Genomic DNA, 70,417 nt, shown 5'->3' on the forward strand with positions numbered 1-70,417 from the left:
TTATTCTATTCAGAATTTGCAATAACTCCAGTTTGCAAATTAAGTCATCAGTGTGCATGAAGGAATGCTTAGCTCACTCTGGAGTGAAAAGTATCATGCTGCTTCCAAATATCTGTAAGAAAGGAGGATGGTTTGTGTTCTAGCTTGAGTAGTTCAATAACTGGTTCTAGATGCAATGACAGGAAAAAAATGCAAAGCTGGGGCAATTGGAATTTTGCCCGGGGTTGCTATATTTAGAGGGTTTCTATAGTATTTGCAATTTATCAGCAGCAGAATAGAAACAATAGAACTTAACACCTTGTTAGCAATAAAACTTTGTTTAATAGCAAGATACAAACTGGAGGGCTGGAGTGATCTCTTCCTCTGCTCTTTGCTGTTCCTTCCCTCAATATGGAGAACTCTGGAGGAGTGGTCCAGGGTCTCACAAAAGTAAAATGTCATCCCCCAGATCATGTAACTAGTTAGTGGCAGAGCCTGGATGAGAGTTCAGTCCCAAGGATTCTCCATACTGTTGCCTTTCATGGCATTTTGTAACATGTTGGACTACAAAGGAATAATATTGTACATAATGAAAGTGGAGTAACATAGGATCAGAGGATTGAGAGCTGGAATAATAATTATAATAGCTAGTCACTATAGATAACACTTCACAAGGTTAAGTGATTTGCCCAGGGTCACATAGCTAAGAAGTACATGAGGCAGAATTTGAATTCAGATCTTCCTGAATCCAAGTATATTTTATTCACTATGCCACCTAGCTGCCAGAAGAAATTTTAGAGAACATGACGTAGACCAGTAGTTGGCAAACTATGGCCTGTCACCTGTTTTTGTAATTATACTGTATTTAAACTTTAAAAATAAACATCAAATATGCTACATTTAAAAATGTAAAAACCACTCTTAGTTCCTAGATCATACTAAAATGGGCTGCACAGGCCATAGGTTGCCCACCCATCATGTAGATTGTTCCTCTCATTTGATGGGGAATGCAAAACTCAGAGATAAGGTGACTTGTCCAAGGTCACACTGAGGATAAGTGCTGGAGCTAGAATCAGATGCTTAGTCCCCTAAATGCAAAGCCAGAGCTTTTTGCATAACCCCTCTTCTTCTTCTCACTTACATAAAAATGACTATTGCCATCCTCTATCAGGCCAATGTTTCTTTATCAAGTGGATGTGGGATGTGGCTAGATGAGACGTTAGGAGGCTCTGCAGTCCCTTTCCAACAGCAACAGTGGTGGTGGCAAAACAGTAGCATGGACCTATAATGAGCAAGGAGACTATATTCCAAATGTCTAAATATCTCCTTTTGAAATTTAGACATGAGAAAATAGAATGGAACTAGCCAGAAGCAACATATTGAAAAGAGAAGCAGGAAATGCCCACAAGACTTGTTGCATTTAGATTCTTAACTGGACATTCTTTATGAAAGTGGCAAACATATTTGAGGACTATGCACCTCCCTATTTTATGCCCTGCTTTTAACTAATTCTAGGATAGGCCTAATGCTGATTCTGGCTCAGGATTAAGATGTGATGAGACACTCATGAACCATAAAATATAATAAAGGTCATTTAACTGATAATGAAGGATAAAAAGAATGCAATTCCTAACATTATAAAGAAAGTAATTCAAATACAATAGTTTCTCTTTTCTGCCTTTGCATCTACCATGGCAACTGGCCTCCTACCATAAATCAAAAAAGTTCTCCCCAAAGGATAGTGGGAATTCTGCTAAAACATCTAACACCAGCTTCCCAAAGACTAAGCTTTTTATGCCTCTGGCAGCAAGTAAGTCAAATGGCTTCCCTGCCTTCTTAAAGGATCATCCCAGCCTACATTACACATGTACTGCTTCTATCACAATATTGATAATCAGACGATCATTGAACAAAGTTATCTCTGTGGATGCATTGTCAAAGAATCTTGTAAAATATTAATATATGTATAGGAGACACCTTGTTGGGAAAGAGTGCTTTATACATCACACAAAAATAGATTTATTCCAGGTCTCTACAGAATGTATAAAAATGTCTTCAAATTTGTGTTTAAATGTGACTTCCTAAAAAGTCTGAATTTGGGGATAGTAGAGAGGATTATTGTTATGGTGCCATTAATTTTGGCACTTTCCCTTCTCTGAGACTCATTTTCCTTATCTTTAAGGCAAAAACATTGGACTAGATTGTCTCTAAGTTCTCTTTCAAGTCTATTCCTGAATGACAAAGTTCATTAATTTATCGATTTACTAAAAAAAAAACACCATAAAGTACATGTGGTATAGAAAGCTATGCACAAGGGATTGGGGGAGATTAAAATTTTAATTAACATCCTTACCTTCATTCAGTTCAAGGAAGGAAGGCACCTCCTTTGTGCCAGGTACTATAGTAAGCACTTTATAGATATTATCTCACTTGAATTTCACAACAACTTTGGCAAGTATTATTATTATCCCCATTTTACAGCTGAAACTAAGGCAGACAGAGGTTACTTGCTCAGGGTCACACAGCTAGTACATACCTGAAGTTCAGAAGACCTTCCTCACTCCAATCCCAGCACCCTATCTGCTGCACCACCTAGCTGCCTCAATCCAACAGACATTTACTAAGTCTACTATGCAAGGCATTTGTGCTATGTGACAGGGCTACAAAGATGCCCTTAGGTAGCTCACATTTGAAGACACCACTATGGCCACAGAGAAATATAAGTCTGGGGAACAAAGGAGAAATCTAGAAGAAAAAACAAAACAAAACAAATGGCCCAAGAAAATTGAGTTACAGAACTTATTACGTTATAAGGAAATGAATCACCAACATAAATGGGCATAATACTACTTAGTGAGGTACAAAACAAAATTCTGTATGAGTTTTGAGGAAGGTTATACCTTGATAATCAGAGTTATTAGGGAAGGCTTCCTGATGGAGGTCTCAGGAGCAAAAGCCATTACAAAGTTGTTTATCTGTATCCCCTGCTCTAGTTAAATGATCTTGCTGTGCAAATACTTGTAACATCTTCAATAAACATAGACCCTGGGTTTCCTTGAAGTTTGTGTTCTTATGCTTGCCAGTAACAGATGCTTTGGTACAATTTCCATACAAACATCCTGGAACTGACCAGTGGTCTGGCAGAAATTCATGTAAAAAGACCCCCGAAGGAAGAAATGGGAATGATTGCCATATTAGAGTGACCTGCCATCTTTGTCCCGTATTTCCAGGATGATCTTATGTTGAAAGTTACGTTGACTCAGTTACCCAGCCCGGCTTATCAAACAGTGTTGGGGGAGGCTTTAGTAGGGAAGGAGACACCAAGTCTGCAGCTATTTGTATCACCTGCTCTTTGTCACTAGCCCTACCTGCAAATTGTCATGTTCTTGCTATCTTGGGGAAGAACTGAGATTTAAGGGCCTTGCCCCTTTTGCTGAGGTTGACCTATCTGGATTATCTTTAAGTTACCTATAAAAGCTGTTCCCACCTTGAAGCCATTGCTGATTTTCAGTGATCAGCCTGTCAACATGTTGCTACCTTGCCATACTTATAATAAAATCCTTTCAATTCTCTTTGTCCTGAGTTTTGCCTTGTTAATCAGAGTGAAAGCCCAAATGAAGAATTTTCCTTTCAACACTTAGATTTATTGATCTTGTCCCATTTGAGCCAGTAATAGACATGACAGCAGAGCAGCTAGACCACGAGCGGGGAAACCTGTGGCCTCGAGGCCACTTGTGGCCCTCTAGGTCCTCAAATGACTGAATCCAAACTTCACAGAACAAATCCTCTTAATAAAAGGATTTGTTCTGTAAAACTTGGCCTCAGTCAAGAGGCTGCACCCAAGGACCTAGAAGGCCACAGGTGACCTCGAGGCCGAAGATTTCCCACCCCTGGAGCCATTTCAGGTCCTGCAGACCTTCTTCATGATCCCATTTGGGATTTTCCTGTCAAAGATACAGGAGTGGTTTGCTATTCCCTTCTATTTTACAGATGAGAAAACTGAGGCAAACAGAGTTAAGTGACTCATACAGCTAGTAAGTGTCTGAAACCGGATTCCAAATCTTGAAGATGCAGCACTCCTGTGGGGAGGAATGACTTGTTATTCTAATACTGAGTTGAAATGAATTGCCTGGGGCATTGAGAGCTGTAGTGTCTTGCAAACTAATGTACCAGTGGTAGTACTTGAATCCAGGTCTTCATATCTTTGGTGCTAGCTCTTTAAGCATTATGCCATGCTGCTTCTCAAGTCACATAATGGCTAGTCTAAACAGGGCAGTCCCTTGGGTTAGGACTGAGAGGTTATTGTGAGTAGCTGTAAACTGTAAACCCCAATCTGGAAAAGATTATTGCATATTGGATCCTTGTTACATACCCTTCAGAAGTACTCTATATTTATATATAATCTAATTTGCATTTCTTTGCAAATGCTGCATGCTATATGCAGAAGTCCCAGTGTATCTCAGTCAAATGTTATGTAATACATGGGTGTTTTGCCTAAAGAGAGGGAAGAAGTATTCCAAACAATATCGATTCAAAGAATGTTAGAGCTGGCAGGGACCCTAGAATCAATATGTACTGCCATCCCAACAACCAGGATTTTATACGGGGAGAAACTGAAGTGAGAGCAGCAAGGTAATGTGGAATGAACACTAGCTCTGAAGCCAGAGGATCTACGTTCAGCCTCAGTCTCTGAAACATCAGAGTTGTGAGCATTTCAGTAAGTTGCTTGAGCTCCCTGATCTTCAATTTTCTCATGTGAAAAATGAAGGGATTGGAGTAGATGGTCTCTAAGGTCACTTCTAGCTCTAGATTTAAGATCCTATAAGTCCCAAAGAGGTTATGTGACTGGTCCAAAGTCATACAGATAGTAAGGGGCACAGCTGGGTCTCAAACCAGGTCTCCTGCCTCCTGATTCCATAATCATTTCATACTACCACACACGTATCAGGACCATCCACATTTGTACATGTCCAAGTTGTGCTTGGGCATAATTGAACCCATAAATGGGGCTTACTGTATTTCATGCTAAAAATCATTAGCCAAAGAGAAATGGCAGCAGGAGGGAAAACAACAGATGTGACCCCTTGGTGGCAAGTGTACCTATTGCATTGGGATATACTAGTGTTGCTAACATAGACCTGCCTGTTTAAGGCGAGGAGGAGCCACCATTAGTGATGTGTAATTTTAGACCAGCCCCATCCTTCTGCAGACACAGGGTATGTGTTTAAGTAGAAGAGCAAAGGAAGTGTGAAGGAATCTCCAATAAAGCCCAGTTAGTCCAGCCACAGTGGTCTAGGGTTACTAAGTTGCCTTTTCTTGTGTGCCAGTCTGTATTCATCATATAATGCTCATGTATGTTGCCTTGCTCACATTTTGTCTATCTACATCTGCACTGCAGGCATCTCAAAGGTTTGGGGAACATAAACATCACGAGGAGTTGACTGGTGACAAGTTGAATGTCCACAGACACAGCTGTCTGCTCTCTGCTGATACATCCTTCCAAGACCAATTCCCTTTCCTCTCTGGGCATGCCAGCAGCAGAGACCAATGCCTTTGTCAATCTGACATTACCACAGAGAAGATAATTTCTGTACTGCTGCTTTGTTTGAGCTGGAGTTCAGGATAAATTCAGCTTCGAGTACAAGTCTGCTTTGCTCTCTCCAATAGCAAAGAACTTGACATACAAAATAGAAGACTGAGTATTTTAAAACAACATAGCAAAAGTATAGACACAGCACATGTAACTTTGTCCAGCTTTCCTTGCTTTAAAACTAAAATCCACAGTATCATAATGAAATGATACTTTAATGTCTTTCAGCCAATCACCTGAGATGCAAATGATGTAGCATGAATGGCAGTCCCAACTAGCACTCAAGCCTGATTGCTCCCCTGGGCAGCAGTCTGCTTACTATCCCATTTACATTATTCCATTGAAATTAACCATCCCCTGTGATGTTGTTTCACGCAAAATCATGCTTTTGCAGAACCATTTAAAGATGTTAGGCAGGGTGTGCCTTCCACTAATAGAAACAGAGCCAAACTTTCCAGATTTTCCTAATTACTCTTACCACTTTTTCCTTACACACCCATCTTAAAAGGCAATTAAGAAATGACATTTTGATTCGTTATTCAGGACTCTTGGATCGGAAGGGGAAAAAAACGTTAGGGATCATCAGGCCAACAGGCGGTAATAAAGGCCCTTTTTTCTATTGTTCTTATACAATCCATCCTATTCTATCAGTCTGTTTGCCTGAGAGGCTTTAATAATGGATACAAATTTACTGTTCAGGCCAAGGCTTTACTGAAAGAAACCCAGTGAAAAGATAAACAACATTGTGTCTTTTTTTGCGATAGCCTGTTTCAGAATATAAAATAAGATTTGCAATTTAAACAAAAAAGGAGCTCAATAAATACTTGTTAAATTGAACTGGAATGAATTGAAATAATTTGAATAGTAAGGCTACGTGGCACAGTGGAAAAAGCAATGGAAGGAAGGCAGCAAGCGTTTATTAAGCACCTACTATGTGCCAGGCACTGTGCTAACACTTTAAGATGTCTCATTGGATCCTCAGGACAACCCTGGGAGGTAGGTGCTGTTATTATTACCATTTTACAATTAAGGAAATAGAGGTAGCTGGAGGTTAAATGATTTGCCTGCAGTGATACAGATAGTATCTTAGAGGGGATTTGAACTCAGATCATCCTGACTCCAAGCCCGGTGTTCTATCCACATAGTCATCTAACTGCCTAGCTGCAGGCTTTTTAGTCAGAAGACCAGAGTTCAGGTCTCACTTACTACCTTCAGCAATGAGTAAATCAAACAACATTTATTAAGCACCTACTGTATGCCAGATACTATGCTGGGGATACAAAAAGAGGCAAAAGTTAGTCCTTACCATCAAGGAGCTCACAATTTAATGAACGTGGCAACAAGCAAACAAATATATACAAACAAGCTAAGTACAAGAGAAATAGGAAATAATTAACCTAGGGATGGCATTAGAGTTAAAGAGGGTGGAAAAGGCTTTCTTTAAAAGGTAAGATTTTAGTTGAGACTTAAAGAAAGCCAGGAGGAAGAGCTGAGGAGGAAGACCATTTCAGGCATGGGAGACAGCTAGAGAAAATTCCCAGATCCGAGAAATGGAATGGTTTATTCAGGGAACAGAAAGAGGTCAGTGTCATATATCAAAGAATAAGATATAAGAAGATTGCAAAGGTAGGAGGGGGCTAGGTTATGAAAGGTTTTGAGAGCCAAACAGAGCATTTTGTATTTGATCCTAATAGGTGATAGGGAGCCACTGGAGTTTATCAAGCAGGGAAATGACATAATCATACCAGGACTTTAGGAAAATCACTTTCGTTACTAAACAGAGGATGAACTGAAGTGAGGAGATACCTGAGGCAGGCAGACCCAAAAACAAGCAGGCTGTTGCAATGGCCCAAGCAGAAGGCGATGAGGGCCTACATCATTGTGGTGGTGGCAGCCTCAGAAGACAGAAGGTGGCATATTAGAAGGATATTGCAAAGGTGAAATCAACAGGCCTTGAAACAGAACAGTATTAGGCAAGTGAGAGAGAGTGAGGAGTCCAGGATGACTCCTAGGTTGTAAGCCTGAAGGCCTGGCAGAATGGTGTTTCCTTCTATGGTGATAGGGAAGGGAGTGGGGTGAGGGTGGGTCATCTTACTGAAAATGAAGAATGTAAAGGAGCAGGAAAAGACTTATAGGCACTACTTCAGAGTACAGAAAGCAGAACCAGGAAAATATAATGACTACAACAATGTAAATGGAAAGAACAACAACAAAAATGAAATGGAACTCTCTGTAATTATAATAGCCAAACTTGACCATGAAAAAAAAAGAGAGAGAGAGAGATGAGAAAACGCACCTCCCTCCCTTCTTTACAGAGGCAAGGGGTTACAAGTGCTGAATTGCCTATGCTGTCAGCCTCAGTTAATATATATTGGTCAGTTTTACTAGACATGTTTTTTTTCTTTTTAAAAATTCTTTGTTACAAAGGATAGCTCTTTCAGTAGGAAAAAGGGAAGGGATACATTCACAAATAAAGGTGATGCAAAAGAGATTAATAAAAATTTTAAAGAAAAATTTTGTTATAGCAAAAGTGATCATTTACTAAACTATCATAATGAAGAGGATAGCAAAAGACCATTAATTGGCCATAAAGAAAGTAGAAAAGGGGTTTAAATTGAAATGAAATAGAGTTTTATGGATCAATGTATAGAAGGTAAGAAGTAGGGGTCTATAATAAGCAAGGTAGGGAAAAGGAAGAGACACAATGAGGGGAGGTCCAGACTTGTAGAATCATAAATTCTTCTTGTATCTGGAAGTCATCATTAAGATCATCTAGTTCAGGAGTTCTTACCTTTTCTGAGTCATGGACAAACTAGACATTCTAATGAAGCTATAAACCCCTTTTCAGAATCATGCTTTTATATAATAGAAGAAAATACCAAATTTCAGTTAGAGGTTAGTGAAAATAAAGATGCAGTTTTTCCCATCCAAGTTCAAAGCTGCCCTAAGATCTATCCATGGACCCCTTGAGGTCCCTTGTGAATCCCCAGATCTAGTCCAACCGTCTCATTTTGTAAATTAGGAAACTGGAACACAAAGTACACACAGATGGAGGTAAAAATCAGGATAAGATCCCAGGTCCAGGGGTCTTTTCACTCAGCACTACACTGCCAATGTGACACACTATGACCACCACCCCATTTAGAGGATGGATAAGAGAAGAGGCAGGGAAGTATGGCTAGAGTCAGGGAAGGGACAGAGTCATAGAGCAGAGAAATAGATGAAGCAGATGAGGGAGCCAGGGGAAGGGGTTGTGGAGAACAGGTGATGTGCACACTTCAGGAGCCAGAGCCAGAACTACAGATCAAATGGGTCCAATCTAACACAGGCAAGCACTGTGGTGCTTGGCCTGTGTGACTCAGATAGCAAGAATGTCGCTACCTTTTAAAAATACCCTGCAGTTAGTCCTGGTCAAGGAGCATGTGTAAAAATCATCAGCCTCTATGGAGCTGACAGCAGAGGGTAGCTAGGTAACCCTGCCAGGAAGAGTTTTCCAAAAGAGCTTTGAGGCTTTGTCTCATACTGATTTTTCCAGTGTCCCAAGCTGTTAAATTGGGCAGCTGGGTGGCGCAGTGGGTAGAACACTGGGCTTGGAGTCAGGAAGACCTGAGTTCAGATCCTGACTCAGACAATTACCAGCTATGGGCAAGTCACTTAAACCTGCTTGCCTCTATTTACTCATCTATAAAAAAGAGCTGGAGAAGGAAACGGCAAACTGCTAGAGTATCTTTGTGAAGAAAACTCATGGGGTCATGAAGAGTCAGACACAACTAAAGATGACTGAACAAGCCATTAGATGTTATTGACTGTTGTGGCAGGTGAAAGATGAAATGACTGAGGAAAACAAAAGTTAGATCTTCCAAGAATATTGATTTATTAAGCAATACATGCCAATTGCTTAACACAGCAGGACAAGACCTCCTCAGCTTAGGCCTGGACCTAGAATACAGAAGGAGACACATTTTATACATTAAATATAATTGATCAAATGAACAGACAGTTCTCAGATGAAGAAATTAAAGCCATCTATAGTTGTATGAAAAATTGCTCTAAATCACTATTGATTAGAGAAATGCAAATCAAAACAACTCTGAGGTATCACATCACACCTACCAGATTGGCCAACATGACAAAACAGGAAAATGATAAATGTTGGAGAAGATGTGGGAAAATTGGAACACTAATGCATTGTTGGTGGAGTTGTGAAATGATCCAACCATTTTGGAGAACAATTTGGAACTATGCCCAAAGGGCTATAAAAATGTGCATAACCTTTGACCCAGCAAAAGCACTTCTAGGGCTATATCCCAAAGAGATCATACAAATGGGAAAAGGACCCACATGTACAAAAATATTCATAGCAGCTCTTTTTGTGGTGGCAAAGAATTGGAAATTGAGAGGATGCCCATCAGTTGGGGAATGGCTGAGCAAGTTGTGGTATATGAATGTAATGGAATACTATTGTACTATAAGAAATGATGAACAAGCTGACTTCAGAAAAACCTGGAAAGACTTGTATGGTCTGATGCTGAGTGAAATGAGCAGAACCTAGAGAACGTTGTATATAATAACAGCCATGTTGTGTGATGACTAATATTGATAAACTTAACCCTTCCCAGCAATACAAGGATCTAAGACATCTCCAGAGGCCTCGTGTTAGAAAATGTTATCCACATCCAAAGAAAGAACTATGGAAGTTGAATTGCTATTTTTTTTCTCTTCTGTTGAGTTTTATTTCCTCTTTCTGGTGGTTCCTCCTATTGGTTTTAATTTTTACTTGCAACATCACAAGTGTGAAAATATGTTTAATAGAAATGTAAATGTATAGTCTATATCAGATTGTGTGCCATTGTGGGGAGGGTGGTAGGGAGGGAGGGGGAGAAAAATTTTAATCTCAAAAGCATATAGAAGTGATCATTGATAAATCAAAATACATTAATAAAATTTTTTTAATTGATCAAATAATGCCAATTAAAATGAAAAGGAAACAATATAATATTAGGTAATCTGATTGTTAATTGGATGAGAGATTAGGACTTGCCAAATTGAGAGGGGGAAGAATGAACAAGTACAATTCCCTAAATTCAGAAAAACAGGTGTCCCACTCCCCAAGGATCTATAAATAGTCAAAGGAACATGGAAACACTATGGGGCCAGTTTTTCAAAAAGACATATAGGTTGTTTGAGATACACAGTTATACACACACACACACACACACACACACACACACACACACACACAGATATCAGTTTTTGTATCTGAGTTTCTGGTCAACACAACCTAGATCCTTGCTTAAGTGTTTCTAAACTTCAGGGAGAGATGGTCCAGTTTGTAGGGTTAGGTTCAAAAAATGCATTAAGATTTTCTCCCAATTCCCACAATTTAATAAATTGAAATTGGACTAGACCCTTAATTGAACAAAAACTAAACTAGCTCCAGAATTGAGTCACAAGATGGAGTCAGTGTGGTTCACTCCATTCCCACAATTAACCACTTGCTGTCCTAATTCCTTCATTGTTATTCCTCATTCACTATGTTCATTGTATGAAAGAGTAACAGATTCTCCTGAAAAACTGTCCATAAAACAGATTTTTATCAATGGAGGCATCTTCTAAATGCATCAAGGGAGCTTGCTTTAAGGGAACTCTCACAAGGCAGTAATCCTCTTGTGAATAATTTAGGTGAGTCTTGTAAATCTGCCTTCCACAAGTCAGGATTGCTTAAATCTATAGATCTGTCTATGACCTTATATAAATAATCCTCTTGTGGGAAATGTTTCAGTGTAGATAATACTGATCACGCATTCAAAGAGTTCTTTCCTGACTATTTGATGATATGCTCTTTTTCATATCAGTCAATAAGCATTTATTAAGCACCAACCATATGTCAGGCCTTATGCTAAGTGCTGGGCATATGGTTAAAAAACAAACAAGCAAAGTAGGCTAAAATAGTCCTTGTCCTCAAACTGGGAGAGACAAACATGCAAATAACCATGTAAGTACAAGATATCTTGAGAGTAAATAGGAGGTAATCTCAGAGAGAAGGCTCTAAGAAAGGCCTCTTATAGAAGGTGGAATTGTAGCAGAGACTTAAAGGAAGCCAGGAAGCAGGGGTGAAGACAGAAAACACCGCAGGTATAGGGGACAGCCAGGGGAAAGGCCTAAGATTAGGAGATGAAGTATCAGTGTTTGAGGATCAGCAAGGCCAATGACATGGAATCTGAAAGTGGAGGAGAATCAAACATAAGAAGACCAGAAAGGGGAAAGGGTTTTAAAAACCAGACAGAAGATTCTTATATGCAGTATGCATATAGCTGTTTCCTGTGTACCTCTTGAGTTAACCTCTGAAAGAAATGTGGAAACTACTTACCTTGTCCTTCCCTATTGTAAAGACACTCTGGCCACCCACAGAGCTCACTACAAAAGTCATTAAAGTTTCACAATTGACTAGGCAGGGTTTTAGGACTGGTAGGTATTAAAACTGAGTAGTCAGAAGCCCAGCATGAAATGTGATTTTTTTACTTATTTAAAATGAGTTATTTTTTAAAAAATTATTTGAAATGAACATTATTCATTCATTGATTACCTTGAATCAATTCAGCCTTGATCACGAGAGACAGCCATGTACCTACCTAGTATGCAGCCATCCATGCGGTCTAAATTGAGGCACTCCTAAAGATCTGTGTCAAACCATTTCTCCTACTACTGGAGCATAGGAAGAGCTAATACATTTTGTCAGGCTGGCAGACTCTTACCTTCCATTTTTAGATTAATGCAGTCCATTTGTTCCAGAAGCCCCAGGATAATGTACTTAAAGACCTTAAACTAGGCAAGGTATCTTACTATCCAGGAAGAGCAATATTAGCTAGCTCACCTTTTCTCGTATAGCAGAAGAGCTTGCTTCATTTAGTGGATGGGACACAAGAAGGGTAAGTTTTGGTAAGAGGATAGAAGGAGAGCCCTTCCAATCCCTCATCCTCTAGTTTAGCCCTTTAGGACTTTGTCAAATGAAGGCACACCAAAAAGCTGGCAAAAGGTACCAATAGGGGTAGATAGATACCAAAGACTCATATGCACTTTAAAATCTTGCCCAGCATTGGTTTGAGAGCTGCTAAATTAATCCCAAGTAGTGAGTCTGGTCAGGAGTCCTTCATTGTTCATGACCCAGCGTTCCCAACTTGGAAAATTCATATGGGAACGTTAAAAGGTTATTTATTTCCTTCGACTTGAATCCAGAATCCGTAAGTACTACCAAAAAATACCACATGTCAGAACAAAACAAAACATTTCTTTCAATATTTTTAGGAGATTGTGAAGCTGATTTTTTTAGGTGGGATATTTTTGGTGGGGGAGACAGCAGGTTAGAAAAAGGGAGAAGTGAAACACTGCAATGGATAGAATAACTGAGTTTGGTTGTTGGAAGGGGCTCTGTGACCATCTGGTCCAACCATACCCCAAAGGAATCCCCACTATAACATACCTGAAAAGTGGCCATCTGGCTTCTACTTGAAGATCTCTGGTGAAGGGGACACTCCTCTATACTTCTCCAGAAAGCCCCTTCCACTTTGGGGAAGCTCCAATTATTAGGAAGTTTTTCCCAACATTAAGCTCAAATTTTCTTCTTTGTAATTTCTACTCATTGGTCCTGGTTCTGCTTTCTGTTGTCAAGCAGAACAGGTCTAATCCCTCTTCCATGATACCCATTCAAATACTTGAAACTGAACAAAGCTATCTTGTCCCTACTGGGTCTACTCTTCTCCAGGCTAAACATCGTTAGTCTATTCTTCATATGGCAAGGACTCAAAGAGCTTCACCATGATAGTTGCCCTAGTTTTGTATATTAAATGGTGGCTCCCAGAACTTAACATCACATCCCAGGAATGTTCTGATCATAGCAGAGTATGTAAAGGTCTTTAATCCTGGATACTATGACTTTCTTAATGCAGTCAAAGGTATTGCTAGTTTTTATGACTTCTACATCTCACTCACTGTCAGTTCTTATTAAGCTTGCTATCTACTAAGAGTGCTAGATCTGATTTAAACTGATTGCTATTTAGCCATGCTTCCCCCATTTGGTTCTTGAAAAGATGACTCTGAGTCAAGTATAAGACTTAACATTTATCACTACTGAAATTCCTTTTCTTGGGTTCAGTCCAACGCTCTAACCTTTCAATTTCTTTTTGGATCCTGATTCCATCATCTGGTGTGTTAGCTGTCCCTTCCTGTTTGGTGTCATTGTAAATTTGATAAGCAAACCACCTTTAAAAGCACTATATGCCTTTTTTTAATTCGAGTTATGGATAAAAATGTAATACAGCCCAGGACCAACCATACCTAGGACACTCCTCTGGGGATATCCTGCCAAGTATGATCTACAATGCACTGGATTTAATGTCAGGGAAGACTTAGTGTCAAATCCTGCCTCTGACACCTACTAGTTAGTTACATGACCACAGGCAAGTAGTTTTCTTTCTGAGCCCCACTTTCTTCATCTGTAAAATAGGCAAAATAACACATATAGCTAACCTACCTCCTAGTAGATCAAATGAGATATTTTATGTAAAGAACCACATAAATGTCAGGGATTGTTATTAATATCTCTACAAAAGGACATGCTGCTTCATGTTTCCTGTCTCATTTTCACAAATTAATGTGAAAAGCTCCTTCCAGAGCTAGTTAGCTTCAACAGTTTAGTCAACCAAACCTACATTATGCAGCAGACATTTGAATTACCTTTTGGAGAATCCAAACATTTTCCTAACTTGTCAGTTTACAGGTTGTAGTTGTCATTATTTGTCTTTCATTCTTGAAGAGGACCAATGGTATCAGAGGGTGATGTCTTGACTTGCAAATGAATTGGATTTAACTGAGGCAGAGCTGTGCAAAGCCATTAGCCTCACTCTCTCCTACAGAGTCATCGGAGTCCAGTGACAAGACATAGGCCAACATGACTGGAGATGGCTCAGGATGCAGTATGAGATCTTGGATTTTTTTAAGCTAAGTTCTTCCCCAGGTCTCAGTTTGTCTGAGGAACACCCATTTAGTAATTAAAGTCTAGGTAAGAATTGAGGTAAAATATGGCCTACTTTGCCTTCACAAAAGAATAAATCAGTGAAAGAAAGACTCAAAGTTTCTGGCCAGAACAGAAACAATTGCTATTTACACTCACTCTGGGCCACTAAAACGAAAACATTGAGTAAGTGAGACTTGGGCTGGGGCCTATTATTGGCCAATCAGTGAGAACCAGAGTGACTTGGGTTTAAAGGCATAGTCATAAAGTATGGGCCAAAGACCACAACTTTTGAAGGCTATAAAAATCTTAACAACAGCTCATATAGGCAGAGCCACACTCTCAGTGACTGTCATTTGATGGAAATAAGGATAATGACCATGATATCAAATGAAGATATATCTATTCTTAAAATGGCATCAACATGTTGAGTCTTATTTTTAAATAATGTATGTATAAGATCTATCCTTATTTAAATATTTGAGGATTTTACATCGAGGATAAGCCCTCCACTGATACAAATCACATCTCCATGCCTAAGTGTCTGGTCTTTCTGTGTTATTGTACCTGAAAAAAAAAATCACTACCAAGTAATCGAGTCTCTGACAATGAGCCTTGACAACTGAATGAGGCTGGCCCTCAGATCACAGACAGAGTGTGCATAAAGGGCAAATCAGAAACCTTGTGCAGCTTGGTAGGATCTATCAGTGCTTGATCTCTGTGAGCATAGCCTCTGGAAACTAAGTGCCACCTCCAGGACAAAATCAAGCATCAGGGTAAGACTTCAGTGGAAGAAATTATACCCAGGACAAACAAAATCTTCACTTGAAGCACTCTTAAGTAAAAAAGTTCTATACAAATTAGGCTTTAGTTTCCTCATCTCCAAAAGGAAGGGACTGGACTAGTCAATGAGTCAGTCAACTAGCATTTATTAAGGGTTTATGTGCCAGGAACGGTACTAAGTGCTGATGATACAAAGAAAAGCAAAAAACAGTCCTTGACCTTAAGGAATTCACAGGGGAGATAATATGCTAAGTATGTTGTTCGTCCTTAGTTTCAAAGAGGACCAGTCACAGGGGGGGATGTCTTGACTCATTTGTGGATTGGATTTAAGTGAGGAAGAGTTGCACAAAGTCACCAGCCTCACTCTCCCTACCAGAGTCATCGAAGTCCAGTGGCAAGACAAAAGTCAGGATGATTGGCGATGGCCTGGGATGCAGTGGATGACCTTGGAGTCTTTGATGTCTGACCAGGCTCTGAGCTATCCACAGCACCTACTTCAGCCACTTTCATGGCCTTTGGAACAAATTGTTCTCATCTACCCGTTCTGCTGGGGGAAGTCTTCACATGTTTGGGGTAGGCATCCCCCTAAATCATTGATGGGTTTGAGATCTGTGGTTACCCTCAACCTTATTTACCAGTCTGCTGAGTCAGTTTTAGAAGAGTGTGGCTGCTGCACGTGCTACAGTTTCTTGGAGTTACAGGGCAATAGATGGGGAAAACTGGGGGTATTCTCAGAAGGAAGGCACTAAAGGAAGACTGGGAAAGGCTTCTTGTAGAAGATGGAGCTTTAACTGAGACTTGAAGGAAGACTGGGAAACCAAGAGGTGAGAAGGGAGAGAGTTACTAGCATAGGAGGTAGTCAGTATAAACGTTGGAGTCAGGAGACGGAGCATCTCCCTCAAAGAATAACAAGAAGGCTTTCTAACCCTAACAAGGTATACTTTATTTCCTCTTTTCTTCCAGCAGTGAGATATTCGTTCGTCTCCAGCCTCTGGCTTCCTCCACAGGTATCTAACACTTAAAGGAAGTGGCGTGATAAGAGTGACACTTACATGCTATCCCAGAAGGGGTCAGACTTGTATCTCTGAATGTTGAAACCCAAGCTCTCCCATCTCTAAAAGAAAACTCTCGACTTATTTTAGAGGCATTTCATTAGACTGACTGGTGGATAGATAACCTGAAAACTGAAAATGAGGCAGAAAGTATCTTTCAAAGTAGAAAATAAAAGTTTCTAAGAAACAAATCATGCACAGGCTAAGTAAGTCTATTAATAAAGACATTCTGAAACAAAGAATGACCTGAACTAAAGAGCTTTTCCCTCTCTTTTGAGTCTAAATATGACATTTGCTTTTGACAAAAAGAATCAAGAAAAGCATTCTGGTGTGATGGAAAGTGGGATAAATTGGGAGGTAAGACATGGATTCAAATCCAGGCTCTGCTATTGGTACCCAGGTGACTTAACCTATCTGAGCCTGTTTCTCATCTCTAAAATGAGAGGTTCAGACTAGAGGACTTCCAAAGTCCCAGATCAAAATAAATGATCCTATGTTTTTGTTTGTATTTTTCTGAAAACATACCACCGAAGGCTCAGGTTTGAAGGTATTGATTCAACTTCTCAAAAGCAGGAGATTATATCATGTTGCCCGCAACCAGATTGTACACCGAACGGAGAGGAGTGAAATAACTTATGACATGGGCCAGGCAGAGTAGAATTACTGACTCAGTTTATTCATCTGAGGGCACAGAATATATAGGGAAGATCTAGCCTAACTTCAAAGAGTCCTCCCGGTGAGATACTCCCCAGAACATCTGCTGAGGATGTGACAATCATGAATTTCCTCCTTATCAGGGTTCCTAGATTGGGCTGTAGATTCCAAGGTTTTCCCAGGTGACTTGGCGCCACCTGCATAGAGGAGTAAATATGTAAATCTAAGGTTCAAAGAGAGAGAAGGAATGTCTCAGAGACCTCTTTAGCAGGAAGGAATTGGGGAGCCGTACCACTTAATCCATGAGCCCTTTTGGGTAAAAGCCTGAGCAGAGGTCAAACTCTGCCTTGGATCTTAAACCCTTATCAGACTCTTAAGATCGGCCCTCAACAACATCACAGAAGCCACAACATGAATCTAGCCTGCATGTAGGGCTTCCTGGATACTGAGTAGGGATTAGCATAATATTTATTATTTCTTTGAACTGACTTGTACCTTAAGAATTCTTTGTGGTAGTCTTCTAACTATACTGCAAAGAGCACAACTCCAATGTGCTGGCCATGAAGCCTGAATGCCAAACAGATTTTTACCTTAAAGACTATTTTATAGAGAACTCACACAAGGCACTCACACAGAGGTCAGAAGAAACTGTACGAGGACACTCTCAAGGTCTTTCTGAAGAACGTTGGTATTAATTGTGAGATGTGGAAGACAGTGACACGAGACTGCCAAGTATGGTATGCTGGCATCAAAGAAGGCACTACGAGCAAAGCAGAACTGCAGTAGCACAAAGGAAGCATGAGGCACACTAATCTAGAGTCATCCCCACTCCAAATGTTCAAAAGAACTATCTGTGCCCAACCTTCAGTACAGCCTTCTGAGCTCTATTGGACTGATCAGCCACAGTCAAACACACTGTACCTTGACCCCAACATCGTGACATCATTGATCCTTTTCAAGTATGAAGGATGAACAATAGCAATCTGAAGAATTCTGAGGAATATTAACAAAGCAAGAACTTCATGGAACCCAATTTAATGAGCAAAGGCTATTTATAGAGAAGTAATGCTCTTGTATTGCACTAAATATCCTTTCAAAATATCTAATACAATGATTTTCAAGCTAATTTGACCATAGGACACTTTTGGCTTCAAAATATGTTGATGGAAATCATAAATGTTGGTATATAGGGTATCAAATATTCCTATAATATAAGAGACTTTGGGGTATTTTGAAGCAAAATAGGTGAAGCAAAATGTTCATAGAAGAAAATATTTCACACATGCTAAGTGCTTGTATCATATATGCATTTTTATATTTAGCATCACAGAGTGAAAAATACAATTAGCACAATTAGCATTTTCTCATGGAAACACATATTCACATCATGGTTTCTTGGAATGCAATTTGGAAAACACCTTTCTACTGAATGCAAGCCACTTAGCATGACAAGAAGTAACTTTTCATGTGCAGATGAACTTCACTTTACAAAACAGGTATATTTTGGAAAAGTTGTATAAATTAAATTTTTATGAATGAAACTTACTTCCTTTCCTCTGTTTATGCATCACAAATTTTGATACCCAATTAGTGATAGTTTCTAACATTTAACCTTAAGTTTACTTGACTCACTCTTTCCTGCCAAAGGGGTTAAAAATCTATAAACAGCTACAAATACACCGGGGATGGAAGGGAGAAGGAGAAAAGCTGCTATTTTTAAAAAGTCTTTTTATTTAAGAAATCTATTAAAAGAAAAGAAACAGATTAGAGTTGTTTATCATCTCCTTTCCCAGCTCATTTTACAGATGAGAAAACTGAAGCAAACAGGATTCAGTGACTTGCTCAGGGTCACATAGCTAGTAAGTATCTGAGGTCAGATTTGAACTCAGGTCTTCCTGACTCCAGGCCTGGCACTCTATCACTGTGCCACCTCGCTGCCATATTGTGCCCCAATGATTACTCAGCACAATCCATTGGCTCCCTATTACATCCAAGATCAAATATAAAGTCCTCTGTTTCGCATTTAAAGCTCTTTACAACCTGGCTCCTTCCTACCATTCCAGTGTGAACTTTACTCTTCTACATAAACCCAAGTATCCAGCTACATTGTTCTCCTTCTAGTTCCTCACACATGACCATCCATCTCCCATATCTGTACTTTTGCACTGGTGGTCCTCCATGCCCTGGAATACTCTCCATCCTCATTTATGCCTCTTAGTTTCTTTGGCTTCCCTCAAGACTCAGCTCAAATCCCACCTGTTACAAAAGGTCTTTGCCCATACCTCCAACTACTAATACCTTTGTCTATGAGATCATCTTCATCTTTTCAGTATGTATCTGGTATATACCCAATTATTTGTATATTATCTCCCCATTAGAACATGAGTGCCTTTAGGGCAAGGATTGCTTTTTGCCTTTCTTGTATTTTTCAGTTCTTAGCACAGTGTCTGACACACGCAAACACTTAATAAAAAAAACTCATTGATCGATTGACTGGAATGACAAACAAAGAATTCAAGGAAACTTAGGAAGACTATATGAATTGATACTGAGTGAAATAAGCAGAACTAAGAGAACAATATTTTTAATAACTACAGTGACATAAAGAAAAACATGGAAAGGTTACAGAATTACAATCCAATGCAGTGACTAATTGTGATTCAGAGGACTGACTGATGATGAACCATGCTTCTCTCCTCTTGGTAGAGAAGTGAAATGTAGAGAAGTGAAAAATGAAGCATACATTTATGACATGGTCAGTGGGTTGGTTTGTTTTAACTATGTCTCTTTGTTATAAGAGAAGATTCTATTGGGGGCATGATGTTGACAGTAGGGAAGTCATTGAAAAATAACGCTAATGTGAAAAACAAAACCTGTATCCATTAAACATTTATTGAAAAGAAAATTCCCCATTGATCTCAGAAGTAGTCCACCATGGGAAAACTCCCTTACTAGGGCTGCCTGCCTTTTCTTTTGAGATTTCATTTCACATACATTCATTTTGGGCCATCCCTCATGCCTGGAATTGTCTCCATCCTCATCTCTTCCTCTTGGCTTCCCTGGCTTCCATTAAGTCCCAGCTGAAATCCCACTTTCTTCAAGAAGCCATTCTCAAACCACCTTAATTCTGGTACCTTCCTTCTTCTGATTATATCCAATTTATCCTGTATACAGCTTGTTTGTATATAGCTTTGTACATGCTGTCTCTACCTCTAGATTGTGAGCCCCTTGAGAATAGGTATTGTCCTGCCTTTCTTTGTATCCCTCCTGCTTAGCACAGTACCTGGAATATAATAGATGATTAATAAATGTCTGTTGACTGTCTGAGTCAATAATTTAGCCCATTTGAAATTGGAGAATGAATTAACACCATGGCCTTAGTAATTCTGATATCCCTTATAAGGACAGAAATTTAGGAGGTTGGCAACCAATATCAAATCTCAAAATTATCCATAATCTTTTTCCTATAAAACTCACTGCACTCTTGCTACCCCCTTGGAAGAAGGGAGAAGGAGAGGGGGAAAGCAAAGAGACTTCAGGAAGTAGCATAGAGGCCTGGGCCAGGGAAAGATAAAGGAAAAATGCCACCTCTCTGAGCCCAAGTGCCAGGATCAACAACAGGTGGTTATAAAGTCCACACCTGCTCCTCACGCCTCAAGAAAAATCCACCAACGATTTTCTAGTCTAGTCTAACCCTATCTAGTCAGTAAATCTAGGCTGCAAGTAGGCCAGAGGAGGCAGTGATAGATAAATTATGAAAGAAGAGTCCCCTTCACTAGGGATTACAATGACAAAATCTCCCATCTGTCTGTCATTGCTCTTTCCTGCTTCTCAGGGTCTGCATGAGAACTGTTGTACCTGCACTAGGCCAGGCTCACAGCTTGGCATCTGAGGCCAGGGCACTGTAATTTTCTTGACTTAACTTGACTTACTTTTTTTCAGGGGACTCTCTGTCCCAAGATATAGTACTGGAAGGAAAGGGTTTGGAACCATTTATGAATGATAGAACCATCCCTTGCTCTTAAGAGAAGCTGGAATATACCTAGCTAGGTGGCACAATGGCTAGAGTGCTAGGCCTGGAGTCAAGAAGACTCATCTTCCTGAATTAAAATCTGGCCTCTGACACTTAATAGCTGTGTGACCATGGGCAAGTCACTGTTTGCCTCAGTTTCCTCATCTGTAAAATGAGCAGGAAAAGGAAATGGCAAACCACTTGAGTGGCAGAGCTGCCAAATATGAAAAGTCAGACACAACTGAAACGACCAAACAACAACAATAAATGATAGAGCCATCCATCATTCCTAAGAGAAGCTGGAACATATCTAATCTTCCAGGTTAACAATGGGAAAGAAAAGCCACATCTCCTATGACAGGCCTCTTATGGCCTCTGTTAGTAACAACAATAATAGTCTGATCTAGCATGACAGTACGTGTAGCTGCCTCCATGCAATCAGTGAAGGCATTGATTGTATAACACTGATGTGTCACTTAATCCCAGAAAGGGCAAAGTATGGTATAGGATTACTTTGGATCCCTTTTATAAAACCAGGGAGAAGACTAAAGCCCATCTCATTATCTAACTTTGTTATGCCAGGATTTTGCTATATATAGCTACTATGTTTCCAGGAATGTAGTTTTACTTATGAAGGATATGAATCCCCTCAACACCACCCCATTCCATCATTTTTGTCTATTGAGTAATGTTCCCTCTTTCAAAAACTAGCAATGTAGAGCATGGAAAGATGTTCCCAACCATAATCGTTCCCATTACAGTAGGTAAGGTAGGTACTGAAAGCACGGTGGAATTTAACACTTCTCTACAATAGTCCCCAAAGCCTGTTATAAGGACAAGGTCAGAGCAAATAGAAAACCAGTTGGGCAGTTGGAATTGGGCAATCACCCACCAGGCAGGATAACCACCAGACAACCTAACTATTCACACAGAAAAAAATCAAACTGATAAAAAATTTCTGTAATCCAGACTACAGTATGGAGTCAGACACTCAATAGCATAGTTGGTCCATCAATGTGTGTGTCTTGCACAGTCACTAAGAATGGCCAGTGAATTGAGCCTAGAACTAAATAGAAGAGTAAGCTGAATTGACTTTGGGAAATTTCATAACGCTTTCATTGACTCTTAAGCTCCCCCCAAAACAAAGGGTCATTTTTTTAAACATCAGTAGTCTTCTGGTGACAGTATATGGTGACAAGTCATAAAGTCACAGTCACAGTCTCTGAAGAATTAAGGTTGCCTAAAGGTAAACTGAGAGACACATGGTTGGAGTATTGTAACATATAACCAATGAGAAATGGCCCAAGAAAAGCAATGTAAAGGAGATGCATGAAGGAAGTAAGCTAATGGATAATCAATAAACAGCTCTTACTCTCCATCAATATCCATGCAATGACATATGTTCTAGAGAAAGCAGATTGGGTGGGGGAATCCCCCTGTGGAGGAATTATGGGAGGCTATGGACAAGAGTCTCATAAGCTGAGAAAGCTTGGATGGGTTGTGATCTGCTCTGTTGGAAAGAGAATCTGCACTATGAAATCATAAGTGCAACAAAGTATCTCTCCCCATTTATATTACATATACAAGTATTGTATATATATAGTATGTGTGGATACATAGAGAGGGGGGAGGAGAGAGAGAGAGAGAGGCAGAGACAGAGAGAGAGACAGACAGAAGGGTGAGGGACAGCAGAGATCCAGCCCTTCCCAAAGCCAAGGAGACCTGGGTTCAAGTCCTGCCTCTGACACATCCTGGCTGTGTAACCCTGCACAAGCAACACGTGCTCTAAGAAACTCTAACTCACAGAGGAGTTGGCCTGCATCAGTTTGGGGTGTTTCTTCACCTGGGAGTTCTCAGTACTGTTGGTTACTATTAAATGTATGTGTGTATATACATACATATATATATATATACATACATACACACACATATATGTATATATTTATTACATATACAATACCATATGTTATATTATATATAATACTATAATATCACATTATATAATGATTGCGTATTATACAATATATACTATTATATGATATATCTTACCTATGGCTTTGGGACCCTGGGCATTCTAACTATCTGCCATTCTGAGTCTCTAAACTTTCCCACTGAAGTAGTTAGTTACAGTTCAGTGAATCTACAGGAAGCTACCATCTTTGGGTATTGACCCCCTACCAGATATCTCCAGAACTCTGGGCAGAAGGACAGAGGGCACAGAATGTGTTCTGAGAGAGCCACCTTATTGTGAGATCTGCAAAGGGAAAACAGATGACCTTTGAAGCTTTGGGACTACCTAGTCTAGCAGCAAACAGCCCCATTACAAAAAAAAGACATTCACAGGGATTAGGAGGATTACACAAAACGGCTAAACTGATTGTAACCAATGTTGCAATGAATGAGAAAACCCTTTGAAAAGGTCCAGAAGAAAATGTGGTGAAACTATTGCCCACAGAGCAACAAAGCCACAAAAGCACTTCTAGATGTTCCCCAAGGATTAAGACAGTTGACTGAGGCCATCCAAGCCTTTCCTGCCTCTCTTATCTGGCCCTCTACCATTTTATTTATTTATTTATTTATTTGTTCATTTATTTCAACTGAAATGGGAGATAAAAGGTTACCAACCATTGCTGGCTCCAAAGAATCCAACCAGACCAACATGGCAAAGTAACAGGGAAGCAGACTTCAGGTGCATGTAAAGTAAGTACTTCCTAATAAGTGGAAATGCCTGGTACCTCAGTGGATAGAGTGCAGGAAGACTTCAGTTCAAATGTGACATGTGACTCTGGGTAAGACACTCAATTTCTGTTCACCTTAGTCTCCACATCTCTAAAATGGGGGATAATAACAGCACCTCCCTCCTAGGATCAAATGAGATAATTGTTAAAAGGCTCAGCACAGTGCCTGGCACATGCTAAGTGCTATACAAATGTTTTGTTGCTGTTGCTGCTGCTGTTCTGCTCCTCCTCCTCCTCCTTTTTCTTCTTATGACAGAAGGTATTCAAGGAAATTTTGGATGAACCTTATATTGCAATTTGTGCAAAACACACTCTACACACAACGTCTGTGACCTCTTCCACCAGTACTTGCAGAATCCAGAGAAAAGTGGCCTCAAACTTAGAGTGCACACAGGTGGCAAAAGGTAACTCACAGCTCCTGGAAGTGCTTTTACAAGAATCCTCAAGATGTTCCCCTTAGGCATTTATTGGGTAGATTTTCTTCTAGGTTTTCTTGTAGAAAAAGGCTTTTTAATTTTTATGTGTGTTATGGACCCCTTTGACAGTCTGGTAAAGCTCACGGATTCCTTCTCAGAATTGTTTGTTTCCTGCATTCATAATTAAAGGAAATGATAAATTTCAGTCAGAGGTTAGTGAGAATTTCAATTCTCACAGACCCTCTGAAATCTGCCCATGACCTCTGGTTAAAACCTCCTGTTTTAGAGCCTTGAAGATTAAGGCAGATGAATTTCCTCATCACAGCCGGTCCTTATCTGAGGTAGACACTGCTATCAGATGTTCTAGGGATGCTTCTAGGACAACAATGCCCCAAATCTTCTGGCTCTCCAAAATTCACAGAAGCACTTCTTTGGTAAAGACAAAATGGAGAGACGAGGTAGGCTGAGGCTGATGACAAATGCTTTCCTCCAAACAATTCCTTCTCAGAGGTTTGGCCATAGGTTTCTATCACTAAGCTGGTTTGAACTCTTGCATCCTGAATTGGTCTGTTATTATATACAAAAACCCACAGAATGTGATCAAGTTTCCTCGACCATTCTGATGATACTTTCTGTATAAGGTCACTCTAGTTCATGCAATGGATTTCAAGGGTATCTAAATTGATCAGGACTTTTTGTATTTAATCTAAACTCTGTGAATGACCACTCCCACCTCTACCCCCTTGCCCCAGGCTTAGCATAGTATCTTGGATATACCAGGTACTTAACAAATACTTGTTCTGGTGAAGAGATTCCTGGACTCTTCCTCACTCCCCAGCCCTACCGATATCTAATGAGTCCCAAGTCTTATCAGTTCTACCTCCCACTTTTTTTTCCTTCCCTTCCTTTCCTTTTTTTAAAGCAGTGACAAGCCATAACACATCTTAAGACGTTATGAAGTGGCCCCATGTTTCCATTTGTTCACATAAAAAAACAATTCTTCAAAGCTGATGTTTTCTTTCTATTAAACCTTAATGTGATACCTTTGTCACAAAATATATGCTGGCAGATGAGAAAAGGCTTCTGGAAGTGACATCTAGGTGGCTCAGTGTATCAAGCACTGAGCTTGGAGTCAGGAAGACATTAGTTCAAATTTGGCCTAAATACATACTTGCTGTGTGAGCCTGGTGGGAGAGATGATCTCTAAGAAGTGAAGACTCCTCAAAGGGTTAATAGTTCTTGTTAATAGTTCTCACAAAGGGCAGCAATTAGGAGATCACTGGTCCTTTGAAAAGAGCTGTCTCAGTTAAATGATAAGGTCAGAAGCCAGATAGTAAGAGGTTAAGAAGAGAGTGAGAGGAGAGAAATTGGAGGCACCTGCTGTAGATGGCCTTCTCAGGGAATTAGTTGTATTGTTGAAACACGCCCCCTTCTGACCTTGTCAAACCACGCCCCCTCAGACCCAGTTTGTTTTTTTTTAAGCAGAAAGAATAGCCCTACCTCCAACCTAAACTGTTTACCCTTGCAAAACTTCCCGCCTTTCTGTTGCTGGGGAAGATTTCCTTGAATAGATTGTGCCCCCTGAAGCCCAGCCAATGGGATAAGGGGAAAGAGGTGAGGGAGGAGGAGCTCGCGTTAGGGTATGAATAAGCCTTGCATTCTATAACCAGCTTGTACTCCCTGGCTGTACTCCGGGGCTAGCACCATTAGTGTGACAGGGAGTGGCACCCTTTCTCACGAGAAAGCAATGAACTCCTTTCTGCTTTCAAGGTACCTAAGTCTTTGTCTTGATTTTGAGTAGTGGTCTCTGTCCCAACACTGGGCAAGTCACATAACCTCAGAATGCCTCAGTTTCCTCAACTATAAAATGGAGATAATAATAGCACCTACATTCGATGATGTTATGAGGATCAAATTAAATAGAATTTGTAAAATGCATAGCACAGCGCTCAAGTGCTTAGTAAATGCTTGTTCCCTTTCCCGTTAGAACATAGCCTGACAAATAGAACAAAGATCAGTTGCTTCTGAGCCTGTCACCCCATAACTTAGTCATGTTAACAATATCTGTAAAGTTCATCTGAAAGTTTTCAGATGCCCAAAAGAAAAGTTTACAAGTAGGTAGAGTAGAACCAGAAATATATCAAGATTCTATCCCGTTACTCTGCTTTCTGAACTACCCATAGACAGTAAGGCAATTAACTTAAGCTGGCATAGGAAAATTTGCTGAGTAATATTGACATAATTCTTCTCTAAGCATTCAACAACAGGTCAAAGACATTAAAAGAAGACATCAACAAAAGAAGGCATTGGAAGCCCATGAAGGGGACATTAAGAATGAAATCTGTAACTCCCATAATCCAGAGTACCTCGCAGAAGCTCAAAAATATGGAGTAAGATTTAAAAGGATTACATTGTAACAAAGTGATTGGAAGTTAAAAATGTAATATAAGAGAATAGAAGATAGTGCTAAGAATACCAATAAATAAAGCCACTGTTTTTGAACATCTTTCTCTTAGGGGAAAAAAATCTGATTTACAATGTTTTTGTTTGTTTGTATATCTGTGTGTGAATACACACACACGTTGTTAGCAGATCAAATCAAAAAGAAATGCCTGTTATATGCTGTATAAAAAGTTTGACACACAAAATCAAAATATATGGAAGAATGTTTTATAACCACTATAAGAGATAGCAAAACACAGATAGAGCTACTGCCATTTTCTCAAGGCTCCATGGATGCATTAATCAATCAATATTTATTAATCACTTACTATGTGCCAGGCACTGTGCTAAGTGCTAAGTATACAAAAAAATTGGCCAAAGGCAGTCCCTGTTCTCAAAGAGCTCACAGTCCAATGGGGGAAAGAATAAGAAAACAAACATATACAAGCAAGCTATATACAACATGAATTGGAAATAATTAACAAAGGGAAGGCACTAGGATTACGAGGGCTTGGGAAAGGGTTCCTGTAATAGTGGGGTTTTAGTTGGAATTCAAAGGCAAGGAAGCCAGTAGATGAATATTGGGGGGAGAGCCTTCCAGGCATGGGCAACAGCCAGAGAAAATACCCGGAGCTGAAAGAGGAGTGTCTTATTCATGAATCAGTAAGAAGGCCAATGTCACTGGGTCAAAGTGTATGTGTGGTGCTATAAAGTATAAGAACACTGGAAAAATAGGAGGTGGCTAGGTTATGAAGAACACTGGATACCAAACAGAGGATTTGCTATTTGATTTTGGAGGGAGTCACTGGAATTGGCTTGCTTCATTGTGTGAATGTCTTGGTCATCAACTCTATACACAACCCTCAGTGTTGCTTGGTGAACCAGACCTTAAATTTCTAGGACTGAAATATTCACTATGTAACTTCAGTCCCAAAGCCCATTGGTATGGGACTCTCTCCTTATTGGTGAAGATCAATGTTCTGTGCCTGTATGAGGGGCATGGTAGAGTTGGCAAGAGTGGGAGAGAGGAAAGGTCTTCAGTTCTCTTTAAGATCGAGGGTGCTGCAGTTACTTTGGGAGTTTCTGGCTTCCAGAGGGAAGATAGAAGATGTCAAACCCACTTCAGGTTGCTGAAGGAAAAGACTGTGGGAAGTCTGGCAGTCTCCATCATAATCCTCAGCTTCCTACACTACAGCCTTTGGAGATGTACCCTTGGATAAGATCTAGGAGTCTCTTGGTTAAGCTGAGCCTATCTTGCCCCCCACTCCCACCCCGCGGGACAGCTCCTTCACTCTATATTGTCTGGCATGTGTTCTCCTAAGTATACTTTCTCTGATTTTCATTTTGCTATCGACTGAGATAAATAGTCTTCTTTGCTACTGGCTATGTGTGTTCATTGTGGAACTGGTATTTGGTTCAGTTCACATTCTATCAGATGGCCCCTCCAGGCCCATTCCATGCATGTTGTATTACTATTCCCATGTATATTCTATACCCCTGCTACATGGACAAGTCATTATTAATTCTTGATGCAATTTATTAAATCCTGTACAGAGTGATGCATTTGGAGTCAGGAAGATAGATTCAAATACCTCCTCAGATACTTTCTATCAATGTCATCCTGGGCAAGGTGCATAACCTATATCAGTCCCAGTTTCCTCATTTGTAGAATGGGAATAATAATAGCACTAATCACACAGCATTGATGTGAGGTATATAATGTAAATGTAAAATAATGTATATATAGTAGCATCTATATAATAATGTATATAAAGAAATCTATATTATATAGCAAGAGCTATATAAATGTTAGTTGTTATCTTTCCATTAGTGGTCATTCCTTAGTTAATGAAACTCTGATTATTTGGAAAGCATGGTATTCCATCCTTTGAAGTCATATAGCTTCACTGGAAGAACAGTGGAGTTTAAAAGGGATTTAAGCTTGGGAGCATAGAAAGTACCACACAACTTCTCATTTATGATTTACCTTCTTCCCCTAGTTAATTCTGGACAAAACAAATTCATTTGTTGCACTCAGGGATCTCACTAAATATTACTTTGTTTATTCATGTTGTTGGTTTAATATACAAACAAGAAAACAAAAATGTCTCCCCCAGTCAGTAGGTAAGTTAGGTGGAGGGGAAGGCTGAGTTGAGCAGTCACTTGAAAGGGTGATTATATAATAGACAAGGTGAGAAAGCACGCCTTGACCCCAGAAAAGAAAGGAAGACAAGGAAGAAACAGACCCTGAGTCAGAAAGCTGGAGAGGAAGCTGAAGATGTTGGACCATTCTGAAAGGTTTATGAAGGCTATGCACACACTCAGCCCCTCAGACACACAGGGAGACATGCATCCACTCATCATAGAGCCCAAGCTCATTCCATCACCCGTGAAATAGTCAGTGGAAATTTCCAGCCCCACTCAATTGTAACATCTGTCTATGCCTCTACGATTTCTCAAGGCTGTATGGTGTTTCTACCTTACCTACAAACTTTGCTTTGGAAATGAGAATGACTCCAGGCCCCATGCATCAGCCTCAACCAGGGATGCTTGAACTTCTCTCACTTGAGCCCAGGGTTTCCTTTGTTACTGGGATGGTACTGGAGCTATGTCTTAATTTAACACAGTTCTTTAGAAGAAAGTATGAGGGAGCTAATACATAGCTCCAAACAACTAACTAAATATATGCACTACAGTTCACAATGCTAGTGTTTCTTGGCTATGAATGAATGAATAAAAAGCATTTATAAATGATTTATTATATGCCAAATGACACAGTCCCTGTTCTTAAGGAGCTCACTGTCTGAGACAGACTTCACACAAAAAATCGTACAGTTACAAGGTGGATGGAAAGTCCTTCTGGTCTTTAGGGTCTATCATTAGGTAAAATGGCGATGCCTAGAGATCAGGGCAGCATAGGCTACAAGGCAGATAGTAATGTCTAGTGGGCTGCAGGGCAGATGACAAGGTCCAATACGGTGCAAGGAAGGTGATAAGGCTCCATGGACTTTATATAGTGAAAGGGCATATATACAACCCCCATATGCTTCAATCTAACTTGAGGCATTGTAGGTGGTATTCATCCTAGCAGTGTGAGTGGCTGTGTCAGCCCTGAAATCAAAGGAGCTGGAAGAACTAGTCCATGACTAATGAAAAGAAGAGAGAGGGCCAAGAATAAGAGTGGAATAGGGGTTCTAGTTTCTCTTCCATAGGAGTGGGATAGAAGAAGAATGTCCAGATGGGAGGGAGAAGACAGCATTTGTAAGGAGGTTGTGGGGGAAGGGTTCGCTGGGGCACCTGCCCAGTGACAGCAGTTTATTCCTGCCGGGCCCAATGGCACCTGCTGGGTCATGGTCAGTGGGTGGATTATAGTTGGGAGAGCCTTCCACCCCACCCCAGCCCACTGCTCCTGTTGGAACCAGGATAATGGGAACATTTTTCCCCCTGAGGAAAATGAACAAAATCAGAACAAAATATGCACAATCACCATTCTTTCTTCCCCAGGGTTCATTCTTTAATACCATTTGCACTTCACTCCTCTACAAGTAGCAACGTGCTACCAAGAGTGATCTGGCTCACAAACGATCATCTGAGTGCAGCTGGGGCCTGCTGCTGCTTCTATTGCCACAGCTAACTTATTCATCCATGGTCATAGGGGGGGTTGCAATGAGGTGGGTGTGAGTGGTAACCTGTCAGCCAAGATATGGCACTGAACAAATTAGGGAGCTACAGGGGCAGAGAATGATGTTCATGGATTCCAGAGCTGTGACACTGGGTTCTTCCTGCTCTTGAATTATCGGGAAGGTAATGAACTTTCTCTGATACTACCTGGGTCCTCAAGCAAATGTTTATATCACAAACCAGAGTTCTCAGATTAGATTCACACCTCCTGGTCTGTACAATTTCATTTCATTTTAGCAAACACTTATTAACATCTTTTTCATGGCTCAGTATGCTCTGGACGCCCCTCTTTCCCTCCCCCCCCAAAAAAACCCAAACTAATCATTAACGGGCATCTTCTTTCTTGTGATAAATCTCTTTGAGTGTAACTGTGCACATCCTCAGATGACAGAAACACAATCCACTCATGGGTCAACATGGAAATAAAGGCTTCCCATCTTGGTAAGATCTGCAAAAGCCTCTATTCCTCTGGAATAGCTCATATCCTAGAAACCCTCTCCCCCATTATCACCCCCCATTGCTACTGATACTTATTTATGGCTTCAGGTTTACAAAGCACTTGAGGTTCACACATATCTCATTTGAGTTTCACAATAACCCTCTGAGGTGGATACTAAGTATATTATTACCTCTCATTTCACAGATGAAGAAACTGAGGCATCTGAGAAGAGGGGATCAGAAACTGGAAAGAACCTTAGAGATTCTCTAATTCTCATTTTGTGCTGCTAGGTGGTGCAGTGATAGAGCACCAGATCTGGAATCACGAAGACTCATCTTCCTAAGTTCAAATCTTGCCTCAGACACTTACTAGCTGTGTGACCTTGGGCAAGTCACTTAACCCTGTTGTTCTCAGTTTCCTCATCTGTAAAATGAGCTGGAGAAGGAAATGGCAAATCACTCCAGTGTCTTTGCCAAGAAATACCCAAATGGGATAAAGAATTAGACACAACTGAAATAACCAAACAGCAATCCTCATGTTACACATAAGAAGACTTAAGCACAGGAGAGCAAGTGATTTGTCTAAGGTTACATGTACACTAAGTGGCAGCGTCAGAATTTGAACCCAGGTTCTCTAACTCCAAATCTATCTCACCACTGTGCCGTACTGCCTCAAAGAAGAGAAAACGAGACACAGACAACACTCTCAAGTAGTTTACCGGCTAATGGCAGTGAAATGACATGTACATAAGTAATGAAAATAGAACCTGATACATGGAAAGAAGTAAAGGCAAAATGTTGACTGATACAACTGAATCACCCTACTCAGGGTTGACCTCAAGTAGGCAGAGAAGGTAGCCACTCATAAAATAAAATTTCATAAGTAATGCTTTCATTGTCTTTCCCTTTGACTTTCCCACCTCCAACCCAAACAAATACCTCCTCTACTGAGTTGCTGGTAACTGAAATTCAACAATGAGAGATTAATTTATTTGATTTTAAAACTATTCAGTGGCAAGACATGGTAATGCATGTTTATTATCCCAGCTACTGAGGAGACTGAAACTGGCAAATCTCTTGAGCTTGGAAGTTCTAAACTATAGTGCTCTAGGCTAACCCAGAGCCCATACTTAGGTTAACATAAAGATGGTGAGTCCTCAGGAAGAGGGGCTTTGATAAGTCTCTTTCTGGGCTTAGTTTCAGCATCTGGACTTGGGTGATCTCTAAGATCTTATGAATTAAACAAAACAACAAGAATTGCCTCTCATCATGTCTCGTATGGCCACAGTATTCCAAAGTTGAAGAATGGCCTTCATTCATTCATTTTCTCAACATCCCCAGAGGTACACAGACACAACCTGAGTATCAAGAAAGATAATCTGAGCCCCAGAGTGTAATCTATCCTGACTCACTAGGGTCCAGCCCTGTGTACGTGCATGGACACACTCCCAACTGACCCTTTATTCCCCATCACACCTGCCCATCAGCACTGCCAATCATTTGCTGAATTACATTACATTTCCTTCTAGGATTACGTTTTTCTTCTATCTACAAATTATTCAAAACATGCACATCCTCTTTTTTTTTTCATTCTGATTCTGCCGACAATTTACATCCAATCTCAAAAGTTTTGAAAATATCGGCTTCCTTCTTTAGACCTTATCTACTTTGAAAGATCCAAAGAAATGTCTATGAAATATTATTGCATAACAGCTCACATTTCTATAGCACCATGGATTTACAAAGCATTTTCCTCATCACAACCCTGTAAGGTAGGTAGCATACATGTTACTTTCCCCATTTCCATCATGATCCATCCATCACTCAAATATCAAACACCTACTCTGTGCTAGGTACTGGAGATACAAAGATAGAAAGCAAAATAATCTCTGTCTTTAAAATCTTTACCTGGGGTGGGGTAAGGGATGGCAGAAGGTTGAATGATATGTATACAGAGAAGTGAATACAAAGCATATATAAAATAAAGAGAGGCAGTATGGATAGAGTGGGGCAGCTAAGTGGCACAGTAGATGGAACACCCAGTCTGGAGTCAGAAAGATTCCTCTTCCTGAGTTCAAATCTGATCTCAGACACTTACTAGCTGTGTTACCTGGAGCAAGTCACTTAACTTTGCCTCAGTTTTCGCATCTATAAAATGAGTTGGAGAAGGAAATGACAAAGCACTCTTATATGTTTGCCAACAAAATCCCAAATGGGGTTATGCAGAGTCAGTCATGACTGAAAAATGACTGAACAACAACATGGATAGAGTGCTGACTTGGAGTCAGGACAACCTGGGTTCAAGTCCTATCTCTGGTACATACTAGCTGTGTAATCTGGGTAGATCACTTAACTTTAGTGCTCCAGGCAATTCTTTCTAAGAGATGTTCAATAACTCTTGCCTCATAGCTCCCTACACCAATGAAATCAGAGATCTGACCAAAACATATACATACATGTATACATATATGTGTGTGTATTTTTACATACGTATGTGTATCTATATACATGTATGTGCATACATGTTGTATGTGTGTGGAGAGAGACAGAGAAAGAGAGAGGAGGAGGGAAGTGGAAAAGAAGGAGAGAGAGAGGGATCACAAGAAAGAATTGTTAGGGAGGAAGTCCCTAACAACTGGGAGTAATCAGGAAAAGCCTCATGAAGGAGATGTTACTTGAGCTGAATCTGGAAGAAAGCTAGGAATTCTAAGAGCTGGAGGTAAAGTAGAAGTGTATCTAAGGCATATAATCAGTCTGTGCAAAAGGACGTTTTACAGATGAAGAAACTGAGTCAGAAATGTTCATTGATTTCCCTATTATCAAATATAATGACTAGGATTCAAGACTAGTTTTCCTAACCCTAAGTCCAGAACTCTTGCTATTATACTTTGCTAGAAGTAAGTCAAGAAATCTGGATTGAGAATCAGGACACCTGGATTCTAATTCATGCTTTGCCACTTAACAAGCTATATGTTCTTGGGCAAATCTCTTAGCATCTCTGGGACTCGGTTTCCCTATATATCAGATAGGAAAAGATTAATTCTCTCATACTATTATTAGTATTATTGAGGATATTCTCTAGGCCTCTGTGATAATGTGGTTGCATGAAGCATACTGTAGACTGCTACTGTTTAGTCATTTTCCATTATGTCTGACTCTTTGTGACTCCATTTGGGGTTTCTTAGCAAAGATACTGAGGTGGTTTGCCATTTCCTTCTCCAGCTTATTTCACAGATGAGCAAACTGAGGTAAATGGAATTAAGTGACTTGCCCTGGATCACACAGCTAGTAAGTGTCTAAGGCTGGATTTGAACTTAAGTCTTCCTGATTCCAAACCTTGTTCTCCATTCCACTGGGCCACCTGAGGAAGGGGAAAAGAATTAGCATTTATCCAACACCAGGCACAATACTAAATGTTTCTTTTTTTTACAAATATTATGTCATTTGAGCTCCACAACAACCCTGGAAGGTAGCTAATATTATTATCTCATTTTACAGTTGAGAGAACTGAGGCAAACAGGGTTAAGTGATTTGCCCAGGGCCACACAGCTAGTAAGTGTCTGAGGCTGGATTTGAACTCAAGTATTCCTGATTCCAGGCTAGCACTCTATTCACTGTCCCCACCACTAGCACTCCTTTAGGCAAGGGATGATGGAGAGTTTGATGCTGCTGTCATCTGAGTTGACACTTAAATTCTAAGTCCTGTCCTTCTACACATAAATTTCATTCAGTGTACTATGAAGCATGGTACTAGAGGAAGTAACCCAGCCACTAACTAACTTTTTAACCATGAGCAAGTCATAATCTCCATTGGCCTCAGTTTTTCTCCTTCACATACCACCTTATGTTTAATTACCTTGTATTTATTCTTATTATATTTATTCATTATATACTTATGTATATGTTTGTTGTCTGCCCTGTTAGGATGCAAGCTCCCTGAGAACAGAGATTGCCTCCTTCTTTATATTATATTCCCAGTGCCCGGCATATAGTCAATGCTTAATAAATGCTGGCTTGAGTGATTGATTTGTAAAATAACACACATGACATCCTATACTTGCATAGCACTTTCCCACATGGTATTTCATTTGATTCTCTCAAAAGCCATATGAGGAAGGCAGGATAGGTGTTATTATTTGAATTTTACATATAAGAGAGGACAGTGATATGATTAAGTAAGTCATACAAACTCCCTACTCTCACTTAGAGTAAATGATAAGATATTCTAGCCATCATACCTTTGTTGGATAAGAACACTTCTTATGAATGAAGCAATCAAAGGTTTTTGATTAAATATGAACAACTTAATTAATCAAGTGGAGAGACTTGGTCACATCCCATGGGATCCTTTAAAAATGTTGAACTAGTTCAGAACTGGGCATTAAAGGTTCTGGAGGCGCAGAGGAGAGAGCCATTCTATTGGTTGTGAAGGAGAAGAGGTTCTGCCTTGTTCTGCCTGCTCCCTTCCTACCCCCACTCCCTCCAGAAGAAGAACTTGAAAACTTCAAAAAGTCCAGAGGATTTGGACTTTTTCAGCAGCATCCCAGCATTAGGACCAGAACAGCAATGGTAGCAGCTGATGGCAGTGGCCCCATCAGAAGACAAGGACAAACTAGACAAGCAGAGGAAAGGAAGCTGCAACACTCTATAAAGATCCCAACAGAAAGCCACCCCATGCCTAAGGAACACTTCAGGAGGTTTGCAGGGGAAAAAAAGACTTCTAATAACAAGGTACTGTGATTTATCCTCTTTTCCCCAAAATACTCTCTAAGCTTTAGCCCATTTTTTTTTCCAGACTCCATATATACTGGTGGTAGAGTATATTCCTAGTCTGTAGAAATATTTTGTACCAACTGATCTTACTGTAGCATACCAGCAAACACTCATTTCTAAAAGCTAAATTATCTAGCTAGCTTATTGATACAAAATGATTATCCATGAGTGAAGTACACGGGATGGCAGGTGGGGGGGGAGAATATGAGCTATGTATGCTACTAAAAACAACACCCCCAACCTCTCAGTGTCCCTTAAATCCTTGAGAGGAGAAGTATCCAGTTGCTTTCTGGGGAACTAACTGGCCTTACATATTCTCACATACTCTGTCACATATTCTTAGATGTAGTGATAATGGCCTTCTTGATGTTCCACAAATAAGACACTCTGTCTCCCTCCTCCAGGAATTTTCTTTGATCGTCCCTTAAAGCAAGAAAAGCTCTCCCTCTACATCTCTACCTCCTGGTTTCCCAGGCTTCCTTCCTAAAATTCCATCTTCTACAGGAAGTTCTTCTCAGTTTCCCCTAATGCTAGTGCCTTCCCTCTGGTCATTACTTTCAACTTATCCTTCTATATAGCTTGTTTGCATATAATTATTTGCCTGTTGTTTCCTCCATTAAATTTGAGTTCCTTGAGAGCAGGGACCATCTTTTGCCTTTCTTTGTATCCCCAGCACTTAGCAAAGTGCTTGACACATAGTAGGTGCTTAATAAATGTTTATTAACTGATTGATTGACTAACTGCCAGTGTGAGTGTGGGTCAGGAAGTAGCCTCAGTGCATATAGATCAAGAAAGTGAGTGGTAAGTAACTTTGTACAATGTCACATAGCTAATGGTATGCACTTCTTATGACTTCAAGTTTCTCCCACCACACCATAAGCCTTCCTGCAGGAGCTGGACTTTAGATTGTCCTTAGGATCTCTCTCAACATTTGAACATTCTATGATTCTACTACTCTACTTCTCCAGTACAGGACCTACATTCTTGTCATTAGATTGTAAACTCCTTAAGGGCAGGGACTGTCTCTTGCCTCTTTTTCTAATGCCAGCACAGTTCCTGGAATATAGTGGGCACTTGATAAATGTTTATTGATTGAGTGAGTGAATGAATGAGTCTGAAAATCATGAGCTTACAGATAAAGGGAGAGAAAAAAGCATCTATGATCTGCAGAGCAATAAAACAGTATATTCACATAGAGGGAAACAATTCTAGCAACAGCTTTCAGGTTAAAGTTGTGTGACAGATGTTACAGTGAAGATACTTACTGTTTTTACACTAGTCTTGGCCCTCTCCCCCTGACACAATGCAGATAGTTCAGGAAATAGTTCAGGGATAGATCCTGGGGAAAAAATACTTACCATATTACAGTTCTTTTAAAATAGTTTAAAAATTCATACTCTACTAATTGTTGTCACTTTCCAATGACCATCATTCCCCTTGGCAGCAAAGATGTGTGGTTAAGCAAAACAAATCATACAGAACCTATAGGCCACCACTTCTCTTTTGAGAGGGAGGAGGGATGCTTTACTACCAGCCACTCTGATATTAAGACTAGTGATAACTGCATTATATGTGCATGTGAAATATCTTCTCTAGTGATCAATTGAATGGGAATAGGATTAAGTTGTGCTGGAGAAAATTGGGGCTTAAGTATGAGAAGTGTATTAAATATGAAAAACATCTCTGAAGCTGGGTTTTGCTATCATTTTTCCATTTCCTGACTGGTGCTGAAAGCACAGCCAGCTCAAGAAGGGAGAATTCCAGGCTAGGGTAAAGTGGAAAGTTACCGGTATGCTTAGGAACAGCTTTACACAATTATAGGCTGAGGTCAGGAACACTATAGACAGCTCTTAATTTCTAGTATTTTTTTAGGCTGTGAGACAACTAAACTTTGACCTGTGTAAAGTATGTTGCCTCCTCAGATGGAAAAAACCCACATGATGGAAAATTTACGTTATCTCCAAGCAGACCATTCTTGAGTTTTCAATCAAGAAAACATGTATGAATTTGTTAATAATGGGACCCCAGATTTAGCAACGAGGCACATTAAAATATAAGCAATTTGATGGGAAGGAATATTCCAGTTGGGTTCTCACTGACCCTACAAATAAGAAAATGCACCCCCACCAAACTCAAATAGATATAATCCTTTCTCCATCCCTGCCCTTTACACAGCATTCTGGTCTTCTAAGTGCCTCGCTTGGACTCAGTTTTTCAAGAAACTGTTCCTGCCTTCTTCCTAAAGGGGCAGTTATCAGGGTTAGGACCATTCCACATCAGTCTATATGGAGCTATATCCCCATCATGAGGCCAGGACCAGACCCCCTGCGAATGTAGAAGGAGGGGCTGCTCTTACAAAGGCTGGCCCAGCTGTACCCTCTGGGCTATAATAGTTTTCCATGACTGCTAGACATTTCAGGCCTCCCAAATTTAAGCTGAGAGGTTACAATTGTAGTATTAGAAGAGTGTTCATTCTGTTTTTTCCTACAAGAATTTAGCTGAAAAGGGGCAGCTAGGTGGCATAATGGATAGAGCACTGGCCCTGGAGTCAGGAGGACCTGAGTTCAAATCCGGCCTCAGAGACTTGACACTAACTGTGTGACTCTAGGCAAGTCACTTAATCCCAATTGCCTCACCAAAAAGAAGAAGAAGAAGAAGAAGAAGAAGAAGAAGAAGAAGAAGAGAAGAAGAGAAGAAGAAGAAGAAGAGAAGGAGAAGGAGAAGGAGAAGGAGAAGGAGAAGAAGGAGAAGAAGAAGAAGAAGAAGAAGAAGAAGAAGAAGAAGAAGAAGAAGAAGAAGAAGAAGAAGAAGAGAATTTAGCTGAAAAGATAAGCTTTAATATTGATAATAGTACAGTTGGGGATTCAGTGGATAAAGTATTGGCCCTGGAGTCAGGAGGACCTAAGTTCAAATTAGACCTCAGACACTGTATGACCCTGGGCAAGTCTCAGTTTCTTCACCTGTAAAATGAGCTGGAGAAAGAAGTGGCAAACCACTCTAGCATCTTTGCTCAGAAAACCCCAAATGGGGTCACAAAGGATCAGATACAACTGAACAACAGCAATAATGATACTTTTTCTTTGGTTCTGGATCTGGGAGGGGTGAGGTTCTTCTATATAAGTAATTCCCAGTGGATCAGCCACTTTTCTTTAACAGCTTAGAAAGGAGCCTGGAGCAGTAGAAGGCTAAGCAGCTTGCCCACAGTCATACAGCTGGTATTTGTCACAGACCTGGAACCTCAGTTTTCCTGATTCTACTATCTATGGCTTCTCAGCAAGCTAATCTAGATGAACAGAAGGCAACGTTTTCACTGAAGAGGTGAGTGGATCGGGGAGGGAGAAAGATGTATTTAGACACTCAAGGTCATAGAACCACAGACTTTGAGATTATATGAGTAAACTTATTGTTATTAGGAGTAATTTAAGTCAGTATCATGATCACATGATGCAAGTCATCAGACATCGAGGTCTCAAAAGAATCAGCCTTGTGGCAACCCAGGGAACAAGAGCAATGAAAGCCATTTCTAAAATGATTTCAAGGCTTACAAAGCTTTTTATATACATTATCTCTTTTGATTCTCACAACAACCCAATGAGGAAGGTACTACAAGTGTTACAATGTCCCAGTCTCAGAGGTAAGGAAATGGAGGTTCAGGAAGGTTAGGTGATTTGTTTGAGGTCATTCAGCTAGTGAGTGTTAGAATTGAGAATCAAAACAAGTTACCTCCTGACTCCAAACATGCTGCCACTCCCTGGAGGGCATGGATGACATCATTTAAAACCTTTATTGCTCCAGCACCAGGCAGATACAGTTATTTCTTCTGCATCTCGGGGATCAGGAGGGTGGCACCCACTAACCCCTGCAATCTGTAAAATCGTCACAAAATGTTTTGGCCTTCCCTTCGTACCAGAGAAGAAGTCTGAATTATTATGATATCAAAAGAGAAAATATGTTTACTTTATACAATACATATATTTTATGCATTTCTGAGTTTCTAAACTTTTTCTGTGTCATATTTCATCTGCAGCTTCTGCAAAACTCCCAAAAAATTCCCATTTAATCTCTTATGCCAACCTGCAACATAGCAAAACCCCAATGAGGAAAGTCACAATGTGGAAGGGATAACTGTAGTAGGTACTTAATGAGCTTAGTTGAATTAAAATCAGATGAAGTGATCTGAATTAAAGGACTCTGGTTTCAATCTTAACTCTGACATTTACTACTAGTGTGAGCTTAGGGAAGTCAGTCAGCCTCTCCAGACTTCAGATTCTTCATCTTCCAAGACCACATTCTGTTCACCTTGTATGTCTATAATAACAAGAGGTCTGGTGCCATCACAGTGATGTACAGAACAAAGCCCATGTCACCTAGCTCCTCTTCCTTCAAAATACTAAATAGACCAATGTATTGAATAAAATATCAGGGGAGTAAAGCGAGGGGATTGTACTCCATGATCTCTAAGGTCCTTCCCAGCTATTGAGCTACGATCCTATGAGTCTATGAATTGAGGCAACATATTCAACCTATATTTCTATACTAGAACTTTAGGCAACCCTAAAGCCTTCCTCTCACAAATTACCTTGTATTTATTCTGCATATATTTTTTAACTTATTTAGATATATCTCCTCCAATTAGATATAAACTCCTCAAGGGTGTGGGCTATTTCATCTTCTGTCTTTGTATCACCATACTAGCACAGTGATTGGACAATAGAAGACACAATGAATAATTATTGCCTTCATTCCAGAAGACCAATGATAAAGAATGCCACCCATCTTCTGAAAGAGAAGTAGTGGAATAAATATGCAGAATGAGACAAGTTTTTTTTTTGATCTGGTCAGTATGGGAATTTGCTTTGCTTGACTATGCATATTTGTAATGTTTTTTAAGGGTTATGTTTTTCTTTTTTTCCAGCAAGGGAAGAGAGATTAGGAGAGAGAAAAAAAATACTTGTTAATTGAAAAAATGTTTAGTTTTGAAAAAGGTTGTTGATTGATGCTTATTTGCAAAGGCAAGGGAAAGCCAAATCTTCTCTCTAAGTGCTATTGGGCTCCCCAAGTCAAGAAGCCCATATGACGCACATTGTACATTCCTAACACAATTTTGTGGGGAGGGCCATTGCAGGGAGAAGGGTGAAGGAGGGGAAAAGGGATATCAAGAAACATGAACCATGTAGATATACACAAAGGGCAATATAGAACCTAGAATTAGGAATTAGGAATGGGGCAGGTTGTACTTTCGAGTATGAAGCAGTCCAGTGGAGTTTGATAGGAATCCTCCAGCTAACCCCTAGGTCCTTAGCAAAAAGAGAGAGAGAGAGAGAGAGAGAGAGAGAGAGAGAGAGAGAGAGAGAGAGAGAGAGAGAGAGAGAATGTGTGTGTGTGTGTGTGTGTGTGTGTGCATGGCCTGTTTTCTGCCAGCTCTCCTCAAGGGCAGGCAAGCAGGATCTGATAAAGTAGCCTTTCACATAGGACATACAGTAGCAACCTGCAGAAGGTTAGCACCAGAACCATATCACTTTTCATCAAAAATCAGATCTGGAAAGCATTTTGCAAGGTGACTTGATTTTATTTCCCTGTCTCCACATCATACAATCTTAAGCCATATCTCCAATCCAACAAACATCATACTATGTACAAAGCTTTGAAGATACAAAGACAAACAAACACTAAATAATCCTCAATCTCAAGTAGTTTACCTTCTACTTCCATACAAATAAGTAGAATACAAGGGAAGGTGTGATAACAGCAAAGGAGGACCCAGACAAATCACTATAGGAAATTTCAAGAAGAAAAAGAGTCCAGAGATTGGAGAGTGGGTAGGGCAGAGAGATAGAGGATTGATAAAGTCCTGGCACCTGAACTGAGATTTGTAAGGGAGAAAGGATTATGAAAGGCATAATGAGAGAGTGCTTGGATGTCTCTCTGGGATGTCTAGCCTATTATCAAAAAAAGATGAAGAAAAAAAGCCACGAGTGAACTTGGTATTATTTCTATATCTGAGTTCTTGTCAATAAAATACTTTTTGTTTTATTTTCTCATATTTAACCCCAATTTCTTTAATGCAGTTGAAACCTATTTTCCTGTTTTGTTTTGTTTTGTTTTTCCCCCTATTTAGGGTAAGATGGTTTCTGTGCATAGCATTGCCTTGGTTTTGCCAACTCAGAATTCTGGAATAGGATGCTTGCTATTTCCAGACACCCAGAAGATGGCATATTGCTATGCTTAGTTGATGAACAATACTTATCCCTCCCTCTTACTGGCCTCTAATCTTGTATGGGTGGAACAACTCTTTCTCAGCCACTATCTCAGTTCCATCCCTTGGACATAACTTTATCTTCAGCCACTCCCATGGTTCCTCCCCTCTAGGAAAGGATCCAACTGTGGGAAATAATGAGAAGGATAGCAGCACCTCCCCACCCCAGGCAAGTTGCTGACTTGTTCATTCATCACCTTAATTTGTTGTTGTAATATATATTTTGATAATTGTATTTTAATATAATTGGTTTCCTTTGTTATCCTGCGTATTTTATTTTATGAATTTAAAAACATTTTGATAAAGGGTCCAATTGTTTCACTGGACTGCCAAAAGGGTCCATAGCACATACACAAAACTGGTTGCCTAGAAAAAGGTAAATCAACAATTCTCTTTCCATAGCTCTGAGCCTTCAGATAATTTATTGCAAAATATACAGAAATTGAAAATTGATTTGTATCCCCTCCCATGAATGCTCATATTGCCTCCCTCTCTTGCATTTGTGCAGTGACACACAGAGGCTAGTAAATAGTTAAAATATTATTTTGAAAAGATAAGATGAACATAAAGGTAAATAAAATATTAAAAAATGGAAATTCAGAAACAAAAACACGCACTTTGAAGGTGTAGGAGGAGGAAGAGGAGGAAAAAGAAGAGAAGGAGGAGGAGAAAGAAGAAGAAGAGGAAGAAAGTAAGGGAACAAATATTTATTAAGCAGTTATTATGTGCCAAGCACTGTGCTAAGTGCTACAGACACAAATACAAGCAAAAAGAAAGGTAGCTCCTGCCCTCAAGGAGATTACATTCTAATGAAATGAGGTAGCACACAAATGAGAGCTGAAATGGAGAGAGAAGGTGTTGGAAGAATGAAGGTACTGCTGTAGAGGCTTGGTGTTGTAGTCTGAAAAGTCAGAAGCATAACCAGGGGAGTGGGTGAGCAAGGAAGGCTCAGCCTGGGCCCCTCTCCAAAATGGTTGCCTGGGCAAAACTCATCAGCTGGAGAATAAGGCTGGCATGGTAGATGTATATTACAGGGAGAGGAGGCCCCAGGTGCCAAAGGAGGTTCAATGAGGAGACTGTAGATGCCCAAAAAATCTGGAGCACAATCAAAAGGGGAATACAGAAGAAATGGAGAAGTCAGCTCTTGTGGGTCTGCAGTTAGGGTTGAGATTAAGTGACATAAAATTCATCCTGACCAATTTCATCCATGATCTACACACACATGATCAGTCTGAGAGTCTAGCACCAAGGATCTCCTAAGTAGCCTCCTCTCTCTCTATGTCTCTCTCTGTCTCTCTCTGTTCGCCTCTCTCTCCCTCTGTCTCCCTCCCTCTTTCTCTCTCGATCTCTCTCTCTCTGTGTGTTAGAAAATTCACACCAATGTTTCACCTCTTAATCCCCTAAGGAATTTGTTTTAACATAAGGAGTGGTAGAATGATGCTTATGAGTTTCATGGAACTGCTTGTCTAAGCAAGCTAAGCCAACTGAGGGGGAATGGAGAGAGATAGACAGACAGACAAACAGAGAGACAGACAGAGATAGATAGTCTCATAGCTCTCTTTTCTCTCTGTCTTTGCCTCTGTTTCACAGACTGTCTCTCTTTCTCTCACTGTCTCTCTGTCTCTGTTCTTTGTGTTTCTCTGTCTCTGTCTCTCTTTCTCTCCACCCCCACCCCCACTCCCAATTTGTTTTAGCTGTCCACACACCCTTAAACTGGGAGGGCAGTTCTATGAGACATATCAGCCCCCTTTTATCACTGCCCAGGTTAGGGTAAATTCCTTAAAGGATTAAGAGGTGAAACACTGGTGTGAGATTTCTGCCTGAACCAGCAGGCATCATTCTTCAGCTCTGTTTCCTCATTGATAAAGCTGACGAAATGCTAGATAGGTAAATAAAGAAATATCATGTAATTATAATAATACTCCCATCTATATAGCACTTTAAGGTTTTCATTGTTTCTCCTACATTATCTCATTGCCTCATTTGACATATGTCCTCTGGATACAAAGATGACATTAATGATCTATGAGCAGGAAAACTGCAATGATCAGGAAAACCCCTGATGATTGATTAGCTGTATGATCATAAACAAGTCACCGAGCCTCCCTGAGCCTCAGTTTCACCATTTGCAAAATGTAGCTATCAATACTTGTACCTACCTCCCGACATCATTTTAAGAGTTAAATGAGATGTTATATGTAAAACTTTTTTGTAGAAATAAAAAAATAAAAATAAAAGCACTGTATAGATACTTGTTTGTTTCTCTGCTCTAGGTTTGGACCTGTCATTTCACAGGTTTGGTAGAACTTCCAGTGTGAAAAATCCCTTCACTGATACAAATGCCTGGCCCAGAGACACAGTATGGCAAGGCTAACTAAACTATGACCTCTGGAATCCATTTCATGGTATCTGGTTTATACTGCTATGAGTTTTCTTTTTCTTTTCTTTTTAGCACAGAGTTCAACCTTTATTTTATTTTCAATTTATAGAATAAAACAAGCATTTCCATAACATGGCACAATAAAAAGATGATTGTACATAAAACTGCAAATCTGCTATGTTCAACTTGCTATTCTTTTCAAACATATGACAAAATTATCATGTAGATTTCTTTTTTTCTTCCCTCCCCCCAACTCTCTAGATAACTACCTTTAGATACAAATAGGCATGTGTGTGTGTATGTAAAATTATTCTATACATACTTCTATTTATCAGTTCTTTCTCTGGATTCACATAGAATCTTTCTTCATATATCCTTTGTAATTAATATGAGTTATTTTTAATAGTCAAAATAATTTATTCAGTTGAAGTCATTCTTAAAACAATATTGTTATTATTATATACAATGTTCCCTTGGTTCTGCTCATTTCACTCTTCATTATTTTGTGCAAGTTTTTCCATGTTTTTCAAAAATCATTGAGCTCATCATTTCTCATAGTATAGTAGCATTCCATCACAATCATACACCACAACTGGTTCAGACATTCCTTAATTGATGGGCGTCCCTGCAATTTCCAGTTCTTTGCTACAATAAAACTGCCTATTCATATCCTTTGATCATTTATCATTTGGGGAATGGCTTATTCTTATATATTTGGCAAAGTTCTTCATACATTTTAGATATGAGACCTTTATCTGATAAACTGTCTATACATTTTTCCCAATTTTCTGTTTTCCTGCTAATCTTAACTATAATCATTTAATTTGTACAAAGACATTTTAATTTAATATAGGTTCAGTATTTATATTGCTTCATTGTCTATGGTACCTTTTATCAAAATATAGTTACCCTGTTTATCTCTTTTACTTCTATCTAATTTAGCCATAACTTTTTCTGAGATCATAATTGCTACCCCTGCCTTTTTTGCATCAGCTGAAACATAATAAATTCTACTCTAACTCTCCATTTTAACTCTATGTGTATCTTTCATTTTTAAATGTGTTTCTTGTAAACAACATATTGTTGCTTTCTAATAATATGCATAAGAACATGATTGCTAGTTTTTATAACTGTGTCACCTTCCATTTATGAATACAGATGAATTGATATTACTTACTAAAGAATATATGTATGCATGTAGTATGCTAGACTTGGGGTCAGCAAGAGCTGTGTTCAAATTCCACTTTTGACACTTATGAGCTTTGTGACCACAGGCAAGTCACTTAATCTCTCTGTGCCTAATTTTCTTCATCTATAAAATGAGGAAATTGGGCTTGATATGCTCTAAGGTCCCTTCTAACTTTAAATCTATAAAACTATGATACACACACACTTATTCAAAGCAATACTGATAGTTCAGGCCCATCTTCCTAATATTATGGTCTCTTTGCATTAGATATTCTTCAATCTTATGTAAACCTCCCCTGCCCTATCCTCTTTTCTCCAGAATCAAACTCCAGAATCAAAATCCAAATCAAACTTCCACATTCATATGTGGAAGATCAAAGGGAAGTTCCAAGTGCCTCAATAAGAGACCTTTGTTCTTTCCCTAGAGAAGTCCTGGGGAGCTCATTCTCCTCTAAATGACCATGAATTTTAGAAATAAGAGAAATCCCTCAGGATTTCTGGGCCCCTATCGATTGCTTATATTCTGCAAATTGCTCTTCTAAGCAAGCATCTAGGTTCACTCCTTTGGAGAGGTAGGCAACACAGGGCAATGGAGATAACACTTACTAGGTGGCAGAGGACCCGTGTTTGAGTCCTTGAACTGCTACTTACTACATATATGAACACGGTTAAGTCCCATCCACTACCTAGGTCTCAGTTTCTTCATCTGTAGAATGAAAGGGTTGAACCAGATGACCTTTAAGGTCCCTTCCAGCTCCAAATCTACGGGCTTATGACCTCTAAAGTCTCCTCCATCTCCCAGTCTATGTGCTAAACATAATGACAACCATTTTGTTGTTCTCCTATTGACCCCTTTCACATATCTTCTGTTCTCTTCACCAGCCTCAAAGACTCTTTCTTGACCTCTGAATCTAGGTTTTCTAGATGGTACCATGCTGCTTTCTTTTTCTGTCAATTGTTTCTTCTGCCTGAGCATGACCAACAGCTCCCAGCTCTTAAGTGGAGAACAGACACTCCTTGATTTTATCTAGATATTAGATCAGATAAAAATTTTACTCACTTCTGCTCTTTGACCTTACCACCTCCTTTATCTTTCCAGAGTCACCTAATTACAGGGGAAGAGGTTCCCTGAAGCCTCACTCCAGCCAGGGATGAACCCAGTATCTTTGGAGGACTCACTGCTCCAAGACTCTAGAATTCTAGAGGTATCACACATTTGCTGCTGAAAATCCCAAGAGTTACAGGATCACAGGAAGTGACCAGTGAACTATGAAGAGATTCCAGCTTAGTCCTCAAGTGTCCATGGAGCTGAGAGCTCATATGTAAGTTTGGGGGATGGTCAAATTTAGGTTAAAACGATATGCTCCAGGGATGTAACAATGCCACAAGTCAGGCCTTCAGTGACTGTCCATTCCTAAGCAATACTGTTTGGAGCAGCTTATCCTAATCTTGAATCCTCATCTTAAAATGGGCTTTTAGACCTAGGTCTTGAAATGATTCTTTACCAGCCAGAGAACAAGATTTTTGGCTTTGTTTCTTCCCTTATAGAATCATTCAAGATGAAAGATGTCTAAATGAGAATGAAAGATAATGCCATGAGCCAGGATTCTGAAGTGCTCCTCCCAGACCAAATCATCTAATTCCTAGAAATGATTTTGGAGAGAGGAAAGTGGGCAAAAATAATTAGAAAAATGAAGTACATGAAAGTTACTTTCAGGAACATTAATAGGCTTTCTCTCTAAATCTTAAGTACCATTAGTCCTGTAATATTTGGTGTCACATCCTGAAGACATTGGAATAATACATTTCCTAGTGGTAGTGTTTCACTTCCTCTCTGCTGCAGATTCTAAGGCTATTTAAAACTCCTGATTGCATTATGCAGAATAGGAATGCTTTCTCTCTTTTTCTTTAAAACTTCCAAGCCCTTGTTTTTTTCACATCAAGTTCACACAGATGTTGCAAAAATTAAACACACACAAACACACTCACACACACAAACCCCTAATTAGGATTCCTGTAAAAATATAATTGACCATTCAGAATCCTACCTCTTGGTTTTATAAAACCTTCTTCTAAATTGCCAAGTGGAAAGACTTCAGTAGGGACCAGAACTGGCAAGCCCCCAATAGTATCAAACTGTACTCTTTTATTGAACCCCAAATTGAATTGAACACAAATATTCATTTTTGACTGAACCATTACCAAAGAGGTTTTTCGTTCAGTGGTTTATTTATTTATTTTTTAAACAGGAGAACAACTAGTGAATCAGTTTGGAATGAAATTGAATGGAATTGATAATACAGAGCTGGAGCTAAGGGCAGGCAAAGTAAAGAGTTAACCTCTGTTGGGCTTTTAAAACCTTTCACAACCTGGTTCCTCCCTACCTTACTAGTCCTTTTGCATTCCTTGAATATAATGCCCCTCCCCATAGCTGTGCCTTTTCCTTGGCTGGAATGCTCTCCCTCCTCACCTTTACCTCCTCAATTCACTGGATTCTTTCAGGAACCAACTCAAATCTCACTTTCTGCAGGAAACCTCCTCCACCTCATCCTCCCGTCAATAGTACCTTACATATTGAGATCGATATCCATATCAACATAGACATTTATATACATATATATAGTAAATGGAAAGTAATGTTTTAGATATATAATGTTATATGTATATATATTATAAAAAACATAATGTTCTATATAAAGTAATATGTAACAAATGAAATGTGGTGAGGATATATAACTATATTTACATATATAAAAACATATTTACATGGGGTGTCTGCATACCTATGTATCTACATATACATGTACATATATACGTACACACAAACGCACATGTGTGTGTATAAAATCTTTGCCACTCTAATGAGTGTGTGGTAGAAATTCAAAACTGTTCTACCTGCATTTTTCTAATTAGTAGTGATTTGGAGCAACAAATGTTGGAGAGGATGCAGAAAAACAGGCACATTGGTGCACTGTTGGTAGACCTCTTAATGGATATAACCACTCTAGAAAGTATTTTGGAGCTATACACAAAAAGTTCCTGAGCAGTATGTGCCCTTTGACCCAGGTATACAAGTTGACTGCTAGATATATGCCGAAAAAGATTAAAGAAAGAGGAAAATATTCTCTACGTACAAAAATATTTATAGCAGCCCTTTTTGTGCTAACAAAGAATTGGAAACTAAGGAAATGCCCATCAACTGGGGAATGGCTGAATAAATTGTGGTATGTAAATGTTCTGGAGTACTGTTGTGCTGTAAGAAATGAGGAAATAAATTATTTCAAAAAGACATGATGCAAAGTGAAGTGAGAAAACCAGAAGAATGATTTACACTATATACATCAATACCAGCTTATAGAATACATACATATGTACATACATATCTTATAATTCTATACATACAATGTGTCCCCTGAGGGAAAGCTACAAGAGATCAAGCCGGGAATCTTCCATTAGCTCCAAAACGATGACCTCCATCTGTGCCAATGTTAGGCAACTTCCACCTCCTGCTGCCAGCCCAGTCTCCCACTTGGAATGTGTAGAACCTCTAGTATACAAGAAAAAGAGCAACTACCCTTTGACTTCAGGCCTTGCATCACCTACTGTGTCTGTCTTTTGAGGGAAGAGGAAAAGAAACATTGATGGGGAATGGGATTTTTTTCTCCTACTGTGCAAGTTTGACTTTCATCTCCAGCTGCATTCTTTTCCTGCCTAATTTCCGGCCTTTGGAAGGAATAAGAGTAGTCAAGCTGGGCCTCTGACCATCTGACCATGTGCCTTCCTTCTCATATTGCACTTGCCTCCAGCTCCAGTCTTCAACCTCCATTGGGAAGAGGAGTGGTGTGTTCTACTCTTATGATGAACATTCTTTCACCTGTTTATACCCTTCATATCCCAGTGATTCTGAGCTCCTCTAGATCATCACTCAAACCCCATTACCCACTACACAATTCCTCATTCCCATCCCCCTCAACCCTCCCAACTCAAAGTTTTAACCAAGCTTCCCCCAGCCTTTCCACTGTACCCTCTGGAAAGCCTATTCTATAGGCAACAAATTTCCCTTCATCTTAAATCTTTTCCTTTCCCATTCCTTCCATCTTCTAGCAATCACTGAAACCTGACTCCCCATTGATAATACAGCCTCCCTGGCCAACCCTTTCCAGTATGTGTTGTGCCTTCATTCATTCTCCTCAGCTCACTAGTTGAGGCAGGGGGAAGTTGGAATACTCCTTGCTCCCCATTTCCACTTCCAGGTTCTCCCCCTACCTTTATCACTCAGTAATCTTTCTCCCCTTGAGGTTCATGCTTTTCATATCTACCACCCAATCAAAATCTTGGTAGCTATTATTTACAAATCCCCAGGTCACTCCCCTTCCTTCCTTGATGAGTGCAGCACCAGATTTACAATTTTTTTTTCTCTTCCCTAACCGCTGTTATGCTAGGGGACTTCAACACACATATTGACTCTCCCTTAAATACACTAACCACTCAGTTCCTCAACCTACTCAAGGGGAGTAGCTACTCCCTCACCCCTCCTCAGCCACTCACAAAGGTGATCACACCCTACATCTTGCCATCATTCACAAATATCCCACCTCAATGTTCAGGAATTCTGAAATCCCTTTATCTGACCATAATCTATTGGTTTTTCATCATTCCCTCAGCCTTCCCTAACAAAAACCCTGTGGATGAAGGCCACACCATGACCTCCAATTCCTTGATCCCGTAATTTTCTCTCTGACCATCTTCTCGACCATAGCTCCTGTCTCTTATTTTTTTTTTCATCTTGACCCCTTGGTGAACCAATGCAACTCTACACTCTTCTCCTCTTGTGAATGCTTTGCCCTCTTATCATACTGCCAATTATGTTTATCCAAACCTCAGCCTTGGATCGCTCCCACCATCTGCTGCCTTCATTCCAATGCATGTGCTGCTAAATGAGATGAACAAAAATCATGAAACCATTCTGACTGGGTCCACTACACATTTGTGTTACACAACATCAACTGGGCCCTCACAGCTGCTAGGCAGTCTTGCTATAACTCCCACATCATCTCACTATCTCATTCTTCACAGTGGCTCTTCCAAACTTTCCATCCCTCCTTCATCCTCCCATGGTTCACCCTAACCCAGTCTTTCAGCAGGTGATGGATTTAGGTTGCAGAATAAGACACATGTATCTTTTAATATAGCCATTGAGGGAATTTGTTTTCCTTAACTACGCATATTTGTTACAAGAAATCCAATTTTAAAAAAAATTTTCCAATGGGGTGGAAAGTAGGAGGGATTTCTGTTCTTTTTTTTTTTGATAGAGGCAGGGGGGATTGCTATGGATGTCAAATGTTGTGTGCACTTTCTAATGAAGTCATCACATTATTAATTTTGCTTAACTGTTTTACTTTGTTGCAAGTGACTTTTCCTGAAGTGAGAGTAATCTTTAAATGTTTGTAATATTCAAAGAAAACACATAATATATTGTATATACCTTGTATTTACATAATCATTTGCATGTTTTCTCTGCCCCCCCCATTAGAATGTGAGCTCCTTGAGGGCAGGGATCTTTTCCTCTTTCTTTATATCCCCAGCACTTAGCACAGTATTTGGCACATACTAAGTGCTTAATAAAAGCTTGTTGACTTATTTCACTATCATGGTACTTACTCTATGCAGTAGGATAAAGCAAATTCATACCTTTATGTATGATATTTATATGTTGCTGGGTATTTGACCTAGATAAGAGAAGAGTAAGGGGGATGTGACAGCTGTCTTCAAATACTTGGGAAGCATCAGGTGGAAAAGGGAATTAGACTTATAGTACTTATTATCAGAGCAATGTGTGGGAGTTACAAAGAGAAAGGTTTGGACCTCATGTAAGGGGGATTGTTTACAACTGTCCAAAAATGGAATAGGTTACCTCAAGGGGGAGGCAGAAGTGGAGTTAGTTTCACCCTCTCTAAAACAATCCAAGTATGGACTGGACAACCACTTGCTGGAGTGTTATAGAAAGGAACAAGCTGGGACTGCATGGCCTCTGAGGTTCTTTCTAAATGAGAATGATTTCTCATTCTGTGGTCAAAAAATTATATTGCCTTTCTGGTGGCCACCCCTCTGACAACAGAATGCTCCAAATTTACCTCACCTGGTTCTCACGTGATAGATATACCTGTGGGTGCTAGACTTGATCCTGAAGACTTTCCAACGTGGTAGGAACTGTCAGAGTTTAAACTACAATGTGAGTGTAGCCTGTGAGAACACAGTGGTCCCAACCCTTCAGAGTCAGTTGTAACTGTATGCCTAGGAGATAAATATGTTTATTAAATGATGAAAATCATTAAATTAAAACATTGAAACATTCTCTTCCTGGATGTTACCTCTCATTAGGTTCCAGTCCACAGACTTCAAGATCTAATGTGTTTAAATGATACCACAGTCATGGCAATGCAGGGAAACAATTAATACAGCATGACTAGTCCACCCCTCCCTGGTAAATTGGTAAAAGCAGCTTGCTAGGCTTAAGGCTACACACAGCAGGTGGTGTGCACAATCAAGCAGTCTTTATAAGGACAATGTGATCACACTAAATATATCTTCTGATAGTCTTGGTCCTGGGGAGGAAACTCCAGCTCAGGATCAGGATGGAACATGTGGATAGTTTTTGAATAGCATCATTTTTAACAGAAGTATACAAGTAGTGTCAGAGTGTCAGTTTGCATTATGCTACCAACCTATAACAATAATAAAAATAGCTGACATTTATATAACACTTTCAAGTACAAAGCACATCACATACAATGTCTCCTATGGTTCTGTGGGATCGATATTGTAGCTATTGTTATCTTTATTTTACAGAGGAAGAACTAGGTCTTGAAAGGTTAAATGACTTGCCTATAACAGATATAAGAATCAAAATTTGAACCTGGGTGTTCCTGACTTCAAATCTGATCATGTTGCCTCTCTAAGGGCATAAGTCCCTTCACAAATGATTCTAATCATAACCTCATTTTTAGGCAGGATCTGTGATTTCATGGGTATAGGAAATTCCTACTACAGAAACTCATCTGCAGCTTGGTACCATAGGAAAATAGATGTTGAATTGTAAGGGACCTCAGAGGTCATCTAGTACAACCAGTTCACTTTATAGGTACGGAAACTGAGGCCCATTGAGGTGAAGTGCTTTGCCTATGATCACACAGGAAATTAGCATCAGAGACATGATTTGCATTCCAGTCCTCTGACTCAAAACTCATGCTCATTTTTCTGGACCAGTACTGGAGGAGTGAGAGTTTAAGTAACTAGCTTATTGTCACGTAGTATATGTCTGAGGCAGGACCTGAACCTGTGTCTTCCTGGCTCCAAGGATGGCTCTTTGTCCACAACCTCAATATCAATCCTAAATAGCCCCAAAAGAGCTAACAACCAAAGAGCCGATTAGAAGCAAGAGTCAAAAATGTCTCTGTGGTGCAGGGAAGATAAAACCTTAGTTACCACTTCAAAGTCAGCAATACAAAACACATAAAGTCATCTTGTATCAATTTGAGTTTCCCAAGGGAACTCTTACACAGGGCTTTGTTCTATGTAGGAAGAAGAGGACATAACAGTTTTGCAAAAGGGGCCCTTCAAGGCACATTAATAACAATGCAAAACCATTTTGTGTGTTGAGCTGCCAAGAGCTATAATATTATTACTTAGCCATGTCTGACCAAGTTTACAGTAATAAGGATTCAGCACTCTGGCTCAAAGCATCTCATTGCATCATGGGAAGGAGAGCAACCACAAAGAAAAGAATTAAATTCCATGATGAAAGGTTGTTTCCGCAAACAGGCAGTGGGTGTTCATAGGGATTCATTTGTTGATAGTGGCTGGGGGCTCTTCTCAGCCACATGAGAACAGATCAGAGACATCAAACTCCTTGGTAATAGGCCCAAGTCAAAGTGTGTTAAACTGAAGTCATGTTGCACCAGTTAGTGATTTGCAGGGCAAGTCAAGACTCTAGCATCTGACTTAATACCACACAGGAAAGGAAAGATGTCTTCTAAATCTAAGACAATTTTCTCTGGCTGGAAAAATCAGATATCTGCATTGAGAAGACCTGTGATACTAATCCTAAGGATCAGGGCTATCTCAAATACCCCAGTTCTACTTTTCTAAATATGACCTATCCTTCCAGCCTGTGCTGGAATAGCAGTTAGCCCATGAAGCCATCACTTGTCCTCACAATTAGAGCTCTTTCCTTCCTCCAGCTTCACATAATATTTAGTACTTCTTCATAGGGGACCTTTAGACCATTGTATAGCTTCATCTTGATAAGGGTCTGGAAGTTGTATGTAAAATCAACATCCTTAGAAATTCAAGAAGATGATGATATAAAGCTGAAGGAAAGTATTTTTACTATGAGAAATGAAACTGCTGAGGCAACATATGCCATTACCCTGGAAATATTATTATCTGGTCATAAAAACTGGATAAACACTGTTCATTGGCAGCCTTGATTTTACAGAGATGCGATGCAAATAGCCAATGAGATTATTGTCTACCTCATCGGATAAAATCATGATTTTCTGGGCTAGAATGGTAGAGCAGGTCAGAGAAGCTGAAATGAATGGGAACATCCTGGAGTTTTATGAAGCCAGTTTAGCCCAGATGGATCTATAATCCTAACCCTTGCTTTCTATGGAGCACTGCAACTTTGGAAACACCATGCAGCTGAATCAAAAAAAAGGACTCCAGAAGGTATAATTTCTGGGTGTTTTACAGGATCTAAGGTGGGATCCAGAAGGAGAATTTACTATGACTGTGAGTGCTGACCAAAAAACCCAGTTCTTTGCTTCATGGAAGAAAAAAGATGATTCACAGATAACATGGCACAAAATTGCAAAGGCTCAGATGCACAGGTTTGACAAGAAGTGCCTAGTAATGATTGGTTGGTTTCAGTTTGTATCTAGAGCAGATGAAAAGGTGCTTGGAGTCTTCTCCACTCCAAGGAACTTTGTGGAGAACCTCTGTAAATATCACTGGCCACACAGTGAAGAAACTGCCTTCTAGCATCAGTGACTTTCCAGAAGGTCTGAAAATGCCTAATTTGGGATTCTCCAACAGAGTCGTTTTTCAGAGAGATGCAACTTCTCAATAAGCTAATGAAGAAGAAAGATTTATTGGTATTGGCTTTCAGTACCAGTACATTTGCTTTCAACCCTTAAAACTTATCGAATCCCCTTCTGAGAACCATCTTTTGAAAAATACACTGTGGCCTGAGGTTAAAAAACTATACGGACATGGTTATGACATTTTTTGTGTTGCTTGTAACACAAATTGTGATTGCTTCAGCATGTAAGGCAGCTAAGAAGGAGCATATCTCTATCATTCTCTGGAGTACTGACTCCTAGAAGCGACTACAGAGCTTATTTTTCCGCCACCTGAGTGTGACCCAAATAGCCTTCTCTCCAGATGATAAATTCCTACTAGCTGCTTCCAGAGACAGAAACTAGTCATTGTGGAAAAGACAGGAGGAAAACTCACAACAGCCAGAACCAGCTTTTAGTCTCTGTGTATTCACAGACAAAAACACAGCTGTGCATAGTAGAGTTATTTGGTCTTGCAATTGGAGCCCTGAGAACAGATATTTCTCCACAGGGAGTTGGGACAAAAAGGTTGTAGTCTGGGATGAGTGCAACTCTGCCAGCTCTGCAGAAGAGAGTCACATCTGGGATGTTGGCCCTGGCTCTTCAATCTTGGATGGAAGACATGCAGTCACTGCCATCAGGGTCAGCCTTGGACTTACCCTTGCCAGGAGATATATTTGTTGCATTGGGATTAGAGTGTGGAAAGATATGTTTGCATACATGGGAGAAGACTCAGCAGAAACCAGTATCATCAGATTGGACCAAATGAATAGAAAGGAATGGTTGCCAAAGTCTTACAATCACTGTCAAAAAAAAACCAAACAAACTGTACTAGAGGAATTATACTGGAAGAGCTGGACATGATGACCCAGATAGTAGTGAATGGCTACGGTTGTCAAGATTTGGAGAGGATAATTGTGTCAAGATATTCAGTGTTGACAGATATACACTTTAAATGAAGTAGAATTGTAAAAACCTCAGTCAACTGCTTGTTTCACATTTAAAAATTTTTTATATTATTTTTAAAAGATGATTATATTTTTGTAGTATTTAAAAAAAAAAGGCAGCTAGATAGCTCAGTGGATAGAGCACTAAGCCTAGAGTTAGAGAAACTTAGTTCAAATATGGCCTCAAACACTCACTAGCTATGTGATCCCGGGCAAGTCACTTAACCTCTGTTTGCCTTAATCCATTGGGGAAAGGAATGGGAAACCACTCCAATTTGCAATGTGGGGTCACAAAGAAATAGGACATGACTGGACAAAAAAGTGGCAATAAAGAACCTTAAAGATTATCTAGTCCCTTCTTTTTATGGATAAGGAAACTGAGGCCTGCAGAGAAGAAGCCCCTTCCCAAAATCACAAAGATAATACCATTGATAGTGTCAGAATTCAAACCCAGGTTCCTCATGCTCTCATTGCAATATATTTGTACTAATTTATTATTTTCGAGCACTCTTTTCTTTTTAAATTTTGAGTTCCTAATTCTTTCCATCCCTCCCCAACCCACTGAGAAGGCAAGCAAAATGATATTAATTATACATGTGAAATCATGCAAAACATATTTACTTCCACATCACAAAAAAAGAAAGAAAAATAAAGAAAGTGAGAAAAGTACACTCCAATTTATACCCAGGGTTCATCAGTTCTCTCTCTCTCACTCTCTGGAGTTCTCTCTCTTTTATTTTTATCATAAGTCCTTTGGAATTGTCTTGGATCACTGTGTTGATCAGAGTGGCCAAGTCTTCCACCATTGATCATCATTATAATATTGCTGTTACTGTGCTAGTTCTTCTCACTTCATTTTGCATCAGTTCATCCAGGCCTTGCAATATTTTTTTCTGAAACCACTCCCCTCATCATTTCTTGTAGCACAATAGTACTTCATCACAATCATATGCCACAACTTGTTCAGCCATTCTCCAATTGATGAGCACCCCCTCAATTTCCAACTCTTCACCACCATGAAAAAAGCTGCTATAAATATTTTGGTACATATAGACCTCTTTCCTTTTTCTTTGATCTCTTTGGAGTACAGACCTAGTAGTGGTATTGCTGGGTCAAAGGGTATTCACAGTTTTGTAGCCCCTTTGGGCATAATGTCAAATTATTCTCCAGACTGATTGGATCACAACTCCAGCAACAGTGCATTAGTGTGCCTATTTTGCCTCATCCCCTCTAGCATCTGTCATTTCTGATATGTGAGAGATGGTGTCTCAGAGTTGTTTTAATATGCATTTTTCTAATCAATAGTGATTTTGAGCATTTTTTCATGTGACCATAGATAGCTTTGATTTCTTCCTTTGACCATTTTTCAACTGGGGAATGGTTCTTATTTGTGTACATTTGATTCTATTCCTTATATATTTGAGAAATAAGGCCTTTATCAGAGAAACTTGCTGTAAAAAATTTTGATATTGCTTCATTGTCTATGGTACCTTTTAGCAAAATGTAGTTTCCCTGATTATCTCTTTTAATTAGGTCTATTTTTGCTTTTGTTTTGTCTGAGATCATGATTGCTACCCCTGTCTTTTTACTTCAGCTAAAGCCTAATAGATTCTACTCCAGCCTTTCATTTTAACTCTGTGTGTCTTTCTGTTTCAAGTGTGTTTCTTGTAAACAAAATATTGATGGATTTTGGTTTCTATTACATTCTGCTATCCACTTTTTTTTTTTGAATGAGCTCATCCCATTCACATTCACAGTTATGATTACTTTGAATTTCGCTCATCCTATTTTCTTCTCTTTATCCTTCTCTTTCTCTTTTTATCCTGTTCCTCTTGCTTCTGACCACTGCCTTCCTTAGTCTGCTCTCCCTTTTATCATTACCCCCTCCATAACTTTTATCTCCTTCCTATCCTATTTCCCTACTGGGTAAGATAGATTTCTATACCCAACTGAGTGCGTATATATGTGTATACATATTATGTATGCATATATGTATATATTCTTCCTTGAGCATCTCTTTTATGTGAGAAAATTTTGCCCATTCTACCTGTCTCTTCCCCCTTCCCCCAGTGTATCCTTCTTTCTCACTCATTCATTTTTTTAAGCAATCATCCCAACATAATCAGCTCATTTGTGTGCCCTCTGTTTGTTTAGATTCCTTCTAACTCCCCTATTAATGTTAAAGTTCTTAGGAGTTACATGGATCATCTTCCCATATAAGAATGTAAACAGTTTAACTTCATTGAGTCTCTTATGGTTATTCTTTCATTTTTACCTTTTTTATGCTTTCTTGAGTCTTATGTTTGAATGTCAAATTTTCTATTCAACTCTTGCATTTTCATCAGAAATTCTTGAAAGTTCTTTATTTTATTAAGTATCCATTTTTCCCCTGAAGAATTACACTCAGTTTTGCTGGGTAGCTTATTCTTAATTGTAATCCTACCTCCTTTGCCTTCCAGAATATCATATTCCAAGTGCTCTGCTCCTTTAATGTAGAAACTGTTAAATCCTGATTATGACTTGTTGGTATCTAAATTTTTTCTTTCTGGCTGCTTAAAGTATTTTCTCTTTGACTTGAGAGCTCTGGAATTTGGCTATAATATTCCTGGGAGTTTTCATTTTGGGATCTCTTTCAGAAGGTGATTGGTGGATTCTTTCAATTTTGATTTTACTCTCTTGATCTAAGATATTGAGGCAGTTTTCCTTTATAATTTCTTGAAATATGATGTCTAGGTTCTTTTTTTAGGATTATAACTTTCAGGCTGTCTAATAATTCTTAAATTGTCTCTCCTCAATTAGTTTTCCAGGTCAATTATTTTTCCAATGAGACATTTCACATTTTCTTCTTTTTTTTTTCATTCTTTCAACTTTGATTGTTTATTGATTTCTCACGGAGCCATTAGATTCTAGATGCCCAATTCTACTTTTTAAGAAATCATTTTCTTCAGTGAGCTTTTCTACCTCTTTTTTTTTCCATTTGGCCTATTCCAATTTTTAAGGAGTTCTTTTCTTCAGTAAATTTTTGTGCCTCCTTTTCCATTTGGCCTATTCTGTTTTTTAAGGTGCTTTTGCCTTAGGCATTTTTGTACCTCTTTTACTAAGCTGTAAATTCTATTTTCATAATTTTCTTGCTCATTTTTATTTCTTTCCCCAATTTTCCCCCTATGACTTTCTTTAACTCTTCCAGGAATTCTTGTTGGGCTCAGGTCCAATTAGCATTTTTCTTTGACTTTTTTTATAGCTGTTTTCATATTGTCATCTTCTTCTGGATTTATATCTTGTTCTCCCTTGCCACCATAGTAGCTTTTTATGGTCAAGTTATTTTGTTGTTGTTGTCTGTGCATTTTTCCAGCCTATCTCTTGACTTTAAACTCTATTTTAAAGTTTGACTTTCTTCACCTGGTAGTTTGGAGGTACTGTTCCAAGCTTCAGGATTTTTCATACTGCTGTTTTCAGAGGTAGTTCTTGGGGTCTGTAAGTTTTCAGTGCTTCCAAGGTGGCATGATCTGGGGAGAGGTACGGTCACTACTCTCAATACCCTCTGGTATTCACCCAGGAAGGTTTCCTTGCTCCTCTGCAGAAACAAGTAATGATTCTCCTCTTGGCTCTGGAACTGTGACCAAGTCCCCTGCTCTCCTACAGCTACAAACATTAGTGCTCCTCACCACCTTGGAACTGCAACCAGGGACTCTGCTCTCTTGTGACTAAACAGAAGCCCTACTATCCACCCTGGAACTATGACACAGAACTGCTCATGGGCAGTAGAGTTGTCAATGAGAACCAGATGCACCCAGTGCCTGCAAAGGGTCCCTGTTAATATCTTTCTGACCAGTTGTCCCTTTCCCATCTCTGAGCTGAGAGCCCACAAAGCTGCTTCAGCTGCTGCTGCTGCTGCTGTTGTGGCTATCTCCAAGGTCCACCACTGGTACTGCCATGCCTGTACTCTGGGATGGCTCCCACTTATGTCACACACCTCTCCTGCCTACTTAAATTGTCTTAGACTGGAAAAAAATGTCTCTCTTTGATCTTTTATTGGCTTTTCCATTCTAAAATTTTATTTGGAATTAATTTTATTTTAAAGTTTTTTGGAGAGGAATACTGGGAGAGCTCAGCTGGGTTTCTGCCTGTACTCCATCATCTTGGTTCCTTTTCATTATAATTATTACATATGTATTGTAAAATAATACATATTTTTACATATGTCTTATACTCTGCCAGATTGTTGGCTGTAGGAAGGAGACAGAAACCATATCTAATTATCTTGTTATCTTCCCCAGCTCCTAGGTCGGTACTTTATACATGATAAGCATTGCAATGAATTATTCTCTTCAATATGTATCTGAGTAACCAGCAAGAAAAGATAAATGAATGGCTTTGACACTGATTCTTATCTCTTGTTACCAACTGGACCCATACTGAGATTCCTTTACGGCTGCTAAATGAAAAGATCATTAGATCCAAAGCTGGAAAAGGCACATTAGAGATTCTTTAATCCAAACTTTTTCATCTGAAACCTTTCATTTCACCAGATAATGAAAGTGAGACTCAGAGTGATTTGTTCAAAATCACACAGGTCATAAAATAGCAGAGCTGAAATTAAAACCTCCATCTTCTGAATCCAAATCCAGTGCTCTACATACTACACCATACATCTTACATTGCTCAAGAGAAGGAATGCATTGGTATGCTTTTTTCCTAGCTGAAGTCTCAGGAGGAAGGTAAGGAGAGGTCTCGACATTCTTCAGTCTGCATAATGCTAATAAAAAGAAAAGCTTAAAAGCCCAATTGGACAAATCAAATGATATGCTTTTATCAAGGTCTACCAGCGAGTAGTTACTGTAGGACAGGAGATATGAATACAAAAGAGATCGTCCCTGTCCTCAAGGAGTTTATATTCTAATAGAGGGATAAGAATATTCACAGAAAGGTAAATACAACATCTATACAAGATAAATATATGTGGTGCCATGGATAGAGCTCTGACCTTGGAGTCAGGAGGACCTGAGTTCAAATCCAGGCTCAGGCACTTGACACTTACTACTTACTTACTGTGTGACCCTGGGCAAGTCACTTAATGCCAACTGCCTCTCCAAAAAGCAAACAAACAACAACAAAAGATAAATACACAGTGATTTGGGGAAGGGATAATAACAACTGAGATTATCAGGAAAGGCCAGTGAAAGAAGGGCCGCTTCAGCTGACCTTGAAGCAAGTTAAAGGATCCAAGACCAAAGAGAATGAATGCTGGGGACTGGAAATCTCAAATCTCATTGTAGCAGAGGCTGATCTGACTTCTGAGATAGAGCTGGAAAATCAGAAATAAAGCATCAGATCATATTTAATGATTTCTTAAATGCTCCTGGCTCTAGGCTTCACACTGAACCAATTTAGAAAAGACTTAAAGATTCAAAAAAGAACTTGGAATGCCCCGGCATACACACTACATTGTTCTTCCTTCTCCTCACCCATCTCACTGTCATAACCCTGCTCTTCATTGCTTCCCAGCTGTGGCTTTCATATAAAAGAGCATATTCAAGTTGAATGGGATTTTTAATCCAATTTCCTAATTTCAAGAATGAGGAAACTGAAGCCCAGAGAAGTTGGGGAATTGCCTAAGGTCACACAACTAAGTAGTAGCAGAGCCAAAAACTTTAAGCCAACTCTCATGACTTTCATAATACCACTATACAGACTCATGATTAAAACCATTAGACCCTAGGTGTTGTACATGGTGGCAACTATATGCCCATAGATCTGAATTTTCCCAAGGAATTTTGTAACTGAGATAAGAAAAACAAAACAAAACAAACCTTGGGCAGCCAATGGCCCTCTATATTGAGTTTCCTTTCTAAAACAGTGGTTCTCAAGCATTTTTTTTCCCTCATGGCACGATATTCTTTGCCACAAGGAACCATAGCACATCAAACATTTAAGCTAGAGAGTCAGAAGATTCACATGCTCATTTTCCCCTCATTAAGAGAAAATATTTGTATTGAGTTCTATGTGTGTTCAAGATATGGTGTTATAAAGTTGGTGTATCCATGAAATAGATGAGTTTTATTTATTTTTCCAAATACTATTGTCATGGGAGACTAGCCAATGGCATATCCAGTCCTCAGCATTCTGGGTATAATCTACCAGAAAGGGAAAATACTAGCAAATCTGAGCATGCTCTAAGGACTGGACCATCATTGCCTGGTTTCCTCCCTCTCCTCCCCATTACTTATACTTGCCATACTAAATACGCTAGGCAAGTCAATTTTTATTAAACAAAATTATATATTTTTATTTATATTGTATAATAAAAAAGTCAAAATTTCCCAGCATAACTAGAGAAATTCCACAGCACACCCTTAGAGAACCATCCAACAATGGAATGGTGAAATCAGCAAAGAGATGAAAAGATACATGGTACTCTTCACCCTGGGAAGCCCTGCTTCACAGAGGCCACAGCTGAATCAATATAAACACATGAGCATGGCTAACAAGGGTTTGTGTTTGTGGACTCTATGTGCTTGTTGATGGGGATTATTTGCAAGAATTAAGTGACTGGCCTAGGAAAGGGTGAGATAATCACGTATAACCCTTTGATTTTAGGGAGTGTCCATATGACTAGGTCTCCAAACTCTGGTGCTCTTCAGAATCATGAAAAATGTGGCTTGGGTCCAAGGCAAAGAGGACTTTCAAAAGGCCCTCTCCAAAGGGATTTTTGCCTCCCCTGCTACTCCCCAAGGTTCCCTGCTTGGATAAGATCTGCATGATTCAAAGCAAATGAACTAATATGTTCCTCTGAATACAAGACGTTGGAGTGAGGCAACAGCATTTACTAAGTATCCCTGTGGGCAGAACACTATCAGAAGACAGAGCCAGACTTTTTTGTGGTTGTGTGAAGCATCTGAAACATTGCATAGCCTTTTGGTAAATAATTATCAGCTAATGAAATAGGACTGGAAAGAGATATTTTGAAGAGTGGTATTTTTAGGGAAGCATCTCTTTCTTCATTTTAAGTAAATGCAATCCATTTTCCACAGAATATGAAACATATTCATTTTGACTCCTTTCAACTGATCTTAAGGTCATAAATATTAGGACCTTAGAGGCCATGTAATCCAAACCTCTTACTTTACAAATGAGGAAATGACACCCAGACAGGTTAAGTGACTTACCCAGGGTCATACAAGTATCATCAGAAACCACATTTGAATCCAAGTCCTCTAATTCCAGATCTGGCATTCTCTATCCACTGTATCACACTGCCTTGCAGGCTCTGACACTGTGGACATTCTTCCATCAGGAAAGTTCACAACCTAGTTCACTATAAAAATGTCCAAAAATCTTTCTGTTCATTCTCACAAAACTAATAATCTTAGTAAAACAACAAGATTTGTTAAGCTTATGCTCACTGTGCTTGGTCCTAAGAATGAAGATTACTGATGAAAATGCTGGGAATGAAGCAATACCTGCTCTCAAGGGGCTTACATACTAACAGGGTAGACAACATGAATATCTATAAGGGTAACCTGGCACCCAGTCAAGCCTGAGGCATTTTTTTAATACTGACTACTACCTAAGTTTCTGGATTAATAGATTGATTGAATCAGCTGTGTCCACTAAGTCAGGGAATGCAGTTATCCTGAATAACCAAACCAATTTTATAAATAGGGTAAAATAAAATGTACTTAACAGTGAAACTTAAGCGAATGTAATTTAATCTTTCTTTGATGATTTTAGAAGACAGTTCAGAATCTCCCAGAACCTCTGTCATCATTATGAACAGCATTTATTACTGTACTTATTGTACAGGTGGGAGAGTTAGTTAACAAAGATTTCTAGTTGATAGAATGCCAGATGAACCAGCATTTTATGTGTGTTTTTCTAGCAAAGTTCTCTGATTGATAATGACAAAGAGATCCTGAGTTAAGTTGTGTGTGACAGATGCAGCCAAGGAGCATTGGTAGATTGTAGTCCAGACTGGACAGAAATTTTTTCCTATTTTTTTCCCTTTCATTTATGATGGCTATTTCTAGGAGGGTAAAATAAAATAGAGAGTTTCCTGGCTCAGCCAGGGAAATTAACATCCGTGGTTTCCTTGGGAAAGGATGGGTGTGGAAGTTTAAGTGGTAGTTTATCTACATAGTCAGAGGTCACCGACCCTTCCTGGGACATCGGAATAAAGAGAGTTTCTTCACAAATCCCTTCCTTTCCAGGAAACGACATTTTGAATTAGGCTTCTGGATTAGGATTTTTTTTTTGGTGGGGGAGGGTGGTGTCCTACCTCAGGACTGAAAGTCTTTCCACCCTAGAACACTCCAACTTTTCCAGAACAAACCACTCAGATCAACTCTTCATTTGGGTTTTTCAAAGGACAATACAATATTCTGTTCTGTCCCTTATTGAGTCCTCAACTGTACAATGAGGAGGCTCATAGGTTTAGACATGGAAGAAACCTTGAGGTTCTCTAGTCCAAATATTTCACCTTCTGCAAAAAGCCTTTGCAGTCTCCCTTAATGCTAGGGCCTTCCCTCTGGGATCATCCCCAATTTATCCTGCATATATCTTGCTTATGCATAGTTGTTTGTATGTTATTTGCCCCATTAGATTGTAAGTACCTTAAAGATAAGAACTCTTTTTGCCTTTCTTTGAATTCCTAGCACTTAACATAGTTCTTGGAACATGATAGGCACTTAGCCTGGCACATAGTAGGCACTTAATAAATGCTTATTGATGAGCTCTGGAGAGGTAAGTGACTTGCCTGAGATTATCCAGGGAGTACTGAGCAGAATCTAGATTTGACCTCATGTTTTCTGACTCCAAATCGAGTATTCTTTCCACAACATAGGGTGATTTCTAAGGTTTCTTTCAGCACTAAATCCTATCATTCTTATACCTCAATATATTCTATTTTTCTGTTGAAAAATAAATGCAAAAAAAATTCAAAGATTTGGAACTATGTGTGGTGATTTGGGAAAACTAGCCAAGAAGAGGCCAACAGCATCTGGTCATAGGATGCATACGCTCATATTTATTACTGCAGCAAACAAGAAAAAACCCCAGGGGTGAGAGGAAGGAAAGCACATGAGGGCAGATGGGGGGAGGGGAGAGGTTAAGGAGAGAATTCACAATTCAATTCGACAAACATTTATTAAATGCCTGTTGTCAGCAAAATACCATGCAAGGAATTGGATGAGATACAAAGCTGAGATAGAACAGAGTCCTTGCCCTCATGAAACTCACAGTTTAGTGTGGAGGATATGATATATCATGGTAGAGTGAAAAGAACATGAGACTTGGAGTCAAGAAGACCTGAGTTTGAATCAAGGCTCTTCCATTTACTACTTGTGTGACTTGGGGCAATTTACTGATGTTCTCTAGACCTGAGGATCCTTAGCTACAGAACAGAGTGGTTCCATTAAGTGATCTCCAACATCCCTCTCAGCTCTAAATTTGTAATCCTAAATGCATGAAAACTATATAAGAACAGAGCCAGCAAAGTACCATGTAAGATTATTACCAATGGTAGGGATCAGGGAAGGTTTCTGGGCAGAGATGGGATATGAATCAAACTTTAAAGGATGACTGGGAATTTAGCAAGTGGAGTGGTGAAAGGGTTCAGAAAGGACTTCTAGATAGGTGAAAATGTCATCAAAGACTTAGAGACAGGAAAATGTGGAACACGCACAGGAGCCAGTGAGCTACTCAGTTTGGTTAAAGTACAAGCACAAGGAAGAGAACAGGATGAGATAAAAGTGGAATGACATGTTAGTTACCTAAAGTACCTTGAATGCACATCTAAGCAGAGTAAGATTTACTCAGTAGGACATAGGGAACCACAAAAAGATTCTGAGCAGCAGCAAAGGCAGTGTGGTATGGTGAATAGACTGCTGGATTTGGAGTCAGGAAAACATAGGTTCAAATCTCACCTCAGATGCCTAACTAGCTACGTGACCCTGGGCACTCACCTAACCTCTCTAAATCCCAACTTCTTCATCTTTAAAATGGGGATGAGAATAGCCTGACAGAGCTGTTGTGAAGAAATGAGATTTGTTGCATAAAATGCTCTACAAAACTTAAAACACATTCTAATTACTGAAGGGAAGAGTATAGAAGCAGGAATACCTACTGTTGTTGTTATTCTTAAGTGGTTTCAGTTGTGTCTGACTCTTTGTGACCCCATTTGGGGATTTCTTGGCAAAGATACTGGAGTGGTTTGCCATTTCTTTCTCCAGTTCATTTTGCAGATGAGGAAACTGAGGTCAACAGGGTTAAGTGACTTGCCCGGGGTCACACAGCTAGTAAGTGTCTGAGGCCAGATTTGAACTCAAGAAGATGAGGCTTCCTGACTCCAGGCCCTGCACTGTAGTTGCCCTGTGCCACCTACCTACTAAGAGGCTGGCTATTGCATTAGTTCAGGCAGATATTCATAAAAGCATGTACTAGGGTAATAACCATGGGAGAAGAAGGTAAAGCAAGAGAAATGTTGCATATATGAAATCAATAGGACCTGGTACTGATTAGAGTCTTGTACCAAAGACAAGATTCACCAGGTTTCTCCTGAGGCAAGATGGAAGGAGGAGAGGATTTGTATAGGAAGAAGTGGGTTGGAAGCAACTGGCTCAGACAACTACCAGATAAAGCTTCAAGATCTAGCTACAGACTTCTGTTTATTGTTTGCAGACTCCTGTTGAATAAGGAGGGGGGGGGAGATGCAAAAATCAATAAAGCATTTGTTTACATCATTACTAACATTTATGCTCTGTGAAATAACATATCATTGTTCCACAGAGCATAAATTAACATGTTTCCATCATGTTCAAAATGATTTATCCCTTCATTCAATCAGTAGCACCTACTAAGCTCGAAGCTCTATGCAAAGTGCTATGGGGGATATACAATGAATGAAGATGCCATTTTTGCTATCATGATACTCAGTCTAGGAGGGAAGATAAAATGTACACAAAGTTTCATCTTGAGATTTGGTAGAAGGTGAATGAGAAAGATTCAGATGAAGCACTGTAGGGGTGCAGAGAAGGGAGAAATCACTTGTACTGGAATGATCAAAATAGACTTTACAGAGAAGATGGTATTTCAGCTTACCCTTGAAAAACAGATGGCCTCAGAGGAAAAAATATATCTCTGAGAACATATTCTAACAAAATAGAAAAAGAGAAGATTAAAGAACTGGATATGTAATTTCAAAGTTAGAAAATAAACCCAAGATAAGCACAAAAGAGGAAATACTGAAAATTAGAGGAGAAATAGATAAATTGGAATACAAAAAGACTAAAGAACTTTTAAGTAAAATATAAAAGCTAGTTAATAAGACTAAAAATTATGGACCTTCAGCTAAACTGATTGAAATTGAAGAAAACCAAATTGAAGAAGGGGAGAAAATTATACAGGAACTGCTGGTAGAGAGCTTTTAGAAGAAATCATCAAATGAAGTCATCTCATTGTAATCAGATTCCCTGCACAGGCCTAGAAAGAAATAGCCACCTGTAGCCAAAATATGCCTAGGGCAAATCAAATAATCAATAAAACCTGACATGCAAGTCCCAGCCCCATGTCCTTCCTCAGATAAATCAAGAAGAAATATATCAGCAATAGAATCAGACCATTTATGTTTCCTCCTACCATTTAAAAAAAAAAAAACAAAAAACTTTCCACTGAGCAGTGCCCCAGCAATGGAAAATCCCCAGCATGGAAGCAGACAGAGAAACTGTTGTAATCATCACTAATCACTGCCTGTGCCTTCAAATAGTATCTACAGATGCCTCATAGAGTACAAAGAGATTCAAGAATGTGAAAGGCAAGGCTTGGATGGTTAGAGGATCAATATTATAATTATTGTTATTAGTATTCAAATAATAATAATAGCTAATATTTATATAGCATCTACCGTGTGCCAAGCACTTAACTAAGCACATTACAAATATTATCTTATTTGATCCTCAAAAGAACCCTCAGAGAAAGGTGTTATTATTATTATCCCAATTTTACAGATGAAGAAACTAAAGCAAACAGAATTTAAGTTATTTGCACAGCTAACAATGTCTAAGGGCCACATCTGAACTCAGGTCTTCCGGATTCCAGGCCTACTCTCCAGCTACCATGCTCACTAATCTAGGTGTACCCTCCAACAGCATAGATCAAAATCCACCCATGTCTGTCAGTCCTGCATGACTTTTGCCCATATCCTCCCCTAAGTCTACACAGGCCCAAAGTGCTAAAGGTCTTCCTATGATAGCTTAGGTTTATGTGGCACTTTATAAAATTTATCCCATTTGATAACAAAGACTTAGGTTTTATCCTCATCTTATAGAATAGGAAACTGGGGTTTCAGAGAGGTGAAGGGACTTGTCTTTGGTTCCATACTGGACTAGCAGGAGGGTAAGGCTTTCAGATGCTCTCCTTCCAAGTTCTGTTTTCTCTCCTCCACCATTTTGCAAAGTCTCTTCTATGGGCTCAGACTCATTTCAGTTTGCTCCATCAGTTTCTGAAGAGCAAATCAATAGAACACGGAGTTGATTTTAGATTTTTTCATATTACAGAAATAATAGGACATTTGATTTTGAAGGGACCTCAGAGGTCATATTGTCCAACGGTGTCAAATTCAAATAGAATCAAGGGCCACTAAACCATATATAAAGATCTCTGTGGGCCTCATATTGACTTAGAAAAACCACACATGTTTACATATCTATATCTATCTATATACATATGTATACACATATGTATATTTATTTATTAATGCATCAACACATTAAAACCAGATCAAAATTACATTTTAATCTGGTTTGGGCTGCATGTAGGCGCCATATCTTCGACATCTCTTTTCTAGTTCAATCCTCACCTACAGCATGAAACTCTTCTACAGTTATTCAATAAGTGGATATCCAGACCTACCAGGACTGAAGTCCTCCTGTGACACCTCCCCAACTCCAGAGTCCATTTTGAACTGAGTTCAAATCCAGGTTCTACAACCCATAGCCTGTGCATCTTTAAGAAAGTCACTTGGGGCAGCTAGGTGGTACAGTGGATTAAACATCAGCCCTGGAGTCAGGAGGACTTGAGTTCAAATCTGATCCCTGACACTTACTAGTTGTGTGATCCTGGGCAAGTCACTTAACTCTGATTGTCTCAAAAAAGTCACTTTACCCTTTTGGACCTCAGTTTCCTCACTTGTAAGATTATGAGAGTCTTAGATGACCTCTAAGATCTCTTCCCGATCTAAATCAGCAATCCTTGATCATACCTGTACAACTCATAGCCATTATTTAAGGCTCTCACAGAGGGATTAGCTTCCTAAAAAGTCTCCCTGTGTGTAGTCTGTCTTCTCTCTAATTGAGTCTACACTCAGCTGCCAAAATAATCTTCCTAATAAACAAGTTTGACTATATCAACCCACTGCTCAAATCCCCAACTGATCCCTTCAATGGATCTTTATAAAATACAAACTCCATATAGCCTGGCATTTAAGGCCTTGATTCAATTGGACTCCCACAGATAGCCTTACTTCATACTATTCACTATCACAAACTCTTCCAACCAAACAAAACTACCAACTATTCCCCTGACCCTGACCTTTATGCATTTGCAAAAGCTTTGTCCCATACCTGGAATGCATTCCCTCCTCTTCTCTTCTCTGAATCCTTTATGAATCCTTGAAGCAGTGTCCTTGACTTCTTCTGAGGCTCAGCTCACAAACCACCACATCCATGAAGTCTTCCCTGATTCCTCAAGTTGGTAGCATTCTCTCCATCCTGAAGTCTCCTTGTACTATATTAACTGAAGTCCATGTGGTATCTCTCCAGTAGAATAGAAGCACCTTGAGAACAAAGACTTTCATTTTTTATCATTGTTGGCCCAGTGTCTGGATAGTTCCTAGCATGTTTTCAACAGAAATTTAATAAATGTTTGTTGGATTAAATAGAATGGAACTGAATCAAATTATTATATATTTTGTGTCCTCCTCTTAGACTATAGGTCCCCTGAGGATAGGAACACAAGCTTTTGTGATTTTGTATCTGAAATTTGAATCTGAATTTTGCATCTCTCCCAACACACAATGCATTGACACACAGTAGGCACTTAAATTATTTATTGAGTTAATCTGAATTGAAGAATATTGAATTTTAGCAGAGGTACTTGAAAAGAAGAAAGAAAGCCTTAGCTGTATTTGTAACATGGCCCTTGATATGCATTCTGGCCTAAGAAAGACAGATTGAGTGACTTGCCTGAGGTTTACAGTTGAATTACACCTTCCACTTGGCCTCATCAGAGACTGTGGGAAGAATCACTGAGCTTCTTGGATACTTGGGCCAAAAGGATAGGACTTCAGGAGTGGGAGGTGCCAAAGTCAGCAGCTGGTAAGAGGCTCAACTGAAAACCCAGGGCAAAAGGAAAAAGCTATCCATGAGGAAGGGAGAGAGAGAGGGAAAAATGCCAGGCAATAAATTGCCCATTTTCCAGCACATGCCGGAAAGCTTCTCAGGGAAATAACTTAGGATGGGTGAGTGGCCAAATCCAAACAAACACTGGAGGTAAAAACATTTGGTATCCCCTCATGGTGTCTATAACATGCCTCTACACACAGGAGACCTCTCTCAAGTGTTTGCTCAACAACTCCTAGGCTTTTTCCTTAAATTCTGATGATGATCATGAAGTCCCACTAGGAAAATAATATTCAGAGAAACCCATGCCCAGCCAAACCGTGCCTGTTAAAGAGGCAGCCAGCAGCCTGCAGGCCATTACTAACACCCAGACAGTCCTGCCTCTGAAATCCATCTCGGTCTCCAACCACGCAGCTATGCACTCCACTGGGAATTCCATAAAAGCCAGTGGAACCAAGCAGAAGTAAAACAGGGACTTACATAGTTTTTTTTTCCAGATGAATCCTCTTAAAAGTACTTTGAAACCCTTAGCACAGAGGTTTTTTACTTTTTCTGTATCACGGATCCTT

At 39.5% G+C, this 70,417-nt stretch overlaps 2 pseudogenes; one reads left to right on the top strand and one right to left on the bottom strand.

Annotated features, from left to right (window-relative positions):
* Positions 1 to 26,217: 26,217 nt before the first annotated feature.
* LOC110216040 (E3 ubiquitin-protein ligase RNFT1-like) lies at positions 26,218 to 30,319 on the bottom strand (annotated as a pseudogene).
* Positions 30,320 to 35,361: 5,042 nt separating this feature from the next.
* On the top strand, positions 35,362 to 55,466 carry LOC110216030 (elongator complex protein 2 pseudogene; annotated as a pseudogene).
* The last annotated feature ends 14,951 nt before the right edge of the window (positions 55,467 to 70,417 follow it).

Source organism: Phascolarctos cinereus, unplaced genomic scaffold (assembly GCF_003287225.1).
Source record: "Phascolarctos cinereus isolate Bilbo 61053 unplaced genomic scaffold, phaCin_HiC Scaffold_4;HRSCAF=312, whole genome shotgun sequence".
NCBI classification, from domain to species: Eukaryota; Metazoa; Chordata; class Mammalia; order Diprotodontia; family Phascolarctidae; genus Phascolarctos; species Phascolarctos cinereus.